The sequence below is a fragment of the Danio rerio genome, chromosome 5 (assembly GCF_052040795.2).
Source record: "Danio rerio strain M-AB ecotype USA chromosome 5, GRCz13ab, whole genome shotgun sequence".
Lineage (NCBI taxonomy): Eukaryota > Metazoa > Chordata > Actinopteri > Cypriniformes > Danionidae > Danio > Danio rerio.
In genome coordinates this window covers 13,849,531-13,921,619 of record NC_141025.1, presented here as the reverse complement: position 1 = coordinate 13,921,619, position 72,089 = coordinate 13,849,531, and the positions used below count along the sequence as shown (strand labels likewise).

Here is a 72,089-nt window from a genome sequence, read left to right as displayed (position 1 = left end):
GTGAAGTATATTAATTGATCGCAACTGCTCAGTTTGGGATCACATCTCTGTTTTGTTCTGTTGATATATATACAAATATTCGTAGCTTGAAACAGGTGGAAATATGACTGAATTGAGCTGCCTTTTCGGTCCCCCACATGGCTTGATCCATGCCTGGCATTTCTGCCCTTGGGTTTTAGGTTTTGATAAAGGAAGAAAATTCCACCACCCCATCCAATCTTTTATGATACCGACATCAGATTTGTACAATCCAGATCGGTTTGGGTTGTTTCCCTCACTCGAAAGTTTGACAGACTTCCCATGCCTATTTACGGTTGCTAAGCCATGATTGGTTTGTGGCGGTTTTCGTGTGTGGCTTAGCGAAGGGTCGGTTAAAACAAATTATTGCTTAAGGGGGCGACTATTGACCTTAAAATGGTTTTAAAAAATTTAAAGTCTGCTTTTATTCTAGCCGAAGTAAAACAAATCAGACTTTCTCCAGAAGAAAAAATAGGAAATACGGTCGAAAAATTCCTTGCTCTGTTAAACATCATTGGGGAAATATTTGAAAAAGAAAAATGTGATAATAAGGGCTAATAATTTTGACTTCAACTGTATATATGGATATTTGCACGTACAGAAATCAGTGTGTAAAGACATGCAGTGCTCCTGTGTTTAAATCCGGACGATTCTCTGAAAGCAGTAGCTGTTCCCTTTAGACTTCCTGGATTACAAAAGACTGCCAAGAACATGAATATTATTAGAACAGTGAAACTACTTGACATGGTTACTCAGAATATTTCATTAGAAGAACTCTTTTATTCTTGTTGCATAATGACTGAAATATAGACAGACTGAATGCAAAACCACCAGCAGTCATGGGCTCGGTGCCTGTTGGTGAGTGATGCTTTGGAAACAATTCTATCCTGTAAACAATGATCACGATGCTGAGTTTATGCTTTATTAGTGACTGACAGTACAGATTGTTGTGTAACATGCAGAAATAATGACTTTTCTGTACCTTCCACAAAATCTTGACAAACCAAAGCTAAATATTTATTTATTTATCATAAAATATTAATTTAAAGAGATGCAAGGCTTATTCGGGATCATGCTTTAGATCAGGGGTCACCAAACTTGTTCCTGGAGGGCCGAAGTCCAGCAGATTTTAGCTCCAACCTTAATTAAACACACCTGATCAAGCTAATCAAGGTCTTACTAGGTATACTTGAAACACCCAAGCAGGTTGTTGGAGCTAAACCCTGAAGGGACACTGGCCCTCCAGACCAGAGATTGGTGACCCCTGCTTTAGATTATGTATTTAATATCATGTTGTTCCTAATAGAAATGTACACACTTTACAAAAAAAAAAAAAAAAAAAAAAAAGAACAAGCCTGTATTCTCACTAAGGCTGCATTTTATTCAGGTTTTGCTGTCGAGGATGGTTTGGACAAAAACCTGCCTGAGTATAGTGATGCTGGAAACACTGGGTCTCATTCACTGATAATTGCATTTATTTTTCATATGTATACCATACACTAAAAGATATAGACGTAGTATCTGTGATGTCACCCATAGTAGGTTTCTGATGAGCACAAATTAAGCTACGAGTAGGCGGGGCCAACCGATGCCATTCATTCATGTGTTATCGCACCGACCGGTGGACACCAAAAAAGGGCAAAGAGGTGGAGCATCAGTGGAGCTACAGATGCCCCCCACAGAAAATTCAATTTACAAAATTTACCCCCCACAGTCATCATGAAGGGTAATATTACCTTTATGCACCAAAACCATTATTTGTATCAGGCTGTAAACATGTTTTTATCAGCTATAAAATTGGCCAATTTAGCATATTGCAGTCAGTGAACATCTGGAGATCCCAGCCCCCAAAGGCGAGTCGATGAATTGCAGTTTCAGTTACTTCCGTATTGGCTTCACGAGGGAAAGCGGGATGTTGGTGCTTGATTTGCACGCATATTTGAACTTCTCACAAAAACTTTCCGCCTGATTCACAACACGTGTGTACGCGCATGAGCTCGTTCTTAAACTCGTTCTTCTGTTAGGGAATTTGGAGTCTTTGGAATGCACAAGTTTAGTAATTTGCATAGGACACACCCACACCTGCTCCATAAATGGGCTTTTCACAAAGAGGCACTAAAAATTAAAAGACAAATTATAAATTAAGAAAAGGCCGTTTAGGCACCTAAATGAAGGAAAAAGAACAGCATTGAATAATGTTAGATGTTGGAAGACACTTTCAGTTCTGAAAACACAAGGGGCTGTTAACTACATTTTAGTTGACTTTATAAAAAGACTTTTTTCAAAGGAGCAGAGCATGTTTCATGATGCTTGGCAGCTAAATTTGATCAACATTCTTGATGCTTGGGTGTTTTGTCTGCGCAGAGTCTTTTTTTTTTTTTTTCAACTGCAGTGCTCCGTCATAATGCAAGGCACAGCAGGCGAACATGAGATCCACGCAGGGCACATAAACAAACTAAGCACTTTATCCCCATAGAAAACCATTTTAAAAAGGTGCTTCTCGATGCAAAAAAAAAACACACATCTGGTGTGAGCAGAGCCTGAAACAGCCTTTCATCACTTTCTGAAAACATATCTGTACATATCCGTAAGCACATTTCACACATAAATGTGTCTGTACGCATGTTTAGTGAATGGTATCCATTGCACTCTTTAAATGTCTTAAAAATACTCTTATGGTCTAGATTAAGGGGAACATGTACTTGTTATGATTTAGATTTTATTTTAAAAATGCATCTCTTTCATGCGTGTCTTACAACAGAGCAAAATAGTTTTTCTTAAGACCGAGACGCACCAAGCCGATTTTGGTGTTTCACACGTCACCTCTCGTCGAGTTAATATCAGAGCTCATTGAGTGGGGTTTGCACACTTGAACTGATTTAGTTAAAACAGAAACTCAAAAGAAAATTGTGCACCAAAGTGAGGACGGACAATGGCTTGTGTACAAATAATAGTGATAATCTGCTCTGCGGAGAGTGTAAAAACAAATCCTCTCGTGCAGGCGCAGAACACATGCTGTTTAATCAGTCGGCTGCTGTCTGTTTGGTGTGTTCACGAGTAGCTTTTTGGTTTAGACGGAAGCAGATGCGAGCCAACAACACAATTGGGTTTCGTCGATGCTAGTTATTTGGTGTCGGCTTGGTGTGTATCAGCCTTCATATGTTTGTTTTCACTTTTATTTAATAGGACAGTTGAGATTTACTGACAGGAAAGTGTAGTCAGTAGAGAAAGGGGAAGGATTGGCAATGACCAGCAATCGAACTTGTCACCGTGAGCACTTTGATGCTATATATCACTAACCACTAGACTATTGACGCAGGCTGTTTATATTTGTTTTTAATTTGAAACTTTTTGTGCTGCCATTTTATCCAGTACTCTCTGGGAGAAGCTATCTCGTATCTCAATGGGACTATCATGGTAAAATAACGGACAAAAAAATAATATATATATGTAAAATAAATAACCCCACTTTTTCTATCTTTAGGCGTTGGTCTGGATTGATTCATGCTGATGCTTCTGTCTCCACTGTGCGCTGTGCTCCTCTTTCGGCCTTTATCGTCTTCATCTTCATCATCTTGAACCGTAAAACTACAGCCAGCCCTCAACGTTCACCTGACCCCAGCCGAAAACATCAACTCCTGCGTCGTCCATTACACTGGAAGAAAAGTGTAGAGCTTCTCTCACACTCTTCCTCTGCATCTCGTCAAGGTTTTTGATTACGATTAATTCTTTCTCTCCCAGTCCTCTGATATACTTCAGTGAAAAAAGACAAAAAAAAAGCGTCTATGATTGTGTTGTTGTTGTGCTTCTTTCTAGCCTCCTGTTAATATTTCCAACAAGCTGCTTTTCTAAGGTGTCTGTAAGCCATTTCGAAGTCCCGCAGAGGTCAAACAGGGCAAGAACCAGGGGATCTCCTCTATTCTTTTCTATTTATATATGCAGTGGACGTTCGCTTATCCACATTGTGCATCGCCAATCTCCTCTAAATGCACGGAGCGCTAAATTTGCCACGGTGCCATTTTTAAGGCTTTAATGTATTTTCGTAAAACTCAAAGAAGTATTTACTAATGATGACCCCTTAAAAATCGATTTAGCAAATTACGTTTTGTACATTTAAACCCCCTTCTATGTGCCTTTAGGCCTTTATATATAATTTATAATCACTTCTAGAATATAGAAATGTTCGAAAATAAGTAAATATTTGTACTTCTCTAAATCATGAACGCAATCATTTTAGGAAAGAAAAGATTAATCTGTTGAATTTGCTTAAGCACCAAAGAAAATATTGTTTTGAAGATGTTAAGTTGATCCAAAAATTTAAATCTGCTGTCAATTTATTCAAGATTATGAGTGTAATTTTATTTCTTCAGCAGAACATATAAAGATTATTCATAAAATGCACTTTGAGAGTTAAAATAATGAATACTTGTGGCTCCTGACGATACATCAAGCTTTTGTAAAGCAAAAAAACTGACAATTATTTACAAAATCATTACCATCGTTGTAAATAATGTTCAGTTTCTAGCACAAACTGATTGTTTTGCTTCATCAGAACTGCCTGTTTTATCAGGAGCCACAGATTTAATAGGTTTATTTTGCCTGTATATAGTTTTGGATATCTGTAGATACACATTTTGAACTATCAAAGATCACGGGTTTAGCTAAAACTCTTTTGTTCTACTAAAGAAAAACAAATTTACATTTTAAATGGCCTGAAAATGAGTAAATTACAGCACAATTTCAATTTTGGGTGAACGCATTCCTTTAAGACAACTTTGGAAAATGAGTATTAGTGTCCAAATGTTGATCTGAGCCCTCAAATTACCTGCCAAAACAACGCAAGTGCCATGCAGGTATATGTATTTCTAAAAATCCAGGTGTTTTTTCTTAAACTAGAGATGCACGTAGATACATTTTAGGACTTCATCACTTTAGCTAGGTTTAGAGGAACTTCTGTCACGGGACAAAGAACAATCCTACGATTTTTTTTCAGTCATTATTGGTACTTTTTGATGTCTGTTCTAATCGTACAGTGCCTGTTAATCTGTATTTATTCTTTCCGTTTTGTATAATTCTTTCTCCTTTTGCTTTCCCAAACCTCCCTCCCCAGCCGCCTTGTATCAATAAGACTGTGCCCTTGCATGACTGTTAAAAAGCTTTCTATACAAAGAAAATGGAAGTGCCACACTGCTGGGGATTCTGCTATTGGACTCTCAGGTTTTTGTTATATCCTACCTTTTGCGGTCTCACATTTCCTATATATAGAGTATTATGAGTTCAAAAAGTAGAAGACAAAAAGAAACTATTTTGCTTGTACATTTCGGTCGCACTTCTTTCAAAATCCAGGTTCCTTACGGTGTTTGAAGAAAAGAATAATAATAATAAAGATGAGCTTTTTTTTAGATGAACAAAATCAGCCAGCTCAGCCAGAATGTCAGGTTTAATTCCACATGGAAATTAGGAGCCTCTAGCCATGGTAATGCACCTTTTAGTAATCTGTTCATAAGATTCATGATTTATTTAGAATAAGAAGGGAAAAAAGCCTTCTCTTTCAGCTTTAGAAAAGTGAAGTTAAAATGTGAAGCCATCTTGCTCTGATGGCTTCATTTGGAGCCGGAGTTTGTGCAGTAGCTGGAGCTGTAGTATTAAAGTCCCGCCCTGCCAGGGCCAATCACAAGCACACTTTTGCGAAGGTACACCCGGTTTTTAATAGCTTCAAATATAAACAACTAGAAAAACACTTGAACATGGTTGTAATCATTTTATTAGTGCTTCGTTTGGCTCACAAACTGTTTGTTTGCATGGGGAGGGCTGGGTTTATGAGCAATACTAGAGCCACAGAAGACATTTAAAATGTTTTGGCTTCACTTTTCTTTTTTTAGCTGTAGAAAAGTGAAGCCAAAATGTGAAGCCATCTCGCTCCCATGGCTTCATTTGGAGCCGTAGTTTGTGCAGTAGCTGAAGCTGTAGTATTAAAGTCCCGCCCTTCCTGCAGACCCAATCACAAGCATGCATTTGTGAAGCCACACCCTGTTTTTAATAGCTTCAAATATAAACAATGACAAAAACATTTGAACATTGTTGTAATAATTTTATTAGTGCTAAGTTTGGCTCACATCATGTTATTTTGCATGGGGAGGGTCGGGTTTATGACCAATACTGCAGCCACAGAGGACATTTAAAATGTTTTGGCTTTACTTTTTATTTTAACTTTAGAAAAGTGAAGCCAAAATGTGAAGCCGTCTTGCTTTAATGGCTTCATTTGGAGCCGGACTTTGTGCAAATGGACTTTGTGCAGTAGCTAAAGCTGTAGTATTAAAGTCCCGCCCTACTTGCAGACCCAATAACAAGCACACTTTTGCAAAGCCACACCCTGTTTTAATAGCTTCAAATATAAACAATGACAAAAACACTTGAACATGGTTGTAAACATTTTATTAGTTCTTAGTTTAGCTCACAACCTGTTTGTTTGCATGGAGAGGGCGGGGTTTATGAACAATACTAGAGCCACAGAAGACATTTAAAATGTTTTGGCCTCACTTTTTCTCTGTCAGCTGTAGAAAAGTGAAGCCAAAATGTGAAGCCATCTTGCTCTGATGGCTTCATTTGAAGCCAGAGTTTGTGCAGTAGCTGGAGCTGTGGTATTAAAGTCCCACCTACGTTCCTGCAGACCCAAGCACACTACAGCCACAGAAGACATTTAAAATGTTTAGGCTTCACTTTTTTTGAGACCCATACAAAATAAAAGCCTACCTGGAATTGTGTATGCTAAAATGCATCACTTTTGTGCAATTAGTGAGCGAGAAAGCACTTAAATGGTTGTGAAAACGAGCTTGGTCTGAGATTTAGTTCTTGATACTGACATGCATGGCTTAAGCAAAGTGTTTCTTTCTCACACTTGCTTCCTTTTTGGTTTACTAACCCCGCATAACTTTTGCTCATGGTATCTGACAAGGCGCCACCTAGTGGTGCAAACAGTTGGTTCATCAATGAGCTATACTCTTAACTATATATATATATATATATATATATATATATATATATATATATATATATATATATATATATATATATATATATAAAATAAAAAATAATATAAAAAAATAGCAAAACCTTGTAAGATAGCTTGTGCTGAATCCGTGTGCAGCCTGTCTGTTTCTGTGTGCCTTTATGCGTCACGAATAACAACATTTATTGCGCAGCTTTCTGTTGGGGATCAGTTGTGACCTTTTTTTTTTGCGTTATACTCTTGAAATTATAAATAAATTTATAAATATATATTTAAAAAAACAGTGAAAACCAAAAAAAAACTATCTTTGTCATTTTGAGTCCTATTTGTCAGAGCTTTTGTGATTTTTGTTTGAGGAAGTAAAGAAAAATAAAAACACCTTTAATTTCAGCCCTTCGGGTTTGATCCTGTTGCGTTTTGCCTTCAGTTTTTAAAGGTTTGTTTTGTGCATAACTGTTTTTATTGTAAAAATTAATGTTTAGTGATTTATTATTAATCCTGTAAAAAATGTCTCTGTATTAATCTCCTTTTTTTCGGTTGTTGTGAATTTCTCTTACTAGATTGAAAACCCCCGGATTTTTGACTCCTCGGTTGCGGCTTAGTCATTGGGGAAACTTGTGATTTACAAACATTTAAAAAATATTTCTAATCTATGAAAAATGTGGCATTATGTCTCAAAGGCTGGTTTTTACTGCTAAAAAGGACGGCCAAATGTTCATTACTGATCTCCGCATCTGCCAAGTCATGTAACCTAGAAACTGCAGAATAAAAACCAATTGTATTATATTTCTGCCTCCTGTTTCTGTCCTCTTTAATATTAGCATGTGTTAGATTTGTTGCTTCATTAAGACAAGAAATCTCTAAATAACACTAATAGTTATCACTATATTTCCACAGAGGATTGATTTAAGAATGGCAAACAATTGTGTTCAGGATTTCATCTCTGTTATTCGCAAATGATGTCGATCTGTTGGCTTGCACTGGAGCGGTTTGCTGCCGAGTGTGACGCAGCTGAGATTAAAATCAGCACCTCTAAGTCCGAGGCCATGGTGTTTCACCGGAAATGGGTGGTTTGCCATCTCCAGGTTGGAGGAAAATCCTTACCCCAGGTGGAGGAGTTCAAGTATCTTGGAGTTTTGTTCAGGAGTGAGGGAAGGAAGGAACGTGAGATTGACAGGCGGATTGGTGCAGCAGTAATGCGGTTGATGTACTGGTCTGTTGTGGTAAAGGAGCCGAGCCAAAAGACAAAGCTCTTGATTTACCGGTCAATCTAGGTTCCTACTCTCACCTATGGTCATGAGCTCATGACTGAAAGGACAAGATATTGGATTCAGGTGGCCGAAATGAGTTTCCTTCGCAGGGTGGCAGGGCACACCATTATATATAGGGTGAGGAGCTCTGTCATCCTGGAGGAGCTCGGAGTAGAGCGGCTGCTCCTCCACATCGAGAGAAGGCAGCTGAGGTGGCTCGGGCATCGGTTTTGGATGCCTCCTGAACACCGACCTAGGGAGGTGTTCCAGGCATGTCCCACCAGGAGGAGGCTTTGGGGAAGACCCAGGACACACTTGAGGGACTATGCCTCTTGGCTGGCCTGGGAACGCCTCGGGATCCCCCCGGAGGAGCTAGAGGAAGTGTCTGGGGAGAGGGAAGTCTGGAGTTCTCTCCCAAGACTGCTACCCCTGCGACCTGACCCTGGAAAAAAGCAGATAAAAATGGAAAAATGACTGAATTGCGAATATTGTTCACATTTTTGGAACATATGTCAATAACATTTTAGAAGACTATGCAAATGAGGGATTATTTCATTAAATATAATACACTAATTTGCAGAAATTTTAGCTCAAGCATATGAAGACTAAAGTCAGGTTCAACACTCTGTTGATTTTATTGACATATTAGTTAAAGGTTTTTACACAGGGGTTTTTGGGAACCTTTTTAACATTTTACAATTCAGAAAATACGGACAGCATCCAGAAAACAATTAATTTTCACAATGATTTCAAAGGTTAAGATGCTGTATAAAATAATCAGCCAAATTATTAATAAATCCCTATGTAAAAATGTTTATATATGTTTATATACAAGGTTGTAAATGTATATTTGTAACTCACTGCAAGATCATTGTTTTTGGAATAAATAAAACTTTAAAAAAAAATAAAAATAAAAAAAGATCTTAATTGATATATGGATTGTTGACATGATGATTTTTTTTCACACAACAAAAATTTATATAATTATTATTGTCAATTTAAAATGCATCATTTTTGTTTCATGGACCTCTTGTTATAAAAACTTTTCTTTTTATTTAACTTTATAGGAACCACTATAAAATTACATTTTGTTGTCCTTCGATGTGGCATGCCTATTTATTGAAAATGTGCAATAAGTCTGACAAGTCATGGAGGAAAAAATATATATTATTCATAGTTTCATAAAAAAATACACCGTATGAATATGTGTCAGCAATTAAGATAAATTGCTCTCACTGGCCACTTTATTAGGTACACTATACTAATACCAGGTTGGACCCCCTTTTGGCTTGAGAACTGCCTTAATCTTTCGTGGCATCGATTCAGCAAGGTACTGGAAATATTCCTCAGAGATTTTGGTTCATATTGACATGAGAGCATCAAACAGTTGCTGCAGATTTGCTGGCTGCAAATCCATGATGAGAATCTCCCGTTTCACCACATACCAAAAGTGCTCTATTGGATTGAGGTCTGGTGACTGTGGAGGCCATTTAAGTACAGTGAGCTCATTGTCAATGTTCAAGAAACCAGTCTAAGATGATTTGCGCTTTATGACATGGCGTGTTATCCTGCTGGAGGTAGACATCGAAGATAGGTACAGTGTGTTCATAAAGGGATGGACATGGTCAGAATACTTAGGTAGGCTGTGTTGTTGACATGACGCTCAGTTGGTACTAATGGGCCCAAAGTGTGCCAAAAAAATATATCACCCACACCATTACACCACCACTAGCAGCCTGAACCGTTGATACAAGGCAGGATGGATCCATGCTTTCAAGGTGTTGACGTCAAATTCTGACCCTGCCATCCGACTATCATAGCTTTGTAATCAAAATATGTGATCATAATGGAAGTCAACGGCGCAAAACAGCCACAAACATAACGAAAGGGTCGTAAATTTGATCAATAAACAAGGGTTAAGGAGTGTTTTTGCCTGTAACATCGCGTCTGAACCAGAAGAAAGCTCCGCTGTAAACTCCTCTGCGTCCAGTGTGACTTACTGCTCTGCTATTGTGTTGTCTTGGTTGTCACGGCAACAGAAGTGCTCCTCTGCGCGCTCCTGATTGAGTGAATAAGAAAAGGTAAAGTGCGCTGATGATGTAATAATAATAAAACAAGCACGAGCCTGATTTGGTTCCTGCCGTCCATGACAACCGGTGGCTTGATGAGAATTATTCAAGACGTTCAAAAAAATTAACCAGACGAATAGCGCTGTGAATAAATGTTCTGCCGCGAGAACGTGGCATACATTATTATATAACACTTCACCATAAATACTGCACATTCTTCTTTCCATAACACTAATGAATGATGGCAGCGGGCTTCTAACCGTGTGGGCAGATACGGAGGTGGGGGATGTTAGAAATTTGTTCATTTATTTTTAAGGGCTAGTTTTCGAATAAACAAATTTCACTTCAGAAAAACGTGTTAAAAATAATAATCGTGATTAAAATAACAGTGGGTAATGATGTAACACTAAGCTGACACGACGAAAACAGCCTTGACTAATATTCTGTAGAAAATGTGTTGCCTTGTTTCCTCCGGGTGCTCCGGTTTCCCCCCTTAGTCCAAAATCATATATATATATATATAGCCTAGGTGAATTGGGTAAGCAAAATTGTCCGTATAGTGTGCGTGAATGAGAGTGTATGGATGTTTCCCAGTGATGGGTTGCAGCTGGAAAGGCAACTACTGCGTGAAACATGCTGAATTGGCGGTTCATTCCACTGTGGCGACCCCAGATTAATAAAGGGACTAAGCCAAAAACAAAATGAATGAAAGAATAAAATTTGTTGCCTTTTTCATTTTGGAAATACAAAAACAAATGTATAGATACAGTGCTCATATACGAGTACCAATCACAAATCTTTTAAATTAATATTTTCTATAGGATTATTTACAATATTGGATTAGTCAGATGCTGAAGCCAAAATCTGGAACTAACCTAACAAAATAATTTAATGGTCCAAAACTTAGTAGCCCTAATTTATGTTTTAGGGAAAAATTTTAAATAAAAAGGTTTAAAAGTACAAGAGAAACGAAAATATTAATCAAAACTAAATTTCAAATAAATATATTAAATATTCACATCAATTTAAATGTATTTTCTATTTCTAAAGATGTTCGGTGACTAAAATATTATTTTAATAAAAATATTTGTTTAATAAATCTGTTTTGTTCATTCATTCATTAATTTTCTTGTCGGCTTAGTCCCTTTATTAATCCGGGATCGCCACAGCGGAATGAACCGCCAACTTATCCAGCACGTTTTTATGCCACAGTTGCCCTTCCAGCCGCAAACCATCTCTGGTAAACACCCAAACACACTCATACACTACGGACAATTTAGCCTACCCAATTCACCTGTACAGCATGCCTTTGGACTGTGGGGGAAACCGGAGCACCCGGAGAAAACCCACGCGAACGCAGGCAGAACATGCAAACTCCACACAAAAACGCCAACTGAGCCGAGGTTCGAACCAGCAACCTTCTTGCTGTGAGGTGACAGCACTACCTACTGCGTCACCCTCTGTTTTGTTCAAATGCATCAAAATATATGATCTATATTCACAGAGAAATGGATACAAATATTCAATTTCCAAATAGGCTGTACTCTGTTATGTTGAGGAATGCAAATTGTGTTTCAATAAAAATGGAAATCTGTGGTAAAGTTTTTTTTTATTGTCTTAGAAATGTCCCTGGTTGAACAGAACTGTACAGTTGCTCTTATAATAGTAATAATAGATATTTATAACAATAAATTTAGCCTTTGCAATGACAAAAAGAGCTAAATAATACTTTATCATAAATACTGCAGATTCTTTTCATAACACTAATGAATGTTGACAGCGGGCTTCTATCTGTGTGGGCAGTATAGGGGGCTGGTTATAGTAGTTAAATTTTAATTTATTTTTAAGGAACAGTTTTCGTATAAACAAATTTGACCAGAAAAGCATGTTAAAAATAATAATCATGACAAACATTCTGTGGAAAAATGTTGATTTCTTTTTCATTTTGGAAACACAAACACATAAATGTGTATGTATACAGTGCTCATATATGTACACCCATCACAAATCTTTTAAATTAATATTTTGTAAAGGATTCTTTACAATAGCTGTGCCAGATGCTGAAGCCAAAATTTGGTGCTAATCTAACAAAATAATTTCTAATGGTCTAAAAATGTATATGTTAGGGGAAAATATCAAATAAAAATGTTTAAAGTTCAAGAGAAACAATCTCTAAAGATCTTGAGTGACTAAAATGTTATATATTCGTTTATTAAATCTGTTTAGTTCAAATGCACCAAAATATATTATCTATTATTAGAGAAATGACTAAAAATATTCATGGGGTGTACGCTATTATGCTGAGCACTGTATATTGTGTCTCAATAAATATGTAAATCTGTGGTAAAGTTTTTTAATCGCCTTAAAATGTCCCTTGTTGAACAGAATTTTACATTCGCCTTTATAATATTAATAAATGTTTAAAATAATAAATGTTGGCTTTGCGATGACAGAAAAAGATAAATATTTGGATTTCGGAAGTGTATGTACAAATACAAGTTTTTTTTATATGTACACGAGGGATTAATAAGTCTGAAAATCACTTAAAATGGTTCCTGCCAAAGATGCTTTAAAATAAAAATAATAATTTTTAACTTAATAATCCTGTTTTACAGTAATGGGTTGCAGCTGGAAAGGCATCCGCTGCGTAAAACATGCTGAATAAGTTGGCAGTTCATTCCGCTGTGGCGACACCTGATTAATACATGGACAAAGCCGAAAAAAATTAAATTGAATAATCTTTTTCACGTTTGGTGCAATTGCAACAGTATTACACAAGATGGCGTCACGGGCTAACAACATGTATAACAAGCAAACGCTTTCATTTTTCTTACAATTATCATTCTTTCTCCCTGAAGTTTCTAAAGAACTGATGATGTTGAATGTGAGATAATTTAGCTGATGGAACCGATCGTTTTCAGGGTTTTTTACCACTATGGGGTGGTCAATTGTTTTGGTTAGTTTGTGTAATACATGCTTCAGTGGTTTATGTATTTATTTGTAGTTACGTCTAGTTTATTAATGAAACGTATTTACGTTTGTATGCTGACCAACAGTATTCTCTGATTTGCCATTTCGGATGTGACTGTAGGTTAAACTACAAGCTATGCGTCTAATTTGACTACCTTCAGGCTAAATGTAGATCTAAACACCTATTCGACGAGAAAACAAAAGTCTTTGTGAACACGATGTCTATTGATCTCTAGATCTGACAATTTAAGACTGTAGGTGCGTTCGACTTCATGCAGCGCTGCGCAGATCGATCGAAATCTGTCTTAAAGCGGTGCATTCTGGTTAGAAATCTTGTCCGGATTGATGCTGCGCCGACGCCACGTGACTGTCACATGTGGCATCAAAGTACCGCGACAGCGCTCCGAGATCAGACGGCAAACTCAGACCGCGCAGCTTCTGAAGAGCGACTGCAGGAGCTTTGATGACGACACCGATATCACACGATTGGCCGAGTTCACCACATGACAACAAACACGTGTATTTCGGGTTTATAATTGGACAAATTCCGATTCAAAAGTTTCAAAACAAACAATTCACTTTTCACACCCTCTCTATCCTGTACACATCTTGCTTATTAAAAGACTACAATATTTACTGCAGTAATCATCTTTTGTTAAATAATCAGGTTATAAAGGCTGGCTTGTTTGCAAAGGTTTATTTCTAACTTTTTTGTACAGACTATTTACTGCATTCATCTCCATGAACGATTTAAATGATATATTTTAGTGTATATTTTAGTGAATAACCTAAATAAGTCTTACAGACTTAAAATAAAATAATCATCATCATTGATCCTGCCACCCTAAAGCTCTCTAAACAAATTAAAGTAAAGAACTATTTTATTAAATAATTATAAAATGGTTTTATTATTATAATATAAATATATATTGTATTTCCTGTCTAGCAGTTTAAATGCTACCTGCTCTTTCTGGGAAACTTCTACATAGCTCACTTATTTTACCTTTTGTTCTTTTCAACACAATCTTTTTGGATTAAAATGCTTTTTTGAAAATTCATTTATTATCCAAAATAATGTCATTTATTAAGACCTAATCAAAACACCTTGTTTTGCTTTTTACATTGGAAATTTTTATATCTATAAATGTACATATATGTAAACCCATTTTTAGCATATTCAAACAAAAAGTATTAGCCTAAAGGTTGATGTTTAACTCCTAGAATTTATGCTTATTGCTTTGTATTTAATAGACCTGTTCGTTTTTATGTTTATATTAACCTCTCATTTCCTCGTATTTCTCTCATGCATTTGTTATATATTTTATTCATAATTCTCTCTTATTGTTTAAAAAGGAACTACAGTTTGTAGAAACTGTATTCTGTTTTATTTGTAAATGTTTTGTTGTTATAAATAAAAATAACAAAAAAATATGATGACGCCATGTTATCGGTCATCATGACTGCAGCAACTTTGAGTCCCGAAGTGTCCAGCTGTCCGTCTTGACTGCTCCGTTTTCAACTCCGCCCCCGCCTGCGCTCGGCTAATCTCGTTGATCACCGGCTGCAGCTGAGCTTCATGTCGAACGCACCTTTTTTTTTCTCGAATAGACTGGCGTGATTTTGCATTCACAATGGATTAAACCGTTTTAGGGGTGGCCAAATGTAAATTTATATCATCTATTATTTTATTGATTAACATTATTATTTAAATTACAGATCAGAGTGAAATATTTCTCAGTATTAAAGGGCTGACCCCTCTATACATCTCGTTCTGACGTCCTTCAGGATCAGGCGTTAATAAGGGGGGTTTGGTGGGTCAATCTTCCCCTGTGATTCGCACCCTGATCATATTCCTTTAATTCTCAATCTCTAAGTGTACAATTTGGTCCTTGAGGTCTGGTGTCCTGCAGATTTTAGCTCCAACTTGCCCCAACACACCTGCAATGATGTAGAAAGCCTGATAAGAGCTTGATTGGCTAGCCCAGGTGTGTCTGATTGGGGTTGGAAGCGAACTCAACTTTGCAGGACACCGGCTCCACCAGGACATCCCTGCTCTAAACTTTCATTTTTGCCTAACAGTTTAATTCAATCCCTTTATCGTAATTATAATTTCGGCTTGTATCTTCACTCGAACTGACGACGTTGTTTTTGTCTTTATTTTAAAGATAAATTTAGTCAAAAACTATAGGATACACAGGGACTTTGCTGTAACACCAACATCCGGGCCCTCGCGCTGTTTACCTTCACCGCATGGACAGGAGCGCGCTGCCGTGCGAACTGGCACGTGTCTTTGCTGTGAACGCGCATTATCAAAAACAACCGAGGAGTCGCGCGCGCGGGCTCTGCGTTTGTCTGGAACGCGGAGCCTGCGCTGATTGGCTCTTCGCGCAGTCGCTCTCGGCAGCTGATTGGTTTGACACAAATAATCATCAACCTGATTGGTTGTCATGTCTGCGGAAGAGAACGTCGTCATTGCAAACCTATATATTTTCGTTGAAAACGCTTAGAATCAAAACAAAGAAGTGAGCAGATTGAGCGATAACTCGGTGTTATAGCCAACGAGTCAGTAAGTGCACGAAAATAAAACTAATTATGAAAATAAATTTAGTAATGTGTTATTGATTAAATTCCTTAGTAGCCAAGACCCTTACATTATTATTATTATTATTATTGTTATTATTATCGTCGTATTTACACACACTATATGAAATGTTCTATACTATTAAGTGCATTCACTTTAATACGCTGTGAATTTATAACAATCCATCAAAAGAATAAATAAACATGATCTAGTTTAACTAAATGTTTATGTATTTTTATTGCCTATTTTAATGTATTTTGTTTTTACATTTTACTCTTTATATGCTGTTTATTTTTTATCTAGTTCATTTTATTTGTCAATGTTTTTCGCTTAGTTTTAAACTGCTTATGTTTAAATGAATATAATCATTTTCTGTTGTTTCTGTAATTGCTGCGTATTTTTATAGACTATAGAACATACATTATATAGAGATAAAAATTATTGCAACTAAAATGAATTGATTTACATATTTTTTACTTTTTAATTAGTTTTACCGCATTGCATTTTATGTATTTATTCATTCTGGTGCATTAAAAAATAAGGTCGCTTTGTGTGTCGTGCGAGATATTTGTGAATGAAGACGGGGCAGATGTAAATGTTCGTGAGCGTGGAGCGCACATTAATAACGACCTCCGCCTCGTACGTGACCGCATCATCGTCTCATTCAAAAAACGAATCCGCAGAGAAGAGCATCAGAGTGTTGGAAATATGAACAGTGGACTCTAAACAACAACAACAACAACAACAACAACATCAACAGCATCATCTTGGACCATCGGGAGACATGCGGACACCACAGCAGCGCTCCTGAATGAGAAACCCTGCAGTGGGGACAACAACTGATCCACTTCCACCGAAAGGTATCGCATTCTGCATAGGACAACATGTTTTTATTTAGTTTCTAGATTTCTTCTTCATATTCTGATTAACGCGTGAGTTGCTTTAAGAGCTCTAGCATCCGATGTGCCTCAGCGAAGGTCACATTGGAGTCCTGTGTTTTTAAATTATAAACGAACTAAAATAACACGACGCTGTCAAGCACAGAGACTTTAATATTTTGTTTTATTTTACGCGAGCTTTGTTATTATTGCCCTGTGTTAAGCGTGAAAAGCTGGGTTACCATGGCGCGGAGTTATAAAATGGGACGCAGAATGAAAACATATGACATCATCAGGACAGTGGTGGCGACGCGACAGCCTTCCTTATTTAGCTGAAGACTTCAACAAAATATCAATTAGAGCCGCTTCTGAAACTATTGAGCGCTATTGCTTGTCGTCGAAACATCGTGTGTGTTTCTCTGTGCCCAAAAGGTAACGGGTTGTTTATCTTTAAACAACATACTGCCGATATATTTACGATGACAGTGACACTAATAACTACGGAAGTTTAAATGTTGTGCGTTGCTTCTGCCGTTGTACTCAGTTGCTGAATATATGGTGGTGGTTGTTTTTTTGTGAGCATTTATTTTGGGCAGACTCTTCACTTATTATTTATAAGGCGTAGCAGATGCTCTCTGACGCATAAAGATGGGGCCATTTCTTTAGTGCTGTCAGGCTTTGAAAACCCACCCTTAGATGAACCCCAAAGCTTTTATTAAAGGGACAGTTCACCCCGAAATGAGCAATTGTTGCTAATTTAGTCACCTTCAGGGCAATCAAAATGATGGTTGTTTTATTTAGGCAGAGTGTTAAAGTGTTTGTTGAAACAAAGGTGCTTGGTTAGTCAACTACTGGTAATCTGATAGAAAAAAGAATGAAAACAGGTAAAATAAAATAAATACCTGAGGCTGCTGATAGCCTAATACAAGGCAAAAGAGTCAGTGGAATTAACTCGACATGATTTTGTGCGTAATTCACTCAAAAATCTACATTTATTATAATTTTCTCACACTTCACTTATTCCAAACTTGTTTGATTTCATTTCTTCTGTAAAACATGAATGAAGATATTTTGAAGAATGCTGGAAATCTGTAACCATTTACTTCAGTAGTATTTGTTTTTCGTACCGTGGAAGTCAATGGTTAAAGGTATCCTATTAAAGCATAGGTCTCAAACTCGATTCCTGGAGGGCCGCAACTCTGCACAGTCTTGCTCCAACCAAACACAGCTGATCCAACTAGTAATCAAGGTGTTCAAGACTACTAGACACTATTATGCCATACCTGCCAATACTTGTCCCTGAAAATCCAGGAGACCAGGGGGGTTAGGTTCGGGGTGAGGTGTCTGAATAACACTGTTGAGAATCGCGTGCTGTGTACTGTGGTGTTAGTAACTGTACTATAAAGCGTTTTTTGGGGCGGCCGCTGCGATTGCATACTATACCAAAGTTGGCGACCTGGGGGTTACACAGACCAAAATGCTAAAGACTGGGGGGTGAGGGGATGTATGGGGATGGAGGGGGGGGGGTGGGGGGGGGGGTGAGAGGGTTAAAGAAGATGGGTCTGAAATACGGGAGACTCCCAGTGTTGGCAGGTATGTATTATGCACGTGTAAGTGGGAGATAGTTGCAGCCAAACTGTGCAGAGCTGCGGCTCTCCAGGAATTGAATTTGAGAGTAATGCTTTAAAGCATAGGTCCCAAACTTAAACTAATGCTGTTGATTTATTTATGTTAATTTACAGTGTATAGAGGAAAGATGCGTTTGTTGTATAGTCAAAAAGTCATTGCGTTTGTGAAAGAAACTCGACATGATTTTGTAAATAGTTCACTCAAAAATCCTAATTTATTTATTATTATTATTTATTTTCTCACACTTCACTCATTCAAACTGGTTTGATTTAATTTCTTCTGTTAAAACGCAAATTAAGATTTTTCGAAGAATGCTGGAAACTTGTAACCACTGACTTCAGTAGTATTTGTTTTTATCGTACTATTGAAGTCAATGGTTAGTGGTATCCCTTTAAAGCATAGGTCTCAAACTCGATTCCTGGAGGGCTGCCGCTCCGCACAGTTTAGCTCCAACCACCTCCAACTCTCATCTGCTTAATAGACTCTAGTAGTCTTGAAGACCTTGATTAGTTGGATCAGCTGTGTTTGATTAGGGTTGGAGCAAAACTGTGCAGAGCTGCGGCTCTCCAGGAATCGAATTAGAGACTTATGCTTTAAAGCATAGGGCCCAAACTCAGACTAATGCTGTTTATTTATTTATGTTAATTTACAATGAAGAAGAAAGATCCATGTGTTGTATAGTCAAAAAGTATTTTGCGCTTATCCTGGATCTTGCTACCAGGGGCGGATTTAGTGATTTGGGGGCCCTAAGCAACTTCAGCCATGGGGCCCAAGTCCTGAAATGCACTCCTCTACTTTTATTTAATTTTTATTTAGGTTTTTTTTTTTTATGTCACTCAGTCTTTTTTTCCCCGATGTTTTATCTTAATGCAAGCTCTACACTTTAAATGATTAGTTTTCTTAAAATGACTTTACAACTAAAAAGAATAAATATATGTATAAATAAATTTGACTGCTGGACCACTCCAGGATTGGGGTAGTGGGTATTTTATTTTATTATTTTATAATTACATATCCATACATTATTATAATAATATTATGTTTTATTGTTTATTAAATAATATTTAATGACATAAAAATGTTATTTATTTGACTCTCACTAAACAAAATATGACAGAGAAACGATGTTATATATAGTTTCTAGCTATAATTTACACTTCTAGATATTTATTGGGGGCCCCCAGATGTCTTGGTGCCCCAAGCGGCCACTTACCGTCCTTATTGGTCAAATCCGTCCCTGCTTGCTACCTTTAAAGAAGTTGCAAATATAAAAGTGATGACTGTGTTCAAAGCACTGCTTTGTAAAGCTTCAAAACCTTTATAAATCTTTGGTATTGAATCAGTGGCTCTGAGGTTGAATAACTTCATTATTTCATTACTGTCTCAATAACTCTTAAGTAAATGGTGATCTGTGTAATGCTATCAAATCCACACGTATCATGCGGGCATACTCAGATCGCCCCAGTGGTGAATAGATTTGATAGTTTTTACCTGATCTCAAATCAGTTTGTAGACATTGTAGAGTTTGGAGGTGTTTTAAAACTAGACATTTGTAAAACAAAAAGAAATAACATTAGATAATAGTATCTTATTGTCCTGTTTAGCAGAGGCCACAATGGAACCAACAATATAAAAAAAATGCATATTATGCAGACACTTAATATTTAATGATATTAGATGATTAGCTAAGGTTATACTTTCACTGTTGCCATTTTAATCCATATTTTGCTTGTGTATTTGTTACATTCTCGTTTTTTTGACCAGCAGGTGTCTCTAGCATGTGATGTTTTAAATGTTTCGAAAAATAAATAAATAAATAAATTATAACAGTAAAATAAACAAATAAAAAAACAAAATAAATAATTTATACATTGAATAATATTTATAGGGTGGCAGCGCGGCGGTGCAGAGAGTAGCACAATCGCCTCATAGCAAGAAGGTCCCTGGTTCGTGCCCTGGCTGGGTTAGTTGGCATTTCTGTGAGAAGTTTGCATGTTCTCCCTGTGCTCGCATGGGTTTCCTCTGGGTACTTAGGTTATCCCAACTGTCCAAAAACATGTGGTCTAGGTGAATTGGGTATGCTAAATTAGCTGTAGTATATGTGTTTGAATGTGTGTATGTATGGGTGTTTTTTAGTGTAGGGTTGCAGCTGGAAGGGCATCCACTGCATAAAACATATGCTGGATAAGTTGGCGATTTATTCCACTGTGGCGAATCTGGATTAATAAAGGGACTAAGCTCTAAAGAAAATGATTGAATGAATGAAAAAGCTTAATTTCTCCCATCACGAAAACAGAAAGTGTCCCTCCATATATCATTATATGTGTCAATAAAGGTAATAATGTTGTAAATAATGTACAGTTACTTTCACAGACTTAACATTTAGTTTCATAAGAGCTTGGTGCATCAGCAGGAGCCACATGTATTAATTTTGTTATGCCTTTATATGTTTTTTTTTGTTAACTCTAAAAGTGCTTTTAGCCTATGACTTGCATTGTAACAATTACCACAGTCTACAGTTTCAGCAAAAAAATCTTTCCAGTACGGATGAGTATACTAACAGCAGATTTCCATTTTTGGGTGAACTATCCCTTTAAGTAGCCAATGCGGCTATGTAATCACCCTGTCTTAAAGTGTTGACATGATTTGCATGTTTTCCATGTTGTCTTAGTGGGTGTAGGAATCACTGACATGATAGGGCTGAAAGTAGCTAATTATAATAATAACTACAGACCAGGCATGAAATGAAAACCGGTTTCAAGGTTTACCCGGGTTTGGAATAGTAAAGGTTTTCAAACCGCTAAAATTTTATGTTATACCATTCCTAAGGTATATTTAAGGGTTTTTATTGTGTTGTTAAGCAATCTGTGTGTTAGAAACAAATGAACATAGCAGACGTCAATGATTCATTTGAATAATTTAGCCTGGCATGTTTACAGTACCCAAATATCATGTTTCCTAAAATAAAATGTATTGGGTTCAATGAGGGGGAAAACGTTTTTTTTTTTACCCAGATATTTAAACAGCTTGTTTTAGATGATACAGTGATACCGTAATATTTTATCCAAGTTTATCTAACCGTCAGAAACTAATGCCAGCCCATGCCTGCTACAGACATTGTTATTTAGAGGACTAAACCGATTCCTTCCACTACTAAATCTGCTTAATTTTTTCTTTTATATATATATTTATTTATATATATATATATATATATATATATATATATATATATATATATATATATATATATATATATATATATATATATATATGTATATGTATGTATAAACATTTTATATATATATTAGGAATACAGCTCTCCTTTTGTTGAGGACGTAATGCAAGACAAAATCAGTCATTTTCTCAGTCTATGCAATTGCACTGTATTTATTTACACATCCGGGATAATTTTAGCATGGCTGGTAGCCACGCCCCCGCGGCGCATCTATTGGATGCTTTACACGCCAGTAATGCGACGCTCCGCCCATCTCAAAAGCAGCAAGTCCATCACAAACACAAAGAGTGCAACAAAGACTAGAGAAATGCACAGCCTAACCGACATACAGAACTATCAGATAGTCTCAGTTTGAGGTCTCAGACGGAATCTGCACCGAGACAAGACAACAGAAACCAAAAAAAAAGGAAACAAAAACATCTCAAAGCATACTTCGGAGAAAATATTTAGCTTCCCTATAGAAAATCTATGCCAAACTTCGCATTGAGATCCAGTTCAGGGGGTGAGTTGATGCGTGTATTTCAGCCTAATATATTGATATACATTTGAAAGCGTGAATATTGGTTTATGATGCTTGTTATTGCGTTTACACCAGCTCAGAACCATTCGTGTGTAAATCTCTCGTCTGTCAGCGGAAGAAATGTGGAGCTGGACGCATGCACGCGCTTTTAAAGTTAATCGTTCGGAATAAAAACATCAGCATGGCATTTCGCTTGCCAGTTTGCTGTTGTATTTGCAGGTATCAGGGCTCGATTTCTGTCTCTGTGTCACTCTGCGCTTCCTGGTTTTGTCACAAAAGCACGAGCCTTTGTTTTGTATCCACGTTGGTCGCACAGTTTCTTTGTTGTTTTCTCTAAAGATCCCGCTGACAACAATCAATTTGCACCTTTTGTATCTGGTGACCCATTGTCGACGCGTTGAATTGCTTTTATGAACATCTCCTTTGAGTTGTTTGTCACTTTTCATGGATGTTAAAACAAAACAGACTGCTTATTAGGGAAAGGTTTAAGCACAATAACAAATGAAAGCAGCGTAATAAATAGTGTATATGAGCTGTTGAATGGCTAGATTTGCTATAGCTATTATTGTTTTTCTTAAGCCATATAATGCTCATGATTAGCCTTATCCTCTCAGGTTAACACGCGCTCATGAGCCTCCTTTGTTTGCCTGCTGTTGACTTCCTTTAGATTGAGTTAGATCGGGGTTTTATTTCACGACATCAACGCTTGTATTTTTGTTCCAGCTGATTTAAGCAGCTGCTGTTCATATTGAACAGTTATAAACAAATATTTAATGTCAACAGTTATAGACACTTTGTCCACTGTATCTGTAGTCAATTGTTTTTGTATATTTGTGCGGTTTACAGTTAAATTATCTTCATAGCAGCACGTTTGGCATGCATTATAAGTGTATTCATGAAGTGCTCTTAGCGAAAACACGTTAAATATAGCCACCCTCGACTTTTTTACGATAACATTTGAGTTGTAAGATTAAATATTGCTAATGACGTCGCTTATAACGAGCTTTCCGTGCGTATACTAACATACTTATAGATTGATAAGCAAGAAAACTCACATATTGGACATCTAATGCTATAATGTTTACAGGTAAACAAGTTTTCAATTCCACTCAGACGCGTGCCACATCGCGCAGTTCGCTAGTCGCTCTCGTGAACGCGCGATAATGTTGCCATCACATGTATTTTTAAGCGACTTTCTGTTTATGGGTTAGGGGTGTCCAAACTCTAGATGGCCAGTTTCCTGCATATTTTAGTTCCAATCTCAGTTAAACACACCTCAACTAGCTAATTCAGCTCTTTCTAGGTAGAAAGCTTCAGGCGACCCTCTAGGACTGAGTTTGGACACCCCTGATTTTGTTTACATGAAGTCGTTCAATTATGGCTTGTTTTCAGTGGCATAATGCACATATTCACATTATTGCAGACTGTTATGTGCTTGCTTTTCATATCACAACGAAAACGATAGAAGGCAAGCGTAAACATCCCGTCCTGCTGTGTGAACCGCTTTGTATTATGTAATTATTAAACAGTAGCTCACTTCCTCATTCATCTGGTGTTTATATGTCCCTCATATAGTCTGACTGATGATTGATTGGTGAAAATATATTTGGCATCAATATGTAATAGCAATTTTTAATGTTTGTTTTATGGAAAACAAACAACATGGGGTTGTTTCTTCAGACTTATTTTGGTTAGGCAAGCGAGTGCGTGTTGCTTGTTTTAGCGTGATCTGGCAACCACGGCTCGGAGCTCGCGCGTTTTGTTGGTCGGCATGGTTGGAGCTTCCTGTGCTATTGCGGAAGTGTCTGTGTTTTTCTTTTGCATGCAGTGTTGTTGCCCTCTCATTAGCGCATTATTCGGAGTTTCCTGTTATTTTCTGATTGTCTGTGCGAACAGCATGTGAACTAGGGAATGATGAAAGCCCAAAAGAGATGAGAGATATAAAAGGCACTAGTTAAAATTGGCCAGTACTTGAACAGCATTCATGTTCAAAAGTGAAAATTTCTCATAATCATCTTTCAAAGTGTATCCTCCTCTTCAAATAACGAAGCCTACAATTATATTTTATCATGGCAATCATGGTACTTTGATAACCATATTCATGTAACATTGTTGCATGAAAATCAGACAAAGTGCTGTTGGTGAATCATCATGGTGGCTTGATGAAGTCAACATACTGTTATACTACATAAACCTAATCTTCTTCTAAGACTAGTATATATATATGTAGTATATATTTAATACTACACCCACCAAACGTAACTTCAAACCTCTAAACTGGTCTGACTCGGGTTGCTATATCTTTTCCAACTGATCCCACTTACGGTCCCGGTAAATTCAGAAAAGTCCCATTGACATAATATTGGATCAAGTTTTGTGACCTCATAACTTTGCGTCAGACTGTCATACAGACTTAAGTTTGGGCAAATTTAACAAAGCCTACTAATCTGCCAATCACTGATGACCTTACAACATACTAGCCACCCCCTAGCAACAACTTACGGCACCCTAGCAACTGTCCCATAGACTTCCGTTGTAAAAAAACTGCCATTGACTTTGCATTGGACATACTAACAGGATACCAATCCATACTAGCAACATGCTAATTCATACTATAAACATACTAGCAACATGCTAATTCATACCAGAACCATGCTAACAACATGATAATTTATGCTAGAAACATGCTAGCAACATACTAATTCATACTAGTACAATGCTAATTTGTTAGCAACTGCCAAGCCCCTTAGCGACCACTTAGCAACCACCTAGAACACCTTGGCAACAACATAAAACACAGCAACGCTTTGGCAGCCACCTAGAACACACTAGAAACACCCTAGTAACCACTCAGTAAACCTTAGCAACGCTTGAGCAACTCCCTAGCAACCACTCAGAACACCTTAGTAGCCACCCAGCAACACCTTAGCAACCCCTCAGAACACCCTAGCAACACATTGGCAACCCCCCAGAACACACTAGCAACCACCTAGCAACGCCTTAGCCACACATAAAACACCCTAGCAGTGTTTTACCTATTACTCAGAACACCTTAGCAACCGCCTAGCAACCACTTAGAATACCCTACACCTTAACAACTACTTGGAACACCCTAACAATCACTTAGCAAGCCCTTGGCAACCACCTAGAACACCCCAGCAACCGCCTAGCAATCACTCGGAACACTTTAGCAACCACCTAGCAATGCCTTAGCAGCCACCCTAGCAACACCTTAGTTACTACTAAGAACACCCTAGCAACACATTGGCAACCACCTAGTAACCATTCAGAACACCCTAGCAACCACCCTAATAATGCCTAAGCAACCACTCAGAACAACCTAGCAACCGCCTAGCAATACCTTAGCCAGATCATAAAACAGCCTACCAGTGCCTTAGCAACTGCCTAGCAACCACTCAGAATACCTTAGCAACTGCCTAGCAACACTTTAGGAACTACTCAACACCCTAGCAACACATCGGCAACCACCTAGCAACCACTCAGAACACACTAGCAACCGCCTAGAACACCCTAGCAACCACCCTAATAATGCCTTAGCAACCACTCAAAACAACCTAGCAACCGCCTAGCAATGCCTTAGCCACAACGTAAAACACCCTAGCAGCGCCTTAGCAACCATTCAGAATACCCTAGCAACCGCCTAACACCTTACCAACGACACAGAACACTCTAGCAACGGATTGGCAACCACTTAGAACATCCTAGCAACAACCTAGCAAGAAACATGACAATCGGTACTAGAAGCATGCTATTCTATATGTAGTTATGTATCTACGCCGACTGTTCTAAACTTCTTAAACTTCTTCAGTTATTTAAACTTTGAAACTACTTCAAACTTTCACAATAGGCTTTCTCAAGACACCATAACGTTTGTCTACGAACATTACTTTTCTAGTTAATATTGACAGTGTAACATGCTGTAAATAAGTGTTATGTTTGGCTTTGTAATACGTTGACAGTCTGGTCTGCTAAACTGCAATGCCTAGAACACAGCTGTCCAATAGATGGTACATTTTCCCACAGGGGCTATAAAGCTTAGCATGGTCCTCTTGGTGCACAGGGCAAAGTAGCTTTCATTTATGACATGCTTAAACAACCTGTTTGGTTGTTTAGTGAATGTTAAATATGTGGGATTCACTGGAGGGAGAATCATTATTATTCACACTTGATCAGTCACACAATGCCTCTCAGGCTGATCGGGCTTAAGCTGTCAAGGGTGAAGAGGAAATGATTGTTTTCTTTCACTTTTATCTCATCTCAGCTGCTCATTTGCTCATGCTAAGCATTTTTCAGAATTTTAGGACTAATTTTCCATACTAAGAAGAAACGGTTCACGCAGCACCAAAGCTGTGGGGTCAATGCATACCTTGAATGAAATGTAAGAGTAAAAAGATCCATCTTAAATTAACTTTCAGTGTAAAATGTTGTTATGCCATAGAGATGCACTGCAAACCAGTGGTGAAGTCCTAACAAAAGTTATATTGTGTATTATTACCCACCCAACCCAAATGTTAAAAGTGGGCAAAGAAAAGACCAAGGTCAATGTTTCTTTGATTCATTACACGATATACATTTATTCAACATAAGTTACCTGTAACTATTGACTTCCACAGAAGAAAACACAAATGTTACGGAAGTAAATGGTTACGGCTTTCCAGCTTTTAACAGAATAACAAAAAAAAACCTTTGCGTGTTCCAAACTAGTTTGTCCGAGTAAATGATGACAATTTTTTTTTTTTTTTTTTGGGTGAACTATCCATTAGTGTTGGGCGATGTTGACCAATTTGGCCTCGTACGATGTCTAATGTGAAACATCGCGATGGACGATGGCATCGTCGTCATAGGTGGGGGTGGTGGTGGTTAAATATCAATTAATTCATAACAAATGAATTAATTGTAGCCTATTGTTTTTACTACCTGACTACCATGGTCTTTGCTTTACCCATAACCAAACCATAAATTAATAAAGTTACACACACATTTCCACCTGTCAATCACTTTTTTTTTTTTCAGCGGTAAGGAATAGGCAGTGATCTGTGTCGTTATAATAGCTTTTTCCCACAGCTGGTGGAGGAGACCAGTGTTCGTTTGGAGTTTTCTGTAATTTTTATTGTGATTGATGATAGTTTTCTTATTTTCTTATTATTATTATGAGAAAATAAAAACAAGTAAAGATGCAAGGGCTCGACCATTTTGGTCACATGCGCCCGAAAGTTTATCTATGCAACCTTTAAATATATGTGGAAACATTTGTGCCAGTGCATAAATTTTCACTGTTTCCATGGCAAAATCCTCACCGCGTGCGCAGATTTTGGAGATATTTCTGCAGAAGGCGTCCTTGCACCTAAAAACGCCAAACAGTAACAGATTAAAACAGTTGTTATGTGAACTTTCTGATGTAAAAAAAGCTATATGTTTAATATGCAGCTATATGTAAAATTTAACACAGCTTATGAAAATACTGTTATTGCTATTAAGATGACATGCAAATATTTAGTTATATCAGTATAAATGTGGGGCAGGGCAGGGTTGATGGATCGCAATGTTGGCTCAGCATCGTGAGGTTTATCGGCCATCAGCGATGGACGATGGCATTGTCTATCGGCCCAACCCTACTATCCATTAAAAAAAGGAGAAGTATTTCAAAAATTTGGTTATTTTAAAGCAAGATGCTAATAGTCTAATCCTGCTCAGTGATTTATGCTTGGGTAATAGTGACCCCAGCAGACCCAGAGATTGGCTTTAAAGGGGACTGAGGCAATAATTTATTGGACATTTCATGAGGTAATCGCAAAAGTTTTAGTGGGGGCTGAATAGAAATATAGGGGGCTAAAGCGATGCCCATGCTGTTTTATAATTGTACCTGAATGTTTCAGCGAGACATCATTCAGATGACTTGTCGTCATCTTCGAAAAACTCTTATGAGATTTATTAATAGCTGCTGCGGTTGGGCGGGGAATGGCGCAATTAAAACAAAAATGCACAAATTGCAACAAATTAAGGTGCAAGTTCAAAAAAACATTTGGTATACAGTTTAAGAGGACACAAATGCACACATTGTTAGCATTTAATGCTGAATAAAGCACATGAGGTGTACCTGAGGTGATTATTGTCAATTTTTTGTTGTTCAGCTGCAAGAAATAGAGGTCATTTCTAATATATCAATTCCAGGATGTTGGTTAGAACAAAAGTTCCTTTTTAATTAAAAAAATATTTCTTCTATCGCGTGCCTTTTATTTAAAATATGGTTTAAATCAGCCTTGTTGCTCCTCAATCAGACAACCTGCATTTGCATTCCTGGATCAAAAATACAAACTTTTGTAGTTTTCATTGTGAGTGTAGTCAAATTAAGTTAACTATTGGAGCCTTACTGCACAGTGTTAATATACAAAATCCCTATAAATTAATAATCAATATTTCAGCATGTAGTAGTAGACCAGATTAACATGTGAGAATGTTCATGTTTGTCCAGTGTCTCTAAGCATCCAGTGTTGTTATGAACACCACTGCAAATACAGTGGGAATATTCTTAGAAAGAAAATCACTCTAAAAAGTACAAAAAAAAATCACAATATTTTGAAAAGCCCTCAATGTTAATATTGTTCATGTTCAATATCACAATATATTGATTTATTGAATATCGCTGGTGCTTTTGAATCTCTTTTATAGTTTAAAAGCTTATAGTTTGGTAAAGAGCTAATAAATAGTGACGTGTCTTCATTATTTCTTTCAATCTCTTTAGGTCGTATTTTCTCCTGTGGTGTCTGTGTGGAGCGTGCCACACATCCACTCCACAACAACGACGGCTTTTGCTTGCATCTTCCAGTGTTTCTTCTGTCAGCAAGTTCAGCAGAGCTGCAACTCGTCCAGCGCCAGCCCGGAGGAACCCAGCGAGGAGCACCACGACTGTGAGATGGTGAAAATGACAAAGTCCAAAACCTTCCAGGCTTACCTGCCCAACTGTCACCGAACCTACAGCTGTATCCACTGCCGGGCACATCTCGCCAATCACGATGAGCTCATCTCAAAGGTCAGTGGAGACTTTAATGAACTTACAAACACTGTTGGAGAGTAACTAACTAAACGGTGCTACCTGACTACATTGCATTTAGTACTGGGGGCCGTAGCTCAGCTGCTTTTACTGTTACAAGCTATATAAACATACACTATTATGTCACACAGTGGGTAATGCTTTACAAATTCGCTTCCAGAATGTTTGGTCGTCACTGTCTTCCACTGTCAGTAGTTGGTCATCCTTGACTTCCATCATATTTTTTCCTTACAATTGAAGTCAGTTGTGATTATCAACTGTTCAGAAACCAACATTTTCAAAATACCTTCTTTAGTGCTAATCAAATGTAGGAAACTCACGTGGACAGTGAGTCAATTTTGGCCGATTCATTCTGGATGTGAAAAACTCCTTTAAGTATGATTTAAATGTCTAAAAATGTTAAAGTTCTGCATTGTTGACCATTGGTCGTGTCCTAACTCAAGCTTGACGAACTCCCTTTATTGGTTCATTTTGAGTCAGACTTATGAATTGTTAACTGAAGACTTACTCTGATTGAATCGTTTGAATTTGGTGAATCGTTCACTGGAGACTCGCGCTGATGGGTTCATTCAAATCAGTGAATCATAAACTGGAGCATGTATTTTGAATTAGTAAATCGTTAATTGGCAACTTACTCTGATTGGTTTAGTTGAATCAGTAAGTCGTTAACTAGACACTTGCTTTTTTGGATCATTTGAATCAGTGAATCAACTAGAGACTAGCTCTGCTTAATTTTTAGCCAGACTTCTGAATTCAGTTGTTAATTGGAGACTTGTTCTGACAGGATAATTTCAATCAGTGAATTTGTCAATCAGAGACTTGCTCTGATCAGATCATTTGAATTAGTTTTTCTCTAAAAAACTCACTCTCATCAGATCATTTTAATTAGTGAATCATTAATTGGAGACTTCCTCTGATCGGATCAATTGTATCAATGAGTTTTTAACTAATAGCTCATTTTGATCAGATTATTTTAATCATTGAATCTTTAATTAGAGACTCGCTCTGATCAGATCATTTGAATCAGTGAATCATTAATCGGAGACTCGTTCAAATCGGATAGTTGGAATCAGGTTTTCACTAAAGACTCACTCTGATCAGATCATTTGAATTAATGAATTGTTAATTGGAGACTCGCTATGATCGGATCATTTAAATTAGTAAGTTTTTAACTAAAGACTCGCTCTGATCAGATCATTTGAATCAATGATTTGTAATTGGAGACTTGTTATGATCTGATTATTGAAATTAGGTTTTCACTAAAGACTCGCTCTTATCAGATTATTTGAATCAGTGAATCGTTAATTGGAAGCTTGCTCTGATCTGATCATTTGAATTGGTGAATCGTTAATTGGAGACTCACTCTGATTGGATCATTTAAATCAGTGAAGTGTTGATTAGAGACTTTCTTTGATCGGATCGTTTGAATTAGTGAGTTTTTAACTGAAGACTCACTCTGATCAGATCATTTGAATCAGTGAATCATTAAATGGAGACTCGCTCTGATCAGATCAAAGGACTCTCTAATCAGTTCATTTGAATCAGTGAGTCGTTAAATACAGACTCGCTCTGATCAAATAATTTGATTCAGTGAATTTTTATTTTTCAGGTAACATTAAAAGAATCAGTCTATTTACTTATCAGGTGCTTCTATCGCTTTACAGAGAGGGTGAGAATTTTTCCAGTTCAAAATAACAAGCAATGATGTGTTTTAATAAAATAAAACCACTCTGATAAAATACAGTTTCTTGGAAGATAAGAACAGGCGTAAAGAAGAATTCTATATTGTGCATTACTGACTGTAAGTCATGTCTCTTCTGTACTCCTGATTGTTCTACCGGGTTTAATGACATATCGTTTTGTTTTCTGGTAAACTGTGATATCAGCAGGCGCTTTGCATCTTGTTTAGTGGATATAGCAGGTTATGTTCACGCAGGAGGCACATGCCACTCTCCCAGATGGCTAAGCTGTTAACACTACTGCTAGAGATGATCCATTTCCCAGTATGCACTGCACATGTCAGGATCAGTCCAACCAAAACAGTTGGTTTTGTTTACCTGGTAGCTCGTCGCTTTCTGATTTCTTGTTTTGTAAAGCTAAGGTGTTTATGCTCATATTTAATTTAGAATTGATTAGTTTGTTGATAATAAATGTGTACTTAACTATTCAATGACAGACACCGGCCCAAGTTGACTGTCATTAGATTACTTTACGACACTTCTCATATATTTTATGAGCCAATAATGCCAAAGAAACATGTTTTATTGGTGATTAAAAAACATGGACTAGTGGCAACAAAGATAGACAAGCTAATCCATTAAAACCTGAAGAACTTGTTTGTTGCTATTGCATCTGAGGATAGTTAGGGTAACCTTCTTTAATTCATCACAGTATAACATTGACTGTGTATTACTACTGTTAGTGAGTACTAATGAACTTTAAACATTCATTCATTCATTTTCCTTCAGCGTAATCTCTATTTCAGAGGTCAACACAGCCGAATGAACCGGCAACTATTCTAGCATATGTTTTACACAGCAAATGTCCTTCCAGCCACAACCCAGTACTGGAATACACCTACACTATGGCCAGTTTAGCTTACCTAATTCACCTATAGCGCATGTCTTTGGACTGTGAAAGAAACTGGAGCACACGGAGTAAACCCACACCAACACGGGGAGAACATGCAAACTCCACACAAAAAAATATTAACTGACCCAGCCGAGGCTCGAACCAGCAACCTTTTTGCTGTAAGGCAACAGTTCCAACCACTGAGCCACCACGCTGCACTAAGCATTTATACATTTGAAAGAAAATGAAAATTTACTCGTCTTCAATTAGATCCAAACCTCTGTTTTGTTTTTCTGTTGAACACAAAGGAAGATATTTTGAAGAATGTTGAAAACCGACAGCCATTGACTTCCATTGTATGGTATTCTTCTCTGCTATGCATGGGAGTGGCTCCTGATTTTTCAACATTCTTCAAAATATCTTCTTTTGTGTTTAACAGAAAAAGGACACTCTCTGACAGACATTTGCTGTTTGGAGTTATGGGTAAATAAATGATTATCATTTTCTACATATGTGAAATAGGGGGTTGATTTTTGAAGTTTTTATGATTAATTTTCTGTCTTAGTGAAGCATATTTGATTTGATCAGCAAATATTTAGCAAGAATAGTCATACAATAAAAAAAACAAAAAAATTTTTGCCTTCTAAATAGTAAAAAAGTAAAGTTCTTCAAGCTCATTTTATTGGGCCAATCACAACGATTAAGCTTTTTCGTTGACAAGAGAAAAAATGAAGTGTGCTGTGCTTTTTATGTCACTAGACAACCACTGAAATCAGCTGGTATTGTGCGCGAATGCTGCTGTTAATATTGTTATTATTGTAATATTTATTACTATTGTGATATTCAAGATTTGTGAAGTCATACAGCTCCGGATAACTCTAAACAGCAATCACAAGTCTCTCCTCCATCTTTTAAAGTCTCTAAAGTCATCTTGACAACATAAACACTGCTGTCGCCTTAATGGAAACACCACCTCCTCTTTCATTTGATTGGACAATAAAAGAGCCGTTCTTTTTCTGCTCAGAGTTGACTTTATTTCAACTAAAGCTTTCAAGAATTCTGATTTGGAAACATTCTTTCTAGAATTGATCTTTTAAAAAAAATCTTAACGTCTTCCTTACGCCTCATTCACACTAGCAGTGACTTTTTAGTTGCACGTCGCTGTGGGTGGTGACCTGCTTGAAACGCAGGTCTGTGTTGGTATATACCGCACGAATACAACTGGCCTCTGAGCAAGCTGAGAGGATGTCACATGAGCTTCACTAGTGCTTCTATTGGCTGTTGCTCAAGAACGTCGCTCTTCATTTGATATCTTCTAGTTTAGCTAGTTTAGGTGTGTTTGACTGTAGGACACCGGCCCTCCAGGATCGAATGTGGACACCCCTGGCATAGAGAGAAGTCGCTCGCTCTTCATTAAAATGAAGTCATTTGTTGCTTCGCTGCTGCAAGTCGCTCTTAGTGTGAATGAGGCTTTTAAAGTGATCAAAAAATCCTGCCATCATTTACTCAGCCTCCCCTTTTTTAAACCTGTTTGAGTTTCTTTCTTTTGTTGAATTCAAAAGAAGACATTTAGAAATTGTTGTTTAAAAAAGCTGATGACTTTCATAGTATTGTTTGTTCCTACTATAGATGCCAATGGCTGCTTTTTTGCAACATTTATTAGGATATCTTGTTTTGTTGTTCACTATCCATTTGAACTATGAACTATCCCTTTAAGAACATTTTCATGAATGGCCTAGATTAACTTCCTCATTTTTATGAGAAAAACATGCACCTATTTGGGCATTCCCATGTACAAAAGAAGCCACGTCACATTTCTGTTGCATGGCTCATATATCTGAAGCTGTTTGACATGTTCTTTATGTTTCCTTGAGTTGCAGACTAATCCAACAGCGTCTTATGGATTATTTTGACTTGAGGATTGGAATGTTGGTTAACTCGTATTTCCATTACAAATTTAGAGCCTGTTGTTGTTATTATTTTGAAGTTCATAGATTATTCTGATATGAATTAGTGCAACTCTGTATTGCATAAGGATTACTGTGACCTCAAACAGACGAAAGCTAAAGGTACTCCACCCAAACAAACAAATAACAGAGAAAACAAATGTATTTATTATTTAAATGTTTTTCTATATTTTTAACAGTAGTCTTCTGTGTGCAAATAAACAAGACATAAATTATAAACATAGCTAGGTTTATTTATTTTGAACACTGTAAAAAATGTTACTTAGATCTAACTTATAAAAAGTGAGGCAAGTGGTTGCATCGGACGTTTTAGGTTGATTCAACTTCCAGCCTTTTTTAAGTATTTTAAACACTAAAACATTGCTTAAAACAAATGCAATAAAATTAAGTTGAGCCAAATAATATTTCTAAAATTACTCAAATCAGATAAACTTACTTTTTTTGTTAAACTTAACTTACTTATACATTGCTATATGTTGACTGTACTCATTTTAATTAAGTATTATGAACTTAATGATCTAAATAAAATTAACCATGCATATGTCATTTAAAACGAATTTAATTGACTTCTGGCTGTAACCTCAGAAAATAAATCGGCGTTTCTATATTGTAAGCACAATATACACTAGTAAACACAGATAAACAGACTTTCCTGTCAATAACAATTAAATAAGAATGGGAAGATGGATTAAAGACCATAACATGTATTCAATATCAATCAATGTTCCTTTTAATAGTGACTACAAAATAGGCCATTAATGTGGCTACACATACACAATACATAAATAAAAACATTAATAATACCAGATCCTATTGAGAAATCATCCAAGGCAACTCAGTGAGGAGATTTGCATATTTTGATGAAGATTTTGGATGCATAATGTCCAGTCCCACAAAGAGTCTCTAATACATCTTAAATGTATACAGTTTTGATGGATACTTGAAGTCGAGGACATCGGTAAGTCCAAACAGGAGCCATCATGCATTTGACAGGTTTGGCAAACCTCTGACAGTCCTATGATAATCCAAACTGTGTTGGGCTGATGGCAAATTTTTCCCGTGGGCAGCCGCATGCACCTCTGATTCCTCACAACTCTATTGGTAGAGACAAAAAGAAACAGGAGTTCAGGTGGTTGCTACCAAACAACATTAAATAGCTAAATACTAAATAGAAAATAACTACAAGTGAAGTTACAAAAGTCCAGTGAGAATGATGCATGGATGAAACACCTTAGTTTATCAGTTAAAAATTACCTTAGTTAAAATTACCTAACTTTTATTTAAAAAATAAAAAAAGGTTATAGAGGTTGTGTAATTACATTATTCCAGGTGTTTTTAGTTATCAAATTTTAAAGAAAACTGTGATTTTACTCAGTGTAACAGTGCATGTCATTGTGGTTTCCTGTCAATCACAGAATTGTTAAAATTTAGGTATTACATTTTTTTGTTTATTTTGGCAACTTATAAAGCATAAGAATGTGTATTTAATTTAGATATTAAAACTGTTTGAAAACGGCTATAAGAAAATTATAGAATACAAATTCTATAATTTAATTGCCATCTTCATTTTGCACCAAACTTTGCACGTCATAATACAAATTTTATTAAATAAATAAATAAATAAATACATTGCCATTTTACACATTACATTAAGGTTTACATTAAATTTTTGCTAAAGCTACATTTAATTGACTTTTTCTTCAAATTTAATGTCACTGGCAAATGACAGTTCAGTGATTCAGTGTTATCAGTTAGCTTTATTGAAAGACTGACAGATAATAAGAAACTGCATTAGGATATTTTTATACTGTTTTTACTGTTGCACACATAAAAAAAATCTTCAGATATCAAATGTAAGTTAATTATATGGAGCCCACTATTGTTTGCAATTTTACCAATGTTTTACTTACCTGCAAATTATTATAGCTGTAATTGTATCTAATGTTTTTCTTACCTGGATGTGAAGTTTGAAGATCCACAGGTAACAAAATCACTTTGGTATCTAAAGACCAAGAACATGCATTTTAGAATGAGGTGCATACAATTTAAATGGTTCTGTAAACATCAGTAGTAAATGTAATTTAAGTTAAAATAAATTGTAAATCTGTAATTTATTCACTATGCAGCATTAAAAAACTTATGGACTAAATCTCTAAAACACAAACTTTAAGTTATACTTTCTCTTACGTTAAACACAAACTACTTAACTGTTGCATACGTTTCTGAATTTAATATCCATCCTTAATGTGCTGCTATAACTTAGGTGAGCTAACTTTAGCTAAGTTAGCGCTAACAAACTGAACCCCCACACCCCGACCGCCCACCAGTGACCTTGTTAATCGGTTCTGCAACGTTAGTTTTACCTACTAAGTGTTTTAAAACTACTTTCACTATTTTTCTCAATAATATCACTTTTAATCGTTAGTATAAACTAGCGTTGGTTAGCGTTAGCCAACTTAGCTTTCCATGTGAGAGCAGTCTAACTGTTAACATACCTGAGGCTACAGTACAATTTACAAAGCTAAAACCTCACCTGCCTAGCGAAGACAGCAGTTTTGCATGACTTTACAATTATCATTCGGCTAAATTTGCAACTTACCGTGTTAATCAGATCCGCTGCTGGGAGCAGTTAATGTCGACCATTGCAGAAGCTGCGTCTGCCTGCTAAATCCCGGGCAATGAAAAAGGAGTCACGCAAAACTATAAAAATCACGTTTTATGAACACCTGCCCACATCGACAGCTGCTCTAATAAATTGTCTGTGTCAACTCACTTTTATAACATTTATTCTACACAATAACCACGTACAAAAATCTACTCAATTAAATTGCATTAGTTTTATTTAAAATATACAGTTATATAAAAACTGATATATTTTAAGTAAAGAGGAAGCAAATTTTATTTTTTTGGTATAAAACAAATAAAATTAACTAGATTGCAATTATTTAAAGTAGATAGAACCAACTTTGTGAGTGTAGCACTTTTTACAGTGAATGAATGAATGAATTTTAGCTTTATTGTTTTGTTTTAAAAATTCTATCTATCTATCTATCTGTCTGTCTCTGTCTGTCTGTCTGTCTGTCTGTCTATCTGTCTGTCTGTCTGTCTGTCTGTCTATCTTTAATGAAATAATGGATTTATTTTGTTGTTTTATTTTTTATTTTATCCATGTTATTTATTTATTAAGTGAATGGATTTTTGTTTTATTGTTTTTTATTTTATCTATTTCATTTATTTATTTATTTTATTCTTTATTGAATCAATTGATTTATTTTGTTTTATTGTTTTATTTTATCTTTATTTATTTTTATTGAAATAATGGATGTATTTTGCTTTATTGTTTTATTTTCATTTTATCAATTTTATTTAATTATTTTTAATTATTGATTAATTTATTTTGTTTTATTGCTTTATTTTTTAATTTTTGTTTATTTGATTTGTTTGTTTTATTTTAATTTTTTAGTTTATTTATTTTTTAGTGAATGGATTTATTTAGTTTTATAATTTTTTTATTTTATATATGTTTATTTTATTTATTTATTTATTTATTTTTTAAGAATGATTAAATTTGTTATTTTTATTTTTTTATTTATTTTTAATGAATGAATGGATTTATTTTGTCATTCCTTAATTTTCTTTTCGGCTTTATTAATCTGGGATCGTCACAGCGGAATGAACGGCCAACTTATCCAGCATATGTTTTATGCAGCGCATGCCCTTCCAGCTGCAACCTATTACCGGGAAACATCCATTCACACACATGCGCTTTTTACAATTTAGCTTACTCAATTTACCTATACCGCATGTCTTTGGACTTGTGGGGGAAACCGGAGCACTCAGAGGAAACCCACGTGAACGCGGGGAGAACATGCAAACTCCACACAGAAGTGCCAGCTGACCCAGCCGAGGCTCGAACCAGCAACTTTCTTGCTGTGAGGCAATAGCACTACCTACTGTGCCATTGCGTCACCTTGTTTTGATTTAGTTTTTATTTATTTATTTATTTATTTGACAAAAAAATAATTTGATGAACTTATAAAAAAAACTAAAAAAAATTTTAATGTAAAAAAACAAAAACAAAAATCTTTGACCAAAGTTATGCAGTTGCTTTAACACTCTTATTAAGCAGTTCTTTTCCACGTCTCTTAAATCTACTGCAGAAATGCACAAATCTCATTACTGCCGAGTTATGGCTTGTTGACAACTAATGGTGATGCATTGCAATCTGTATATAAATACACCCAGAATCTAAAATAAGATTTGTGGAGAGCAGCAGTAATATCATGCCCTCTTTACACATAGATTAATTGACTCTGGACATGAAGGTAGGCCAGGTACAAACTTGATTTTACAGCGAGCAAAGCAAAACGCATTCAATTCAACTTCTGCTCAGGCTCCAGTGCGTTCATCCTCCGGAATCTTTTAGATCGAGGTTATTTGCGTGTCCAAATAAAAGCATTAATGCTCTTAGCACTTGAAAAACAGCACATGCTCTGGGGAGGAGGAGTGTCGCTGTGGGTGAAAATAGTATTTTGCTGGACTTCCTTTCTCCATCTCATCTCCTCAGTGCCAAGAATTACTTCCAAGCTGATTATGTCACTTCGCTGAGGGCGATAGTCTGGCTTAGGGCGGCAAAATGCATGATTTCAGCATTGATCATTTAAGTTGAGCATCGATATTGCAACAATCATATTGCAGGATTAGATTATTCATTGTTAAGATATTATTTTAATTGTTTATACAATGATGAACCTTGTTATTTTACATTTGATTGTTCAATTTTTGTACTTAAATACCATTAAACTCCCAAGAAAACCATAAAGCACTGTTTATTTATTTATTTTTGCTTGCAATTTATTATAATTTATGCAGAAAAAGACTTGATCATCCCAGTCGATCTAAGTAAATGAAATCTCCAAATCTTCCAAATCGAGCTGTTCAAACCATCTGAAGAAATGATATTCATATCACAATATGTATTGCAGCAATATGAATTATCATAATATCGTAAGGATTTGTCCAGTATCATGCAGCCTAAATGTTAAGTCTGTATTATAGTTGATCAGCACAACAGTTCAGAATACATGAGATTTGTAGAGTCACTGCAGAGTTTAAACTTAAAATATTGAAAGTGTGGTATTTGCATGTATTTTTGAGGCCTGGTCATTTAAAAAGCAAGACATTGCACCAGTTGTAACTTTTTTTTCAATATTTTTATTGCCAGATAAAATATAAATATAGATTTTTCCAGATAATAAACAAACTTACAAATGTATATGAGAAATAGAAGTCCTATCAGCAAAGAGTTGACATGAAATATACAGCAACAAAAACAAGAAAACTGTAGAACTCTTGAATCCAACTTACACTTTTCTACCCCCTTCTATCCCCATCCCTCCCATTTCCCACCCCTCCCTATTTTCTGAGATCTTCAATTAGTACGCCAAGATTAATCAAGACGCAGATACATAAACAAACCGACTGAAAAAATAATAAATTAATTAATAAAAAAATTAAATAAATATATGGGTAAACACAGGGGATGAAAATGTAAAATAAACACAAAGTCTCTCTTCCTTTCAAGCCATTTGTAACTTTAATACATATTTATGGAAATAATTATGCAATCAAGACTATGCAGTATTATTTTACACTGGATTAGTCAATTACCGTTCCTGAATGTTTTTAGACTTCTCAGAAAATCAGAAAACGGTTTACAGTGGTCCCTCGCCATAATGCTGTTCACCTTTCGCAGATTTTTTTGTGTGCTATTTGACACGTTTTTTTTCAGTGCATTGTGTTCTGCGTCCTGATTGGCTGTAAACCATTGTCAATCAATGTCCTTCATGCCGTGTCTCCTGTACAGTACAGAATGCGAACCTTTGATTGCTAGCAGTGTGATTCTGAAGTGCTGTACTTAATGTTGACGAATCCTTCTGCACCGTCATCATGGTGCCCACGGGAGCACCCAAAAGGCAGAACAATATGCTAACCATCGCACAAAAAGTTGAACTTCTGGACATGCTAAATGAAGGTAGAAGCTATTCGAGATTTTAAGAAAGAGAAGTATGAAAATGTTAACCCCTATCTGAGAAAATAGTGTAGTGAGTGTGTTTTACAGGCCTTAAACATCTAGAATAATTGTAAAAAATAAAGTGGTCTACTTCGCGGATTTCACCGATTTTGGGATATATTTTAGAAAGTAACTCTCGCAATTAATGTTAAAATTACACTTAACGTAAAAATTGTTGTAGTTGGAAAATCTGAACTTCAGTAGACATTCGTGCCACATTAACCAATCAGGAGCTTGCTCTACGCTGTAAAACAATTCTCAGTTTCACACAATCGATTTGTGTTGGAACAACATGAAGGTATTAAGCTAAATTATTAGTTTTTACAAATTAAAGTGGACTGAACATAAAACATTTAAAAATCCTCAAAAACTGTGTTGTTTCAGCTTATTTTAATTAAGAAGTTTCAACAAACAGCTAAGATCATTTTTTGGAGTTTAGTATGGGCGTGATTATGACGTAGTGCCTGTTGTTAGTGTCCCGAGGGGAAATCCTCCTGCCGAGACCGGACAACAGCTCATCAAACTGTGCTCGGCTCTGTCTAAAGCACAGCTGAAAGTTTCCATCTTTCGGTTACAGTTTCAGGAGGAGTTGATGAACCTTTCTAGTGGACATGGCGGCAAATGAATATTTGCTGTTTTTCAGCCTTCCTAAAGCACATAAACACAGCTATTCTCTTAATAAAATCCATGTTAGTCGTTTAGCAATAAAGCTAGAGTCACCGGGCAGACATAAGCCCTGGTCATGACACAAATCCACGTATATTGTTAAGTGAACTTGATGCTCGAATGAAGCGGATTTGATGCACAAACGAAGCAAGTAAACTCAAAATGTTCATGCGTCTATTTACATGCGAATAGTGCAACTTACGTGCCGCATCTGGTGTGAACACAGCATAAAAGGGGCAATTTCAAAGAGTTATAAAACATTATTAGGGTGGTATTTTGAGATGAACCTTCACATACACACTCTAGGGACATCAGAGACTTATTTTACGCTTTGTTTATAGTGCATAATAGGTCTCCTTTAATATTTGATTAATCAAAAGGATTAAAAATAAACTAATAATAATCAGATATTGCTTTCGAATGGTGGTTTTATAGAAGTGTTAAAGGCAAACCAATGAAACTGGCCTGGATGAAACTGAAGATTGCCACCACATCTGTATATTGCAGAAAAACAAAATATTGCAATGTTACATTTTTCCAATATGGTGCAGCTCTAGTCTGGCTCCAGCGTCCTTATCCAGGAGCTGCTGCAAAACTAAGGACTGTTTTCATGGCACGCGTCTTTTTTTCATTAACAAATGGACCTGCCTGATGGCCGCTCGTATATTATGAGGGCTGCATTGTTTCTGCGCTGTTATCTTTGAGGAGATTTTAAGGACAAGCATGAAAAGCTTCAAGCAGAGGTTTCTGCATATCCTGACATTTAGATGGTGCCTTAAAGATGACGCACTTTACACAGAATGGAGGCCTTTGTTGGTGCTCGAAAGTGGAAAATGGTTGTGGCTTTTTTGTTTTAACTGTTAAAGCAGGTCAATTTGATTATGACATACTTTCATTTTGGCAGCAGAGCTGAGACTTGGGATGTTGGACAGCTTTTTTATTTGCAATCCTTCATGATGGTTCACCTGTAATTAAAGTGCTTTTAAAGCTTTGTGTTTCTTTATTTGGTTGAACGCAGAAGTTATTGTGAAGAAAGCTAAAAACTAATCACTGACTTCGATAGTAGTATTATGGAAGTTAATGGTTACTAGTTTGCAGCTTTCCTCAAAATATCTACTTTTGTAGACAAATGTAGGGGTGATTAAATGATGACGGAAATTTTATTTTTGGGTAAACTATCTCTTTAAAAGAACATCTTTTTGATAATATTTTCATTTTACATGTCCACTAGTGTTAAACCGCTGAGTTTTACCATTTTTTTAATCTATTCAGTCAATTTCCAGGCTTGGCAGGAGCACTTTTAGCTTAGCTTAGCATAAATCATTGAATCAGATTAGACCATTAGCATCTCGTTCAGAGAAAAAAAAAGAGTTTTAATATAGTTCTTAACCATTTCCGCAACTCTTTATTTTATGTTGGTCTTCGTACATGATGTAACTACAGAATAGTAAGGCTTTAGATTAGAAAATCATCAAAATGTATCATCCTGTTATGCATTCTGTCATGAAATAAGCGCTATAGAGGTAACTTGCATTATGCTGTTGCATTAACCTGCCAAGAATTGAAGCAACATTAGAAAGGATTAGCAAGCACGGTGCTGGCCAACAAAAAGCAGCACTTGCATGCTGAACTGTTGGATGGGCATCAAACATCACTGGCGTACATTATGTGGACAGTATTGTGGCGAAGGCTTTGCTGCAGTAAGTCCTCGTCATGCACCCTTCTGGCTCACAGACAGACACCCCATCTGCTTCAGGGATGGGATGTTGGGTAGTGTTTCACTACATCAAGATCTTTACACTTTAAGGGATCTTTTAAATAGTCAAGTGGGGAAATCCTTAAACAGGGCATCTATAAAAATAGTCAGACATTCTTGGAAGAAGCGCATCTCTACTCCAGCAATGAAATGCAGCATGGACACTTTCCTAAAAAAGCTGTTGCAAAATTTTCACATCTTATAGGATGCTTCTTTTTGGCCAAATTGTAAAACGGCAGTGATTCAGCAAAGCAGGTTTTACTAGATTATTAAACCGTGATGGAGCTGCATTTAGTATTTTTACATCTTTCATTAGAAGTTAAATGCCAAAAAGTGGCTTTTAACTACGTTAACTCAGCCTATAAACTAATTCATTCATTCATTTTCTTTTCGACTTAGTCTCTTTATTCATCAGGGGTTGCCACAGCAGAATGAACCGCCAACTTATCCAGCATATGTTTTACGCAGCGAATGCCCTTCCAGCTGCAACCCATCACTTTGAAAGAACCATACACACATTATCACACATACACTACGTACAATTTAGCCTACCCAATTCACCTGAACCGCATGTCTTTGGCCTTGTGGGAGAAACCGGAGCACCCAGAAGAAACCCAAGCCAACACGGGGAGAACATGCAAACTCCACACAGAAAATCCAACTGACCCAGCCGAGGTTCGAACCAGTGACTTTCTTGCTGTGAGGGAATCGTGCTACCCACTGCACCATCATGATAACACCCTATAAATATTATTAAATGTATAAATCATTTATTTTGTTTGTGTATTTATTTATATTACTGTTATAATTTATTGCTTGATAATTTATTCATTTATTAATTATTTACTTTATTTATGTTTGTTTATTTATTTATTTATCTGTATTAATATTATTTTAGTTTATTTACTTTTTTATTTGATTTATTTAATTTTATTCATATTTTAAATGTTTAAATTTTTTATTCTATTATTTATTTATCTATTTATTGTTTATTTTATTTTTCGATTTTTTTATTATTATTATTCATTTATCTACTTTTATTTATTATTTGTATACTTAATAATTATTTTTTAAAATTATTATTATTATTATTATTATTTATTTTAACTTTTAATTTATTTTATTTTTATTTAGTTATTGTTTATTTATTTTAATTTTTTTTATTTATTCTGTCAATTACTGATTATATTTCTATCAAATCTAAAATAAAAATGTTGTCATTTTAAAGCAAAATTTACATAAAATAATAAACAAAAAGTCTGCTTGTTTTAAAACATTTTTATAAATTAAGACAGCACAAGGAACAAATTTATTGTGAAAGGTGTAAAACGCCTAGTGTGTTATCTATTTGAATGTGTATGAGCATTATAATCTTGTAAAATTCTGTAAAAAAAGAAATTAAATAAATAAAATAAGGTCAAATGACTGTCAGCCAAACAAAAACTATCAACTTAAAGTATAACATAATCATTTAAATGAGGAAAAAATGTAACCTAACTGTGTTTTGCTGTAACATCTTTAATGAAATAGTCTGTAATAATGTTATTTTTGTTCAGTTTATATAGTAAAGGATATTTTAATGTAATTTTACAGTTACTGTTTAACTTCAAAAGAGTAAAAAGCTGTATTTGGTGGAGTTTGACACAAAAAATGCTCTGAATTACAATATTAAATGTAGAAGAAATATTAGATGCATAACATAATTAAAAAGCATTACAAGAAATAATAGATTCAGTAATATTTTATGCTATTCATTTTTAAAATCTCTAATTACTTGACTGTTTTAGTATGCTGTGTGTGTATTTTAAGTCTTGTCAGAGTATTCTTAGTGTGGTATTTTGCAAATCTAACTATACATCTCTGGCTGCCTGTGTAGGTTCATGAAGTTATGTCTGCCTATGTAGGTGTCACACAGCAGGGCGGATCGCTTGCTTTTGCCCTTCATTTGCATCCGTTTGTTTATGTTTTGCAGACTTTGATCTTATTTCTCTAAATCTCACCAGTTCTCCTCCTCTGTAGTTAATGTAGATTACCAGAGCCCATCTATCAGATCTGCCTCTCCGCTTCTCCCACAATCAAGTAGCGATTGAAAAAGAATTAGAACAAACCCGGCATTGACTGCAGTTTGTCTCTCAGCCAGGTGCCTTTGATAGGAACAGTAAATGACCCACTTGTTCTGTTTTAACAACAGTGATCTCGGGTTACATTTAGCAGAAGAGTCAAGTCAGCCAGTCACTTCTGAGTCGCTTTTCAGCTAATAGATTAGCCAAGACGGGCAGGAAAGAATGGCTTGTTTTGTTTTTAAGCCAGGTGGAAAGTTTTAGTCCTCACCATCAGAATCTGTAGCCTCACTGACCATTTGCTTTGACGTTTTGGGCTGAATATATTGGCTTTAAAATGTGTGGATGATCAAGGACTGATGAATTGATGCTGTAAAAACTCCTGACGGGTGTTAGACGTGATGGCATGATGCCACAGATGTCCATTGATTGGCGTGCAGTGATTTTAAAGTAGGTTTGTGTGTCATGTAAGCGTGTGCTGTGAAGTAAACATTCCTCAGGCTTAATATTTAACAATTAAGACATGCAATTCAGAGAAAGAGCAATACAGAAATGGCTAGATGCATGCATGCCATGTTTCATTTGCTTACACTAACCAGGGCTGCACAATATATAATTTTAGCACTAATATCGCAATGCACACATCCGTAATAGTTACATCACAGCATGTGCATTGTGCAATGTCCAGTCTTATAGTTGATCAGGTACAAAAGTTTATCTATAATAGCATTTCAAAAGAATTAAGAAGCACATGAAATTATATTGGGCTGTGCAATTAATTGAAATTCAGTTTTGATTTCAATTTTGGCTTCTAACTATTATAAAAAAAACATTAATCAAGATAAAACGATTGCTGCACCATATACCGCCCCCTTTCCAGTTGTACACATTTGTTGCTCTGCAAAGCTCAGTTCAACGTAAACATTACTAAAAGCATGTACTGTAACGTAACTTTTGCAGCACGGGGTGTGCCATCATTCATTAATGTACATTCCAATCGTTTTTAAAAGCGTGAAAGAGATTGCAAGCTGTTGTGTGTGTGCGCTCAGCCTTAGAGACGAGCTGAGCACACACATCTAAAGTTATCTTAATGTGAGCGTTTTAATGGTCAAATACATGGACATTTGTGTCAAAATGCGGTGTTTGGTGATTATTCTTATTAACCCTCATTTATATAATAAACAAACGAGTTGAGAATCAAAAGACATGTAAAAGAGAAACCATAAATCGTAATCAGAATTGGGTCATATTTTATTGGCAGTGTAAACCCGCGTATTCACATGGGTTTTCAGGTGCTCCGGTTTCCACCACAAGTTCAAAGACATGCGGTATAGGTGAATTGGGTAGGCTAAATTGTCCATAGTGTATGAGTGTGAATGAGTGTGTATGGATGTTTCCCAGTCAAGGGTTGCTGCTGGAAGGGCATCCACTGCGTAAAACATATGCTTAATAAGTTGGCGGTTCATCTCGCTGTGTGACCCCATATAAATAAAGGCACTAAGCCGAAAAGAAAATGAATGAATGATTGAATGTTCAATCCAAACTATTTGTAGAAGTACCAGCTTTTTGACATGTTCACTCTGCAGGAACTCTGTATTTTAGTTCATTTGCTCAATTACATTCGCTTCTATAACAGAACAGGATCTGACTCAGTGCAGTAGGAACTAACAGTCCAAAGACATTAGAAATAATAGCTGCGTCCGAAATCGCATACTTTCATACTATATAGTACGCTAATAACCGTATGCGAGCCGAGTAGTGTGTCCGAATTTATAGAATTTGAAAAACAGTATGCGAGTAGTACCCAGATCACCTACTACTTCCGGCAAGATTGTGAAGTGCGAATGATCATCATCTCTATCCTACTATCCCATGATGCACCACGAGAGAATTTATGAATGGGAGTGCCACAAAACTGAAGCTAGTAGGTCACGTAATCATGACAAAATAATGGATGTAGTACATCTGTGTTCCATTCATACTACTCTTTCATACTGTATGGAATGTTGTTTTCTAACGGTCGAGTATTAAATTCAAATTCAAATGCCGCACTTATTGAGTAGAAGGTGATTTCGGACACAGCCAGTGAGTCTGTATGTCCAATAATGACAATAATAAGTGCCTTTAAATATCGTTAATGCGAAAAGGAACCACAGTTGTTGGCCTTAGCCTACATTTTTGCATAGCAAAAATATGTTGATCTATCAGTCTATTGCTCTATCTATCATTCTATCTTTGTCTATTCTATTTATCGTTCTATCATGCTATTCATCGTTTTGTCTGTTCCTTCATCATTCTTTTCTATTGTTCTTTCGCTCTAACCATGTCTTGTTCTATCTATCTGTTCTATCTGTTGTTCTATCTATAATTCTATTTATCGTTCTATCATTCTAGCATTCTTTCTATTGTTCTATATATTATTTTATCATTCTGTCTATTTATCGTTCTATCATGCTATCTATCGTTCTGTCTATCGATTTATCATTCTATCTTTCTATCTATCATCCTATCTATTGTTCTATCTGTATATTTATCTATCTGTCTGTCTGTCGGTCGGTCGGTCTGTCTGTTGTTCGTAACTAGTATCTAGTGTTCAGTACTTTTTTATTTGTATACTTATGAGTTGACTTGTGTCAGGATGTTTTTGTAATATAGAACATGCAGTTTGTAATGAGTGAAAAACTGTGTGTCAACACTAGCTAATGCTTCTCGTTGCTTTGGCAGCAAATGTTTCCCAGGACTTCCACGTGCAGCTTTTTGTAATTATGACACAATAATGGAGGCAGAACTGTAATTAAATCTCACTGATCTGGCTTAAACGCATTCTCTTTCTCCTAAATGCACAGCTTTCGTTCCTCCTCTCACTTCCATGCGCATTATGCACGTTGTAGCCCGAGCCAGATTTACCCGTCCCACAATGTAAAACGACACAGTTGGGGGCCTTTCATTGTGTCAATATCCCTATAAAATTACCGGTTTAGCTGGAGCTGGTTAGACACTCCTCAGGACCGCAGACAGCCGCTGTGGGCTTTAACACTCTTTATTAGGCTTGTAGCTAAACTAGGGTCATCAGCAGTGGAAAAGTAAAGCCGATTCGCTTCTGTCTCAGCTCCTGCGACCGAGGATGACAGCTGGTTACCAGGTGGACACTGGCCTAAATCCAGTCACCTACATCAACAACAAGCAGGGGTCGAATTAGTAGATTTACATGGGAAAGAGTGCATTGATTATGCATATTTGTATATATTTTTAAAGATTTTTGGGATGCATTTGTAGATTTTAAAAGTGCATATTTATCTAGTAAATAATTAAATATACTGAATAAATGAGAAAATGTTTGAATTCAAATGTAAAATATTTAGTACAATTTATATACATGTAAAAAAACACATATGTTTTGCATACACTGTAAATAAATGCTGGCTTCCACACAATCGATTTGTGTCATGACAGCATGAAAGAATTAAGTTAGCTTGTTAGTTTTTACAAATTTAAATGAATTGAGTTGTCCCCAAAAACTTGTAATTGTTTGGTTTCAGCTCAGTGTAAATAAGTAGTGTATATTTGTATTTATACATTGTAAAAAGTCTTTTATATTAGTTGACTTTACTTAAAAAGTGAATAAATCTGTTGTTTTCAAAGTGATTAGTTGGCTACTTTAAAAAGTGAGTCAACTTGTTACCTTAAAATTATTAAGTAAATGCACTGCATGAAGGTTGAGTCAACAGTTCCAATTTACAGTGGGTTTACACACTTTAAGTAAAGGTAACATCGCTTTTAAGGCAATGGGTTTACTCACTTTAAGTTAAAGTACACCGTAAAAATGCTGGGTTCCACACAATCTATTTGAGTAGGGACAACATACTGTATATTCACACTTCAGCCAAATGTGACCCGAATCTGATTTTTTTTTTTACCCACATCTAACTCATGTAATGACAGTGTGAACAGTCCAAACAGCATGGAATCGTATCTTTTCGCTTCAGATTTGTGCCAATTTTTGTGTCTTAAATCAGACACAGATCTGATGTTCTGCAATGCGACCGCAGTGTGAACGGTTATGTCGGATTTCATGTGACTTTTACATAATATTCCAGCGACTTGCATCTTCATTCTGTGCTGCAAACATCATCCACTACTCAGCAGCATTGTAGAATAGCATACAGGGCAATTACTTTACCACAGAAAGTTGATTGTTCATTTTAAAAAACATTTTGAAGGCAAAACTGGAGCTTGTTAACCAATCTGTTTAACGATTGGGGCACGGGTCGACTGTGATGCTGAAAAGTGTTGGGGGTGTTGTAGATAAGGAATCCGTGTGCAAAGGAGGGGGCACTTTCATTTTAAGGATGAACTTTCTCTCAGAGAGAAAAAAAATGGCAGGTGCTCGAGCACCCACACCCCCCTTCTGCACGTGTATGTTGTTTTTAACAAAAATTAAATAACAAACGGAGATAAACTAACTCCGCTTTTACAGTTCAGTCTGCGGCTGTTCATTAACCCTTGATGAGTTTACTACACCGATAGTCAGAAAGACGTGCATCGCAGTTTTCTACTTCGAATGACTTATTTTAGGTCTTAAATGGCGAAATACGCATTAGTAGTTGCAGAACAACCCTTTACAGTTCATGAAATACACCATGGTTGTCTGTGAAAAGGGCAATGATCATATTAAGCATAATCTGACTACGTGCTTCATACAGTATACACATTATGTGCAAAATGAGACATTTTGTACTCTCCGTAATGTACTTTTGCTCATGCGGGTCAGTATAGGACCATGATCTGTTCACATTGCAAATCTGATATTGGCCACATTTATAACAGCAATGTGAACAGCCATGCAGAAAAAATCAGATCTGAGAAAAAATCTGATTTGAGCACTAAACTTCATCGTGTGAACGTAACAAAAGTTGACTTCTTAGTTTTTACAGGTTTGTGGATTGAACATAGAATTATTTAAATTTTTTTTAAAGCTCATAAATTGTGCGTTTTCAGCTTATTTTACACAAATAGTTTAAACAAACAGCAAACAGTTTTTAGCGTATCTAATCACTTTTGCAGTGTGTAGATACATGTTATAAATATGCAGAATTACACATTATATTAATACAATCCTTTATTTTGGATGTGATTAATTGCGATGAATTGTCATCAAGTCCATTGACATACACTGTAACAAATGCTGGGTTCCACACATAGACCGTAAAGAAATATGGACGACACGACAGCACCTTTTTCCATTGAATGCTTTGAAAGCAAAACTCCTTATGATGGGCACGAACTGTTGCAAAAAAACTGCTGAAAAACTTATGGCATCATCGTAAAACAAGACAGAGATCGAACATTGATACTTTAAACTTCTGAAGCTTGATGGTCTGCTTAGAGAAGCTGTCAATCACAATGACACGCCACGTTTTTATAGCATTACTGACTAAAAACCTACTCTTTACAAAGATTTACATCTGAACCTATCCACTTGTTAAGTGTGACATCACACGAAGCAGCTTTCGAGTCCAAGCGCCCTATCAAACTGTATGAGGAGGCTCATTAAATGGTAATAATAAACCTTTACAAAGCGATGGAATGCTTTCGAAAGTCACGATTGCAATATATATATATATCCATGCTGAATATACGATGGCTAGAAAGTGATTTATTTTTTCTAAATTGGTAAAATATTGACATCTGTGATGCAGCAAGCCCAGAGACTGTTGTGTACAATATGATTATATAGCATTCACTTAAATTTGTGATATGACTTTAAAAAAGTGGTCATAAATGAATATTTTCTCAATTCAAGTGAGTATCGGCTTGGACCCGGAAACAGTATTTCATACAGCTTAACAAGCGGATATCAGCTTGACAACCAGTGCCTTAATTGACTAAAACCGTCTTTGAGAAATTTTATTGCAAGTGTAGATCAATTTTGTATTTAGACTCAAGTCACATTCGTGAGCATGGAGGAGGCCGGGTTTATGACTTGTACTGCAGCCAGTCCTCAGGGGGCGATCTAACAGCTGGCAGTATCACTCAAAAGGAGGCGTGAGGCACACTTGGTTTCACACAGTTCCTTCATCTAATTCCAACACAAAACGATTAAGTTAACTTGGTTTTAACAAATTTAAGTGGATTGAACATAAAACAATTAAGCTGTCCCAAACAAAACTCGAGCAATTGTGTTGATTCAGCTCATTTGAATAAGCAGTTTGAACAATCACCAAGAAATTAGTTTTGGTGTAGTTAAGGGTTTTCAAAAGCTTTTCTACTCTGAAAAGCACCACATGCTCGTATAATCCATATTTTTAGCCAATATCTCCGCAATCAGTTCTCCATAAATGAATACATCTGTGTAACTTTTGCGTATGCTTTCACTGAAAACAGACCGACTTTTTATGACTAAGCTCCCTTGTGTGTTTTTTCACAGTCTCCTCAGTGTATTCTCACCATCACTGAGTGTGATTATTAGTAGTGTTTGCTGAGGCAAGTGCCACTTTAACTATTGCTCATACTCAATAGGAACATAAAAAAATCTTTTCTTGAAGGTCCCTGTAAAGTTGTTAAATGTATGTGCTTTTCTGAAGTTGGTTTTATACACTATTCTACGTATTTATATGTTATATTCTATCATATAATTTTACCCTTGCAAGTGTATGTGTGTTGACTTGTTTATGTGGTTTTTGAGGACCCAAAAATATTGAATATTAACAGGGGTTTGACTTTGGTGTACACTATTAAGGTGGTTCATGAGAACATGCCATGTGTCCCCATAAATGAATGAATATTAGAAATGGTTTCAAAGTATAAAATACATTACACCTATGGAAAGTTCTCATAAACCATATCTATCGTTCTATCTTTGCGATTCGAAAATGGGTTTCAATAGTTTTGAGTGGATTACGAAGTGTTTTTGTGATACACAACTTTGAAAGGTGTGTGTTAAAGCCATTATAATCTGTCAGATGTGGTTCAAGTGCGAGAGAAAAACGTTCCCCTAGTTCACGTGTCTGGTGTCAGAAATATAGTGTGAGTGTGTGTGTGTAATAATCGCGAGCCGAAACTACATGAAATCCAACCTGAAGTTTCACACAGAATTTTAAGACATTTTAAGAATCAATTTGATCAAGTAGTTTTTACCAGATGCCGTATTGGACATACGAGAATTACACATGGATTTTTGCTCCAAGGTGAAAACCCCACTCAGTGTTTGTGCTGCAAAACTCCTATCACTGTAAAACATATTTTACTGGACTGTCCTGCTTTTACTGATTCCAGAAGGACTTTTTATGAAATGAACTCTTTTAAGGACATTTTTGACAAAGTGGAACCAGAAAAGATTTTAGAATTTTTATCATGTATTAACACAAAAAATCTTATTTAATTTATGTTTTATTTTGTTTGTTGATTTTTAAATTGTATATTTATTGTTGAAAGATTCCTGCCATGAAGATAGCCTTGGTTGCTGACATGGTACTAAATAAAAAATACATTACATTAATCGCGAGCCGTTTGTTTCATTTGAAGTGTGTTGTATTTACCATTGTTTGTGTTTTTCTGTCATTTGAAAATGTCACTATTTTCACTGTCACAGTTATTAAATCAGTGTGTCAGTGGGACAGTACAGTAGGCTACGTGTGTGTGTGTCAAACATTTTGGTGAAGTACATTTGTTTGGGTTGGTTATATATTTGAAAAAGAAAGAGAAACTGTTGACTTTAGCGATGACAAGGCTTCCTTTAAACTGCAGAAGATGCCGTCTGACAACGAGGGGAGCTGTTTTCCATTCCTTTAGATCACATTTTTAAATGACTAGTCCGGGAGGTGGACTGATCGACAACAGTATTAATTCAAAGATGATAAAAGCAGGTAAAATAGATAAACTATAGTTTCAAAGCTGTCCAAATGTGACTGTTTATACGCATCAGCTGCCAACTAGTTCTTGGCATTCTCCTTGCGCATACACGCAAAGCATAATGGGTAATTTTGCGTTCTAAGAAAATGGTCTATCTATCTATCTATCTGTCTGTCTATCCGTCCGTCCGTCCGTCCCTCTATGTATCCATCCATCCATCCCTCTATGTATCCATCCATCCATCCATCCATCCATCCCTCTATGTATCCATCCATCCATCCATCCATCTATCTATTTACGTATCCCTCTATCCATCCATCCATCCATCCATGTATCCATCCATCCATCCCTCTATCCATCCGTCCGTCCGTCTGTCTGTCTCTTGCTGTCTGTCTGTCTATCTATCTATCTATCTATCTATCTATCTATCTATCTATCTATCTATCTATCTATCTATCTATCTATCTATCTATCTATCTATCTATCTATCTATCTATCTATCTATCTATCGTTATGTCGTTCTATCCAACTATTGTTATATAATTCTATCATTCTATTGCTTTTAAATTTATCGTTTTGTCTATCATTCTGTCTATCGTTATATCTATCTATCATTATCATTCTATCTATCGTTTTATCTATTGTTATCATTCTATCTTTCTATCTATTTATTGTTATATCATTATATCTATCGTTCTATCTATTATGTCGTTCTATCGTTCTCTCAGTTTGTTTATTGTTCTGTCTTTCTATTGTTATATTGTTCCATCCATCCATCCATCCATCCATTGTTCTATCTATCTATCTATCTATCTATCTATCTATCTATCTATCTATCTATCTATCTATCTATCTATCTATCTATCTATCTATCTATCTATCTATCTATCTATCTATCTATCTATCTATCTATCTATCTATCTATCTATCTATCTATCTATCTATCTATTGTTATATTATTCTGTGTATCGTTATATCATTATATCGTTTTGTCTATTGTTGTATCATTCTTTCTGTTGTTCCATCATTTTGTCTGCCCATCGATATATTGTTCTATTTATTTTTCTATAAATATATATTTGTTCCTTCTATTGTTATATAATTTTGTCAATCATTTTATCTATCGTAGTATTGTTCTATCTATCCTTCTATCTATATATAATTCTATCTATTTTTATATCATTCTATCTATCGATTTATCGTTCTGTTTATCGTTTTATCTATATTGTTATATTGTTCTATCTATTCTATTTTTCTAACTCTTTATTTTTCGATGTATTGTTATATCATTCTATCTATCCTTATCATTCTATCATTTCGTTTATCTATTTTTTTAAGTATGCAATGACTAGTATCTAATGTTCAGTGCTTTTTTTTATACTTCGGCAGTGATGTTTGAGCATGTGGCTGAAGTTTGTTTGTCTTCACAACACTTGCTAGTCCAGGTTGTTTGGCCTGAACTCTCATTATCTGTGTTAATAAGGTGTGGTAGAGGCTAAACAGGTTAATGCTTTTAAAGCTATCAGCGGAAAGATGTTTCAGGCTGGAGAAAGTAGCCAGGAAGAGATTAAAATACTGACCAAGAAGAAAGAGGAACACAGACAGCTTAAGAAAAGCAACCGACAGACACTTACGGGATTAGTTCAGCCAAAAATGAAAGCTGTCACCATTTACTCACCAGCATGATGCTTCTAACTGTTGTGAAACACTGAAGAAGAATTTTAAGTAATGTTTTATTGTGGTTTACAAAAAAACCCCGAATCTTTTGATGTGCACTTTCTTTTTATCATAGCTTTATGTGAGAAGCAAACCTTTATAGACAGAGTTTTTTTGGACATACCTTGCATATTTATGCTTCTGTCATGAATGTGCCCAAAAATACAGCAGATTATTTTTTTACTTAATATATAATAATTTGACTTCATTCTGAAATACAGACTGATGGTTTGCTGTTATTATGTTTTATTTGTTTATTTATTTAGCCTTTTTAGCCATTTTCCAGACTTGGCAGATTTAATTTGTATTGAAAAGAGTGGAGAAGACATTCTTATACAATGTATTATTATTATTATTTAAAATCAATATTAATAATAACAATAATGAGAATTATTATTACTGTTGTTTATATAATTTGCATTTTAGCTTGACAGATTTGACTAAGGACAAGTACGCAGGATATTGTTCAAAAATATTATTTATTTTTTTATTATTTTATTTTTGAGCTTGAAAAAAATTTTATATTGCAAATAGTGGCCAGGATATTTATGTTTTATCATATATGTGTATATATATGTGTGTGTTTTATTTAATATGTTTCAGTTTTGACAGATTTGATTATCTTGAAAAGAGTGGTCAGGACACAATTCACCCTTTGTGTTCCCACCGAAGAACAAAACTCAGCGGTTTGACCATACATAAGTAAATGATGACATAGTTTTCCTCTTTGGTTGAACTGTGCTGTTGAATAGTGAAAAGGAACCCTACAGAAGCACCTCCTGTTCAGCTTTATCTGCATTTTTATGCTGAGGAATAAAAGCACCTCTGTTTCTTCACTCTCGGCTAGTCAACGTAATGTGTGCAGCTTATTATGTAGAGTGTCATAAACCCAAACACACACACACACACACACACACTTAATTTCAAAAGGGAAACACTGGTTCATTCTTGCACACACATATGCTGAGAGCAGTTTATGAAATACACATGTTGGCCCATGACCAGAGCTTGGCTGTCAGAACACCGCATTTTACACACTTTCCATGAACGACCCACACACACACACATAGACAAAACACAGAGAAAGAGCAACGTAACAGCCACACACAATCCTTTAATGCGTGGTAAAACCTGGATCTTAAAGGGAAAGTTCACCTGAAAATGAAAATGAAAATGTACTCTTCTTTACTGATGAACACAAAAAAGATCATTTGAAAAATGTTGAAAGCTGGTCGCCATTGACCTCCATAGTATTTTTTTTTTTACTAAATAAATGGATAGATGGATGGATTAATGGATTGTTTAATTGATTGATTGAATAATAGATGGATGGATGGATGGATGGATTGAATGATAGATTCAATGAATGGTAGATAGATTAAAATAGATAGGTTGAATTATAGATTAAATAAAAGGTAGATAGATAGATTGAATGATAAATAGATTGAACGATAGATTGAAAGATGGATAGATAGAAAGATAGTTTGAAAGATTGAACAAAAGATTAAAAGATAGTTTGAAAAACAGATAGATTGAATGAGATTGAAATTGAGAGATTGAATGAAATAGATTGAATGGTAGATTGAAAGATGGATAGATTGAAAGATGGATGGATTTAAAGAGATTGAATGATCAATTGAAATATAGATAGATTGAATGATAAATAGATTAAATAAAAAATAGTTTGAAAGATAGATTGAAATATCGATATATTAAATTATTAATAGATTGAAAGATGGTTTGAAGAGATAGATTGAACGATATATACATTGAATTATAGATAGATTAAATGATAAATTGAATGAGAAAATTGAATGTATTGATTGATTGATTTATTGATTGATTGATTGAACAATAGATAGAAAGATAGATAAAAGTCAATAGCTACCTGTTTCTCCAAAATTTATTAAGAAAGAAACCCAGAATTTTCCTATTTTTGAGTGAACTGTCCCTTTAAAATGGTTCTAGAATTTTATTTGTAACTTTACATTTTTGTTTTTTTGTCTCTCTAGTCATTCCAAGGCAGCCAGGGACGAGCCTACCTCTTTAACTCAGTGTAAGTATACATCTCATTTTCATAAAAACCTGCATGCTTGTAAATTACGACGATACAATATTGTTCCAAAGTTGTCAGTTGTGTTTTTTAACACTTCTAATTTTCAAAGACACAATTAAATACAAAGTTCTGTCATATTATTTAAGTCTTATCATATCTGCTTACACGGTGTGTGTGATTGGTTGCTGCCAACTCAGCAGCCAATTAGTTGCTCCTCAACATTTAAACGCACACCATTGTTGAGCAAGCCTAGCCAAAACTTCTACATTTTAAAACTAAAGAGTAGACAGCACGTTAGACTCATGAGAAAGTTCTGAAAATTACAGGATGCACTTTTATATAGCACAATGATGTCTCAAATGACAAAAGATCAAGGGAACTTTGATTTCTCAGTTCATGACCTCCTTAAAATGGTACCAATCCCAAACATTTGAGCAGTAGCAAGGGTTTTACATCACCCCGAAGGCGTTTATTTGCCATAATGACCGTGTGAATGCACATTATACCTTATATCTCACTCTGAGGCGTGCAGAGGAATGCTAATGGCTCTTTTGCATATTACGAAAGCTGTAGGCCTAAACATAGCACTGCTATCTAATGATGCGAGTTGGTGATTCATCATATTTAAGCTTGCACTACCAGTGTGTTTAAGCTAGTGCTCTAGTATCTAGTGTGTGTGTGTGATAGTATGATGATAAAGTCGAGGTTGAATGTGTTAGTGAACTGTGATATTCCTCAGGCAATACTACAGTGCTCAAGTGTTAAGGGCTGCCATTGCAAAGATCTAGAAGCAGATGCCATCAAATGTGGTCGTTGGAAATTTAAACATTCACGCAAGAATAATTGCTGCATTAAATCACGTTTGCTGTCCGTTTAAATCTTTTAGGTATTGACATGAACAGAATAGTTCAATGTTTACAGTATTTATGCATTGAAACTAAGTTAGAATAAGTTCACTCTTCAATGAAACTATTGACTATTTTTTAATGTAAGTAGTTAAACAATTTATATAGGCTGAATTTAAAGAAACAAATTAAGTTGAACACCACTAAATTTAATTTGTTTAAATTCAGCTCATATAAATAGTTTGCAACCACTTAGTCGACACAGTCGTGATGCACGGATGGCGGTTATATCCGCAGGTCGGGTAATAAAAAAATACATTAAGATTAATTGCGGGTGGATGTAGCGGGACATGGCAGTGGACCAACGAAAAAGCAGAGAGTGGGCTTTGCAGAATGGGAAGATATGAGACTCCCAATAAAAATGGATGAAGTACAAGAGTAGCCTACTGGTCAAAGTTTCAGTTAGAGTAGCACCGTTTTTGTTATTTTGTTTCTGTTCTTGTAAAATCTGAAAAGTCTTATTTTTACTTTCTGTATCTATTTGAAAATGAAGAAACTGTTGTCTAAAGACAAACTTATGTTTTTATGAATAAATGTTCATTTAAAAACGTTTAAGATTAACAAATTATTTTATTATCAGAGATGTGCAGATTAGCTCACTGAGTCTGCTGTTAATATTCACGGTGACCTATCATCATGCCTAAAACAAAGAATTAAATTATTAATGTGACGATCGGGTGTGAGTCGGGTGGAGATACATATATCAGAAAAAACTATATGTGCGGGCTGTGGATGATTTGTATGATTCGGGTGTCATTTCAGCTGATCCGCACATCTCTACTACACAGTCAAGTAGATCACTGTTGATAAAATCTCATATGATACTATCCTATCTCTATTCTAATTTAAATTCACTGTGTTAGTTCACACTATAAAATGTAATATGTCGACCTTACTTAAATTAAGGCAGTCAGTTTCGTCAATGTTTCTAAGTATTGAATTTTAGTGAGCATAACTTAAAACAGTTTGTATTTACAACTTCCTAATAAAGTAAACGTTAGTACCGTTGACTCAAAATAATAAGTTGTATTAACTTCCTAGTGTTTACATTACACTGTAAAAGGTGATTAGTTATTTAAAGCGAATAAACCAATTGCCTTAAAAGCAACAAGTTGATTTAGTAAACCTATTGTCAATTGGAACTGTTAAGTTGACTTAAAGCTCTTACTTTTTAAAAATAAAAGTAAATTAATCACTTTTTCCAATAAGCATTTATTATATCCCCAGCTTTTCGGGATCTAGCAAAATGACATAAAGTAAAATAAATCTGCTCTTCCAGACTTCTAAATTCAATACAGGCTATAATTGTAGATTTTATAGACCTAATGAAGCACGAAATATGTGATATTGTGATAATCACAGTAATTATTAAAAAACAGACGTGCCAGAATAGTCTGTAAAAAGGTATTAGTTGACTTTAAGTACAATTAGCATAATTATAAAATTAGGTTAACTTAACAGTTCCAAGTTAAAATAGGTTTACTTGCATTATTTTTGCAAAGTCAACTTGTTGCTTTTAAGGCAATTGGTTTACTCTCTTTAAGTAACTAATCACTTTTAACAGTGTACTAGGAAAATATTAGGAAGCTGATTGCCTTAAAACTGTCAAGTAAGCTGAACTGAAAGATTTAAGTGAAGACAAAAACCAATACCTACACTTCTAAAGCATAGTTTTTGTCTAAATATTGCACCACTCATACATATTATTGTAAGTCAAAATTACTTGAATCTATTTAGTTTAACAACTTAATCTGCTAAATGTCTGGATTACTTGTTTACATTTTGTTAAGTGAACACCTTAATTTTATTAGTGCACTTAATTTTATCAATTAGAACAGTTACTGCTTTTTACAGTGCATGCACAGTAATCCCATCTGCTCTGTCTAGTTCTTAGTGGTCAACCAATGCAGGTTAGCCACAATGACTCGGTCACATGACTCATAATTTTGACCGCTGATTAACTTCTCTTCCCTCAGTGTGAATGTCGGTTGTGGTCCAGCAGAGGAGAGGGTTCTCCTAACAGGTTTACACGCTGTGGCGGACATCTACTGTGAAAACTGTAAAACCACTCTGGGCTGGAAATACGTAAGTTAACTCTTTTTCCATTGCATGCAAATTACAGCCTGTTATGTGAAAGTCTCATTTAGGGCTGTGCAATATGACGATATACAGTTGAAGTCAGAATTATTAGCCCAGCTGTATGTTTTTTTCCTCAGTTTCTGTTTAATGTAAAGAATATATTTTTCAATACATTTCTAAACACAATAGTTTTAATAAATCATTTCTAATAACTGAGATGTCTACAGAACATCATTCATTTTCTTGTCGGCGTAGTCCCTTTATTAATCTGGGGTCCGCCAATTTATCCAGCATGTTTTTATGCAGCGGATGCCCTTTCAGCCACAACCCATCTCTGGGAAACATCCACACACACACACACACACACTCATACAATACGGACAATTTAGCCTACCCAATTCACCAGTTCCATGTCTTTGGACTGATGGGAAAACCGAAGCACCCGGTGGAACGCAGGGAGAACATGCAAACTCCACACAGAAACGCCAACTGAACCGAGGTTTGAACCAGCGACCTTCTTGCTGTGAGGCGACAGCACTACCTACTGCGCCACTGCATCGCCACCGATATATTGTGCAGCCCTAATATTTTATCCAATATCCAAAATTTTATCTCAAGTTCTAAATAACGTGACAAATATGATCACATAAAGAGTACATTTGTAAGTATATACTTTATAATGTAAAAATAAATAGTTTTTTACCTGTGGTCTATATATTTAAACTATTAATTGATTGAATTTACAGTGATGTTACTATATTGTAAGTTATATAGTTATATAATCTCATTTATAGAGTCACATCTTCCCCCCTAATGCATCAGAGTACAAGCTGCTTTTTGTTTTGGAGGTGTTGCACTTTGCTGACACGTGCTTGTCAGAGTGCTTGTCCTGCAGTTGGCAAATCGTAGCGGTGTGGCTTTTTTTTTTCTTCTTTTTTTTTTTTCTGTCGACTGATATCCTGTTACTTCGCCAGGCTTCAGTGACCAGAACGAACCTTCTCTTGCATTGACTTCTCACTGCAGCTCTGAGTGTGTGTGTGTCTGTATTCACACTCACAGCTCATTTGCGAAGCTGTTTGATGCTGTAAGTGTTTATGCTATTGTGTTTTCATACGCAATGCAAACAGCAGACACTGAATAATAGATTGCTGTCCATAACACTTGATGATAACTCATTAATAAGTCATTAAAACAAACGCTCAAAATATAACGCTTAACAGGTCTGTAATATGCATTGAAATATTATAAACCCTATTCATTTAGGTTTGAATTCGTATTATGTCATATTTGAGCACTGTAAAAAAAAAAAGTAATTAGTTGGCTTGTAATGGGTTTACTTTTTTAATTTAATTTAAATTTTTTTTTTTTAAGAGCGATAAGTTGACTTAACTCTAAAAAGTGAGTAAACCCATAGCTTTTAAAGCGGTTAGTTGATGTTTAAATAGTTTTAAATATTATACCTCTCAGCTTTAAGCTATTTAAACACTGTTAAAAGCAATTAGCTGACTTCAAAAGCAATGGGTTTTGTATCTCTCTCTCTTTTTTTAAGCGATTAGTTGACTTTACATAAAGTGAGTAAACCCGAAGCTTTTAATTTGATTAGTTGACTTAAAGTGAGTAACCGTGTAGACTGATTTCATGCGGCTGCCATTTTAAAATCGAAAGCGAGGCTGTGGTGGGAAGAAACCCAGGAAGTATTGCCTAAACACTCAATGATATTAAAGTGATGTTTACACTATAGCTGCACTTTGAAATCGCAGCTGGAGATTTGTAGTCCACAGCCTGTTGTTACATTGTTTACAGTGCTGGTCCTATACATCCGGATTTCTTCCTACCACAATCTTGTTTTCTTTTTTAAAAAGGCAGCCCCGTGAAATAAGTGAACCTATAGCTTTCAAAATAATTTAGTTGACTTTTAAGTAGTTGAAATATAACCCTCAGTATTATTAATATTTGAAGTCATATATTGTCATATTTGAAATCTGTAAAAAGCCTTGAGTTGACTTTAAAAGCAATGTGTTTTCTCTTTTTTTAAAAGTGATTAGTTGACTTCACTTAAAAAAGGTTTTAAAGTGGTTAGTTTTAAAGTGATTAGTTGACTTTACTCTTAAAACAGAGAAAACGTGTAATTTTTAAAGTGACTAGATGATGTAAACAGTTACAGTATAAACTTTTTAAACCCTCAGCATTATCAACATTATAAACCCTCAGAACATTATAAACCCTCAGCTTTGTTAAGGTTTGAATTCATATTGTCACATTTGAAAACTGTTGAAAACCTAAAGCTAATAGTTGAGTTTAAAAGCAATGGGTTTTCTCTTTTTTTATGTGATTAGTTGACTTTACTTTAAAAAGCAAGTCAGTAATTTTTAAAGCGATTAATTGACTTTACTCTATAGCTACTGGTTTGCTCATTTTAATGTGATTAGATGACTTTTAAATAGTTTGAAATATTATAAACCTTCAGTTTTATTCATGTTTGAATTCATATTGTGTCATATTTTAACCTTAAAAAGCAATTAGTTGACTTTAAAAGCAATGGGGTTTCTCTTCTTTTTTTTAAAGTGATTAGCGGAATTTACTTAAAGTGAGTAAACCCATTGTTTTAAAAAAGTAGTGGATTTTGCTTTAAAAGCTAAAGGTTTAAATCACTTTTTAAAGGCAAGTCAACTACTTTTTTATGAATGGGTTTACTCACTATTTAAAGTAAAGTCAACTTATCACTTAAACAGAGAAAAAACATAGCTTTTAAAGAGATTAGTTGACTTTACTTAAAGTAAGCCTGTAGTTTTTAGTCAACTAATTGCTTTAAAAGTTATGGGTTTACTCACTTTTTAAAGTCAACTAATTGCCTAAAAAACAATGGGTTTTCTCTCTCTTTAAGCGATTAGTTGACTTTACTCAATGGGCGAGTAAACCTGTAACTTTTGAAGTGATTAGTTGACTTTTTAAATAGTTTGAAATGTTATAAACCCTCAGTTTTTTATGTTTGAATTCATATTATGTCATATTTAAACATTGTAAAAAGTGATTAGTTGATTTTAAAAGCAAAGGGTTTTCTCTCTTTTTTTAAGCGATTGGTTGACTTTAAAATTATGAGTAAACCAATTGATTTTAAAGTGATTAGTTGACTGTACTTTAAAAAGTAGGGCCGTAGCTTTTAAAGCAATTCATTGACTTTACTTAAATGAGTAAACTTATTGGCTTAAAATTAAGAAGTAAATTAACTTTGTACACAATTATGACAAATTAAGTCAAATTAAAAATTCCAATAGGTTTTGTCAATTTTAAAATAACTATTTGCTTTTTACAATGAAGGTAAGTAAATAATAATATGAGCAAATAAAGTGACAATATGGTAAAAATGAAAATGTGTAGCTGTTTTAAAGTTTAGAGTCACGTTTTTGTAAGAAATTAATACTTTTATTAAGCACCGATGCATAACATCGATCAAAAGTGCATTTATATATCAAATAAATGACAACTTTATATTAGTAATGCTCAATATATAGGCAACCACTTCAGACAGTATTGGCCAAAAAAAAGCTTATTTTCAATGATAAAATAAAATCAGTTGTTAACCGTATTTATTCATATTTAGTTTTTGAAATCAGGTTTAAAATAATTTATATCAAGTTTTATTTATCATATTGGTGCAGCCCTACTTCATATAACAGAAAACGTTTATTTTAGCTGTAATATAATGTAATATTTCACAGTAATCAATTTAAATGCAGACAGAAAAAAATGTAAACAAATCTTACCACCTTGGCTCTTTCAAAGTTCTGTGCATGAATGGAAAAAATTTGTTTTATATCTTAAAATCAGTATTACGAGCTAAAATGATTCTTATATATTCCAGCTCATCCAAAATGACTCCCCTAATTGGATATTAATAGGAGTTAATCAGAGAAAAGCAAAGTTTAATGCATCTCTGAATTAGAGTTAGTATTTTGATTATATTATACAAGAAGCTTTTAGCAATCTATCTCACCTAAAGCTAATTATAAGTAAATTACTAAGAGTCAATTGTGACGCTTGTTTACATGTTTTCACAGACGGCAGGTATTGAGGTCTGGTTGTTTCTCTTCCTGATTAAACGCGAGCTCTAATCGTGTCTAAGGATTGGTTAAGAGGGATTTTGCACTCACGATGACTCAATCTTGTTAGGCTTCAGGTCTCCACATGTTTGATTACAGAGCCTTTATATTGAAATCAGGCTGAACACTCACAGGACAGTTTTTTTATGAGCTCTTTTCACCATCATCCTATGAGAAACACTCAGAAACAGCTCTTATTCAGGCCGACTGAGCTGAAGCTGGAAGTGTAGGGTTTATATCCTGAGGCACAATGACACACCATGGATCTAGTGGGCAGATTTAAGTCCAGATGAGTAATGGACAGGTGTGAGAGGAGATTCAGACGGCCTAAAGGGGTTGAAGCTGACCATCCTAAAGCAGTGGCTAGAGTTATTTAAAAAAAAAAAAATCTGCATCCTAAATGTTTTTTACTTTTAAGACTTCTTTTTATTAAAGAATGCAACATTGCATAAAATACAGTGCTTTTTTGTTTGGGTTCAGGTCATCATGGAAGAGATGGGGTTTTAGTTATCGTTTAAATGATACCAGTGAACCAGCAGTCTGTGTGCGGGGTGTCCGCAGGGTCTTAAAAAGTATTAAAAGTTGATAAATCAATGATGAGAAAATTAAGGCCCTTGAAAGGTATTAAAAAGTCTTTAAAAAGCGTTTTTATGAGGTCTTAAATTTTGTTCAAAGGTTGTCCAAAGCAATTGACTCCAAAAAAGCATAAATTTATTGTCCTCCCAATATTAACTTAATTTAATAAATAACGAAAATTATTCTTCTAAGCTTATCTGAGTTCTGTTGCATGGTTCTGCTCCATTGATTTAACTACAACTGTTTATTTACAACTGTTTATTAAGTTAAAGGTTTGATACTGATCTTGGGTTTAGATCTTGAAGTGGCGCTAAGTCTTAAAATATTCTGAGAAGGTCTTTAAAAAGTCTTAAAAAGTTATTAAAATTACCTTTAGGATTCCTGTATATACCCTGTTGTGGGAACAAGAAGATCATTCCACCAGCAAGAAACATTTGAAGAAAAGATTTTGGAAAGTTGTTGTTACTGTACCTTTAAGAACTCTGTAATGATTGCTAACAGAGTCATCTATGCATTAATGTATTTTCAGCGACAATACAGAAAGTGGTAGATGAAGCCAAGCATCAAGTCATGTGATAACGTACTGATCAGTTTTTTTATTAATTTTAAGTAGACAAAAATATTCAATACAGTGGTCCCTTGCTATAACGCGGTTCACCTTTCGCAGCTTCTGAGTTTTGCGGATTTTTAGTGCAATTAGACATGCATTTTTTTACAGCGCATTATGTTCTGCATTTTGATTGGCTGTAGACCGTTGTAAGTCAATCTCCTCTGTGTCTTCTGTACCGTACAGAATGCGTTCAGCTTGCCAAATTAACAAAAGTCTTCGATCGCTAGCAGTGTAAGTTTCAACAAGGATGCAAAAAGGGTTGTAACTGTCTGCAGCAAGAAGATCATAAAGAGGGTCGCACACCAAATGTGCACACATCTTCTAACACAGTGGTTCTTAACCAGTACCGGTGAATCAACTGGTAGTCAGCCGCACAAGAAATCATAAATTATTCCTGTTTTATTTATTATCTGAGTCTGAACAATATTTTATTTTGAAAAATATTTTGTTTTGAAAAATTACCGTATTCACTTGTTAACATCTCGCTCACTTAAGCGCCCAAATTTAACCCACAAGCAGCAAAATGGGTAGGGTACAGGCGTCTTTGAAAAGTTTCATTGCTGTGGGAAAAAGGCTCAGTGAAAGACCCACGAACTGCCAAGCAATGGATCAGCAACCCATTTGTCAACAAATCAGGTGAATCCACCATGTCAGTGGAAGAAGGTCAACTGCTGGAAATAGCAAATGACGCAGGACTTTTAGGGGCCATTCGCACATTGCGTCTTTTCTAGAGTTCACGCAAGTTTGTTATTTCCAGTGGGATGCGCGGACTGTGCGCGTAATCGGCGTGAAGGCTGACTTTCGCTTGGCCTGGCCTGCGCCTTCCAGACACCCCCAGTTGAATGAATGCCACAACTGCACCGCGGGTCACGTGACAAAACTGACCAATCAACTTCAGCCTGTATGTAATAGACACATTACGGTAGACTTATTATTTCGGACAAACACAGAACACCCAAACACTGCAGTGCTTTGTAATTTTCTCCATTAATATATAACTTGTGTAAGAGTGACAGCAATCATGACGGTCGCCTAGCAAACTACGAACAACCCCCTCCCCTGGTCCATGGTAAAATTTTCAAAGCATTGACCGGTCCGTGGTGTTAAAAAGGTTGAGGACCATGTTCTAACACATTGGATATTTCTGCCACGCCACAGAGCGCCATCTGAATAACTTCATTTTAAGTAATGCCGAGTTCAGGCTGCATAATTTTTAAAGTAGTCGTGTCACAGATGTTTTCACACTGCTTGACTATCTGGGCTAGCGTTTCGTCGCTGCTTTGTTTACACTGCAAGATGGATCGGCGACAGGGACTTTCACATTGCATGACTTTACTATAGGAAGAATCGCCGACAACTTCATCCAAACTACGGATCACAGCCAAAAACACGTAGTATATTTTTTGTTATTAACTACATAATGAGAAAGAAGCCTTTAATGGGGTAGAACATGTACATGTTTGCTCACCTGGGTTTAAAGGGAATTAGCCATTTCTCCTCAACGTTGATGATAAACTAATTTCTTTCTGTATGAAACGTCAAACAGACACGGTTGCTCCTGAGTCCTGTCAAACCTCCACTAGTTTTTCCTCCATTTCGTGGGTCCAAATAAACCGAAAAAGAGCGCTTTTAACTTCTCCCCAGCCTCCCGCTGGCCTGCAGCAGGTATACACACACGCACACACAAGTGAATGCTGCTCTCTCATTGGCTGTAGGCGATCGCTGATGTTATTTTCAGTCAAAACCGAATCGCCGACAGCTCCAAGTCATGCCAAATATCTCGCAGGCATCGGCGACTCATCAGCGATTCTCTCAGATCGCGTCTTTGATAGTTCTTACTGTGTGATTGTCACTCACGTGCACGAGCACTGATTTGCCTGTGATTTCAGCCATTTGTCGGCGATTTCTCAAAACCTGTCGGCAAGCCAAAATCGCGGCTAAAATCACGCAGTCTGAACTAGGCATAACATGCAAATGTGCGTGTCCTATTTGTGTCATGTGCACGGCGCATCCGGTGTGTGACCCCCCCCTTAAAGATGGAGTCTGCTTTAGCTTCGTGCATCAGTGACTGCAGAAAAAGAACATTACGCTGGATGCCAACATTATCTACTCAAACGCTATAAAGCTTTATGAAACTTTTGCTGACAGCGATGAATGTTTGTGCCTGACAACAGGTTTTGATCTTTGGTTTCATTCTACAATACTGGACTTATTTTTGAGCTCTGAGAGTGTTTAATCAAGAGAGTGTGAAAATGTTAATGCCTGTCTGAGAAAAGTGTATAAAGGGTGTAGTGAGGGGTTTGACTTAAAACATTTCAAGCCTTAAAACATTTATAATAATTGAAAAAAAAAAAAACGGACTGCTTAGCCAATTTCGCGGGTTATGTTTAGAACGCAACTCCCGCGAATAACGAGGGACCACTGTATACATCATTGTGTGTTTTCTATTTCTAACGTTTCCTCCATTGTGTTTGTCTTCCAGGAGCATGCGTTTGAAAGCAGTCAGAAATACAAAGAAGGCAAGTTCATCATCGAGCTGGCTCATATGATCAAAGATAACGGCTGGGAGTGACCTTCACCTTCTTCTTCTCCGCTCAGTGACCTTTGGCCTGCTCTGCCGTGGACTCTGTCAAGTGACACCACCACAAACAAACACACGCACACAAACAAGAAAAACCCACGCACACACGCCACCGTCGACACATCCAGACATGTCAACTGGGTCATCACAAAACGCAAAGGCAGAGCGGCGGGAAGCCAATCCGAGACATTGACGGGTCACTGAAAGACTCTGTAGGAACTTCTCCGAGATGTACATGTCAACACTTTGGGATCTGAACCTTCTCCCTGCTGGACTCAAGTTTCTGCCCCATTAACTGGTTTGGGTGTGCTCGGCCCTCCTTGTGCTCCTCGTAAGCCGTTAACAGTATCCAGAAGACACACTTTTCTTTTTTTTAATCTCCACTTCACATCCTCCTCCTCTTTTTGTGAACGAGCAGGAGCTGTGCAGTTTTTAAGTGTGCGTTTTCTTTCTTTTTGGGATGGGAATCCTCCTTCCTGGTGGACTGATGTTACTGGTTAGCATTTGACGAAGCCTCCTCTGAAGTCAGGCCTTCACGATTGGCACCCGTTAGATTGGGCTATGTAGCAGTATATTTGGGATGGGGTGGGCGCTCAGCATTGCAGTGGCATGGCATTTATTTTGGTATTTATGAACTCCCGTTTTAACCGTTTTTCGGATGACTTCACTGTGCAATTCGTGGGACACTCTGGTACAGCAGTAGCATCTGACCCCCCCTGCAGGAGCTTTAGTTGTCTCTGGTGCTTTTTTTGTTTGGTGAGATTACACAAACACACGTCTTTGAGTTGGCATTTGTGGCAGGATCCATTTTGCAACCATAACCATAGACGAGAGAAAGACGAGCGACAGCCGTTTGGATGAGAAACTGAAACTAGTGTCCTCCTCAGAACAATGTTGTGTTTTCATCCCCCTTCACGCCAAATGATTTTACAAAACTATTGTTGTTGATATTACAATCATGTGTTTGTTCATTGCTATGTGTGATTTGTGTGTTAAGCACATGTTTGACGCATTATGTTTATGGCATACTTGAATGCAGTTACTTTGTTTGCACTTTGCAGAGGCCTTGTTCATGGGTTTAGAGGCAAAAGTCTGTCCATTTTATGGCCTTTTTTGTTCATCGATAATAATGGAATGATTGTATTAGATGCTTTGAATGATTCGCGGGATCGGGTGGTTGCTGGCTTGATCATCTCCCTCTAGTTTCACAGAAATCTGGCTTTCTTTCGCTACGTCATCCATTTTGGATTCAACAGAAGCAGGTCTCTTTTTAATTTCTTTTTACAATCGGATTCAAAGTGGCGCTAGGTGATTCTTTTGCTGCTAATAGAGATAAATGCAATCCAGAGCTTTCACTTTAAACCTTCTGCACTTTACCCGGGCTGTCTGAGAGCATGCGAGCGGACGCGACTTCCTTTTGTAGCTTTTCTCCACATCTTTGCCTCTAAGCAGCATGAATCTTGTGCCTCTTCAAAAGATTTATATATATATATAAAAACGAAATCTCCCTCTCCTGTGTTGTGCGGCGCATGACTATGAGAATCCAGCACATCTACTAGAAGCTCGAAAACGACACGGAGAAACGACACGGAGAAACAACTTGGAAACGAACCTCACGGAAAAACCTCGAACGTCTATACCGATATAATCCAGTATTTTTTTCATAGTTTTATGTCAAAGCTAGAGCTGTTCTGAAATGGCGGTGGTTGTATTCGGATTTAAAAGAGGGCGGGGCTGTTAGAGTAGGAGGGGGCGGGGCTTCTTATAGAGTAGATTTTTATTAAGTATAAATAAATATCTATCAGATAATACCAATAAATATCGAGGTTTTGGGTGGGTGGGATTGCGGGCAATAGTAGAATGAATGGCGAACCCTCTGTTACAGCGGTCGCCGCCGAAAAAGGTCAGTCAGGTCACGTGACCTTTGAATCAGTCAATGCAAACAAAATAGTTGTAGAAATATCTTACTTGAAAGATGATACAGAGTTACAGACAATACCTTGTCCCTCTCTCACACAGTTTTGTACATAACGTAACATATTTAAGGTTTTATACATATTTCTACTGGGTTAGTTTCTCTACTTCCCCGACTTGAAGCACTTTTGTTCACTGTACCTCTGGCTTTATATATATATATTTGTGTGTGTGTGATAGATGAAAGTGTGTATGTGCGGATGCAGGAGTGTGTGTGTGTGTGTGTGTTCCCTTACTTCCCTCACTTTATTTGTGCTGTTGTTCACTAGTTCCTCTGTGCTGTTTCCTTTAGCACACTTCTTTTTGAGGTGTTTTGATGTGTGCTTTTTAGCTTGATGATAATGAGCTTTGTGTACTTTTAGTTCTTTTTTTTCCTCCGTTCTTTATTATTAAAGTTGATTATCATTCTTTGATGGTTTCCTGTCGAGAGCCTAACGTCTGCCGGTTGTGTTTTAGCATCGTGGTCAGCGGTGAGCTGGATTCACCTGACGAAATTTCACAATAGAAACATCGACCCAGACTATTTTACAAACATTAAAATCGAATACAATGAGTTTTAAAAGCAGAACTAGATGGAGGCCAGTGTCACACTGTCAGTGCGCACCAAAAAATATGACTTCGCTCAACCAAAACAAACTTTGAGTGTTCTTTTTGAAGAGATAGTTCACTCAAAATTAAAATAACCTCATCATTTATTCATTTATTCATTGTTTTTGTTCACAAAAGAAGATATTTTGAAGAATGCTGGTTGCTTTCATCCATCGATTTACAAAATACATTCAAAAAATGAGCTTTTTTTAGGACAACTTAATTGTTTTATCCACTTAAATTAGCCGATTTGAATGTTATTACTAGATTGAACGGGCATTATCAGCTGATGGATATGGGCCATTTGGGGTCTTCTGTGCCTACTGGTAGGCTTAGAAGGCTGTAATCATCTATTCACATGATTAATCAGCTATAGATCACATATGGCAGTGGCCGGAAGTTAACAAGAACTATTTACAGTATGTTGTTTATTAAATTTCCCATTAATTGAATTTTGTTAACGTCTACCAATACCTTAACCCTAAACTCAACCGCCACAGTAATGTAAAAACAGATCTGGATCTAGCTGATTAACCACAAGAATGTTATATTATTTAGTAAATTTTCCATTAATTGTATCTTATTAGCATTTACCCCAACCCTAACCCCAACTATCACAGTAATGTACAAACAGATCTGGAGTCGTCTCTATTAGTATAGCTGAATAGCCATGAGAATTAGTTATTACTCTGTAAATTTCCCATTTATTTTATGTTATTAATGTCTACCCCAACCCTAAACCCTACTATCACAGTAATGTACAAACGGATCTGGAATCTTCTCTATTAGTATGGCTGATTAACCATAAAAATATTATATTAATTGGTAAATTTCCCATTAATTATATCTTATTAGCATCTACCTAAACCCAACTGACACAGTAACATACAAACAGATCTGGATCTTGACTCTTCTCTATTAGTATAGCAGATTAACCATGAGAATTAGTTATATTATTTATTAAATTTTCCATTGGTTGTATTTTATTAATGTTTACCCCTACCCAACCCTCACCGTAACGTACAAACAGATCTGTAGACTTCTCTATTAGTATTGCTGATTAACTACAAGAATTATTCATATTACTTGTTAAATTTCCCATTAATTGTGTTTTATTAACATCTACCTAAACCCAACCCTCACAGTAATGTAAAAGCAGGTCTGGAGTCTTCTCTATTAGTATAGCTGATTACCATGGGGATGGATGATAACAGCCTTCTGAGCTAACCTGTATCTATTAGCTGATAACGCCCATTCAATCGAGTGATAACATTAAAAGCAGGTGCTTTGAATTTGCAAAAACAATTAGGTTAATTTAATCAATTTGTGTTGGGACAACATGAAGGAACAGTGTGGAATACAGCATTTTTACGGTATCGGAAAAAAAATATGATGGAAGTCAATTGGTGGCAGCTCCAACATTCTTCCAAATATCTTCGTTTGTGTTCAACAAGTGAGTAAATGATGACAAAATGTTCATTTTTAAGTGAGCTATCGCTTTTATAATTACTGGGTCAAACCAAAAAAGCAAGTTTGTGGCCTCTCCAAATACAAAGTGGGCAATTATTCATATTTGTCTTTGTTTTTTTGTTGATTTGAGAATTGTGATTGTCTTTTACTGCAACATATTAAAGTGTTTCTGATGTTTTGGCGATTAGAAAAGATTGTTTACTTCCCTTTTTTCCTTGTTTCTTTTAGTGACACTGGTTTCAGACCTTTCTAGAGCTGAGATTCGTCATTCTAGTTAAAGGCGACAGTGGTATGCAAAGGAAACGATTGTATACGTTTGCTGAGTTATTTTCTTAGGACTGTTAAAATATAAGGTCTAAAGCATGTTGTATTTATAATGGCTATATTAAGTCGTGCCTGGTTTTCTTTCTTTTCTTTTCTTTTTATTTCTTCAATGCAAAAAAAAAGCTTTTTCTTCTTTTTACTTGATTACATTGCTTTGCGTTCTGTCCTAGTAAAGAAGAGTCACATTTGTCTGTTTTCACTGTATTGTAAACTATCAGATATCATAATAAAGCTTAAATGGTATTGTGGCTTTTATTTGGGTCATTATTGATTGAAAGTCTTTACTAGACTGTGTTTGGTTTTTCGGTACTTGCCTATTGTGTGCTTTAATATGGAGGACCAGGAGTGCCGGTTAGAAATAAAATAATCAAATTATCAATTTAATAATTGAATAATTAAAATGTGTATAAATAAATCACGATTTAAATGCACAAACAAATATACATAGTTAAATGTGTTTATTTAAATTGTGCTTTTAAATTTCAGTTAATAAAGCAATAAATCAATGCCTTTAAAAAGTTACTTTTAAATGAATAAATAGACAATTTTATAAATGTTTATTTAATTTATGTTTTAAAATGCAGATTAATCAAACAATGATAAAAGTATATTTACAGTTGAAGTCAGACTTATTAGCCCCCCTGAATTATCAGCCCCTCTGTTTATTTTTTCCCCAATTTCTGTTTAACGGAGAGAAGATTTTCTCAGCACTTTTCTAATTATAATAGTTTTAATAGCTCATTTCTACTAAATGATTTATTTAATCTTTGCCATGATGACAGTAAATAATATTTGACTAGATATTTTACAAGACACTTTTATACAGCTTGAAGTGACATTTAAAGAATTACTAGTATAAATAGGTTAACTAGGCAGGTTAGGGTAATTAGGCAAGTATAAGGATGTTTTTTCTGTAGACTTTAGAAAAATGTAGC

General features: G+C 35.8%; 2 protein-coding genes and 1 long non-coding RNA gene across 8 annotated transcripts in view; 2 read left to right on the top strand and 1 right to left on the bottom strand.

Moving 5' to 3' along the window:
- mapk1 (mitogen-activated protein kinase 1) overlaps positions 1–3,785 on the top strand; it is a 64,255-nt gene extending 60,470 nt beyond the window's left edge. The window contains 1 exon segment of the mRNA NM_182888.2: positions 3,503–3,785. The gene's annotated coding sequence lies outside the window, so the exon portion shown is untranslated.
- An 11,518-nt stretch (positions 3,786–15,303) lies between these two features.
- Positions 15,304–71,397, top strand: ypel1 (yippee-like 1). 6 transcript variants are annotated; one of them, XR_015490258.1, is made up of 6 exons: positions 15,304–16,757; positions 28,923–29,210; positions 55,904–55,947; positions 58,829–58,937; positions 66,700–69,676; positions 70,575–71,397. XR_015490258.1 is itself a non-coding variant. In XM_087251979.1 (5 exons), exons 2-5 carry the CDS (start codon positions 29,094–29,096, stop codon positions 66,787–66,789), a joined length of 360 nt encoding a protein of 119 aa, XP_087108105.1. In that variant the 5' UTR covers positions 15,304–16,757; positions 28,923–29,093; the 3' UTR covers positions 66,790–71,397.
- LOC147843883 (uncharacterized) lies at positions 34,477–36,442 on the bottom strand. The gene is made up of 3 exons (XR_015491002.1): positions 36,369–36,442; positions 35,724–35,771; positions 34,477–34,864 (listed from the first exon to the last, which is right to left on the bottom strand). It is a non-coding gene; the product is annotated as an uncharacterized LOC147843883 (long non-coding RNA).
- Positions 71,398–72,089: the final 692 nt, after the last annotated feature.

Bases quoted from the DNA above. Each gene is read 5' to 3' on its own strand.
- ypel1 (XM_087251979.1), top strand. From the start codon at position 29,094: ATGGTGAAAATGACAAAGTCCAAAACCTTCCAGGCTTACCTGCCCAAC. The intron at 55,948-58,828 runs GTAAGTATACAT...CTCTTCCCTCAG, and splicing joins GCCTACCTCTTTAACTCAGT to TGTGAATGTCGGTTGTGGTC. The intron at 58,938-66,699 runs GTAAGTTAACTC...TTTGTCTTCCAG, and splicing joins CCACTCTGGGCTGGAAATAC to GAGCATGCGTTTGAAAGCAG.